Source organism: Corythoichthys intestinalis, chromosome 7 (genome assembly GCF_030265065.1).
Source record: "Corythoichthys intestinalis isolate RoL2023-P3 chromosome 7, ASM3026506v1, whole genome shotgun sequence".
In the NCBI taxonomy this organism is placed as follows: Eukaryota; Metazoa; Chordata; class Actinopteri; order Syngnathiformes; family Syngnathidae; genus Corythoichthys; species Corythoichthys intestinalis.
In genome coordinates, this window is record NC_080401.1 from 16,015,751 (window position 1) to 16,076,590 (window position 60,840).

At 38.4% G+C, this 60,840-nt stretch overlaps 1 protein-coding gene across 1 annotated transcript; it reads right to left on the reverse strand.

Annotated features, from left to right (window-relative positions):
• Nucleotides 1–5,095: 5,095 nt before the first annotated feature.
• Nucleotides 5,096–29,850, reverse strand: lpar3 (lysophosphatidic acid receptor 3). Its single transcript, XM_057841730.1, has 3 exons — nt 29,658–29,850; nt 23,531–24,276; nt 5,096–6,763 (listed from the first exon to the last, which is right to left on the reverse strand). Exons 2-3 carry the CDS (start codon nt 24,270–24,272, stop codon nt 6,435–6,437), a joined length of 1,071 nt encoding a protein of 356 aa, XP_057697713.1. The 5' UTR covers nt 24,273–24,276; nt 29,658–29,850; the 3' UTR covers nt 5,096–6,434.
• Nucleotides 29,851–60,840: the final 30,990 nt, after the last annotated feature.

Sequence of the window (60,840 nt, forward strand, 5' to 3'; positions counted from 1 at the left end):
CGCATAAATATAGGTAACGACAAAGAAGCCGACAAAGGTGAAGAGAAAGGCACCAAGACAAAACAGAAAATGTCATAAGTGTGGGAACATTTGGCCAGGACCAAGGTGAACAGTGTTTTATGTATTCACTGTAAGACAGTGCTTACATCACACTACCCCCGCCCGACCCCGGCTACTGACAGCCCCGCCGACGCTTCCGCACCCCCGGCTGGACCCCGCGACCAATGACCGCCCCCGAAACCCGGGCCAGGCGCCACCCACCCACCTAGCCCCCGCTCCACTGAAGGCACCCCGTTTACTCCTAGAGCGGATATCTAGTAAATAAGATTAACATGACTGTACCTTACTAACGTAACGTTAGCTCTCCGGAGGGCTAGGGTTTTATTAATTATGACTACTGTCGATGCGTGTCTTTCATACAGGGTTTATCTAATCTGTAAAAACAAAGTGTTGTAGAGTGATGAAGGTGTAAAAAAAAAAACATTAAAGCTAACTGTCAATATTAGCTCGGTAATCTGATGGATAAAACACCAAGCAGCACTGGTGCCTAATGTGCTCCAATACAGCAGGTATCATACATTTATTTTGAACACTGCAAACACTCAAAATCCTATCAGGATATACCAATTTAGACATACACTAAAATTTAACTATAATTTAAAAATAGCTTGACACAAATGGAAATTCAATTGAAACACGTGGTAAAAACACTTAACTTTTAAGTGATGTGTGTTATCAAGCATAATGACATTTTTAGGTAAGAAATAAGAATTTTTTAAATAAGATCTGAAGTTTTTTTTTTTTTTTTTTTTTTTTAGTGAAAGCAGTGAATTTGTTGTTTTTTTTTTCTAGTCACATCTGAGATGCAATTGTTGGCTGTTTTCAACAATGTACATCTAAAATAAAGACATTGATTGTCGAAAAGTATTTCAATATTAGGTGAAATGTCGATTTCTCATGTATATTTATAATTGCTGTTTATTTTTAAAAAAAGTTTTATCCGATTATTTGATGAACTTTTCAGTTGAATACTCGATTACTAAAATAATTGATAGCCGAAGCCCTACATAGTATGCTGATTGAACACTCCAAATTGTCCGTAGATGTGTGTGTGTGTGTGTGAATGGTTGTGTGTCTATATGTGCCCTGCGACTGGCTGGCAACCTGTTCAGTACCCCGCCTTCAGCCTGGAGTTAGCTGTGATATGCTCCAGCAGCCCCGCGACCCTCGTGAGGATAAGCAGTTTAGAAGATGAATGAATTATCTGAATGTTATGGAAAGTTATTAAAAGTATGGCGCTAAAGGTGATACAATGAAAAATGTGGGTACACCTCCATTTTTTGCTGGTGCACCTTAAGAAAAGAGCTAGGTGCAATCAATGAATCAATGCAAAAAGTAAGTGTGGAGCCTTAGCAATAGATATCGCAACGTTATTTTTTTCCAATTATCGTTCAGGCCTAATGGAAAATGAATGAATGAATATATATATATATATATATATATATATATATATATATATATATATATATATATACACATACACTCACTGGCCACTTTATTAGGTACACCATGCTAGTAACGGGTTGGACCCCCTTTTGCCTACAGAACTGCCTCAATTCTTCCTGGCATAGATTCAACAAGGTGCCGGAAGCATTCCTCAGAGAGTTTGGTCCATATTGACATGATGGCATCACACAGTTGGTGCAGATTTGTCGGCTGCACATCCATGATGCGAATCTCCCGTTCCACCACATCCCAAAGATGCTCTATTGGATTGAGATCTGGTGACTGTGGAGGCCATTTGAATACAGTGAAGTCATTGTCATGTTCAAGAACATGGTGCATTATCCTGCTGAAAGTAGCCATTAGAAGTTGTACATTGTGGTCATAAAGGGATGGGCATGGTCAGCAACAATACTCAGGTAGGCTGTGGCGTTCCAACGATACTCAATTGGTACCAAGGGGCCCAAAGAGTGCCAAGAAAATATTCCCCACACCATTACACCACCACCAGCAGCCTGAACCGTTGATACAAGGCAGGATGGATCCATGCTTTCATGTTGTTGACGCCAAATTCTGACCCTACCATCCGAATGTCGCAGCAGAAATCGACACTCATCAGACCAGGCAACGTTTTTCCAATCTTCTATTGTCCAATTTTGATGAGCTTGTGCAAACTGTAGCCTCAATTTCCTGTTATTAGCTGAAAGGAGTGGCACCCGGCGTGGTCTTCTGCTGCTGTAGCCCATCTGCCTCAAAGTTCAACGTACTGTGCGTTCAGAGATGCTCTTCTGCCTACCTTGGTTGTAGCGGGTGGTTATTTGAGTCACGGTTGCCTTTCTATCAGCTCGAACCAGTCTGGCCATTCTCCTCTGACCTCTGGCATCAACAAGGCATTTCCGCCCACAGAACTGCCGCTCACTGGATATTTTTTCTTTTTCGGACCATTCTCTGTAAACCCTAGAGATGGTTGTGTGTGAAAATCCCAGTAGATCAGCAGTTTCTGAAATACTCAGACCAGCCCTTCTGGCACCAACAACCATGCCACGTTCTAAGTCACTCAAATCACCTTTCTTCCCTATATTGATGCTCGGTTTGAACTGCAGGAGATTGTCTTAAACCATGTCTACATGCCTAAATGCACTGAGTTGCCACCATGTGATTGGCTGATTAGAAATCAAGTGTTAACGAGCAGTTGGACAGGTGTACCTAATAAAGTGGCCGGTGAGTATATATATATATATATAGTATATATATATGTATACAGTGGGGAAAATAAGTATTTAGTCAACCACTTATTGTGCAAGTTCTGCCACTTGAAAATATTAGAGAGGCCTATAATTGTCAACATGGGTAAACCTCAACCATGAGAGACAGAATGTGGAAAAAAACCAGAAAATTACATTGTTTGATTTTTAAAGAATTTATTTGCAAATCATGGTGGAAAATAAGTATTTGGTCAAAACCAAAAGTTCATCTCAATACTTTGTTATGTACCCTTTGTTGGCAATAACGAAGGCCAAACGTTTTCTGTAACTCTTCACAAGCTTTTCACACACTGTTGCTGGTATTTTGGCCCATTCCTCCATGCAGATCTCCTCTAGAGCAGTGATGTTTTGGGGCTGTCGTTGTTGGGCAACTCGGACTTTCAACTCCCTCCACAGATTTTCTATGGGGCTGAGATCTGGAGACTGGCTAGGCCACTCCAGGACCTTGAAATGCTTCTTATGAAGCCACTCCTTTGTTGCCCTGGTTGTGTGTTTGGGATCATTGTCATGTTGAAAGACCCAGCCACGTCTCATCTTCAATGTCCTTGCTGATGGAAGGAGATTTTCACTCAAAATCTCTCGATACATGGCCCCATTCATTCTTTCCTTTACACAGATCAGTCGTCCTTGTCCCTTTGCAGAAAAACAGCCCCAAAGCATGACGTTTCCACACCCATGCTTCACAGTGGGTTTGGTGTTCTTCGGATGCAATTCAGTATTCTTTCTCCTCCAAAAACGAGAACCTGTGTTTCTACCAAAAAGTTCTATTTTGGTTTCATCTGACCATAACACATTCTCCCAGTCCCCTTCTGGATCATCCAAATGCTGTCTAGCCAACCGCAGACGGGCCTGGACGTGTACTGGCTTCAGCAGGGGGACACGTCTGGCAGTGCAGGATTTGAATCCCTGGCGGCGCATTGTGTTACTGATAGTAGCCTTTGTTACTGTGGTCCCAGCTCTCTGTAGGTCACTGACTAGGTCCCCCCGTGTGGTTCTGGGATTTTTGCTCACCGTTCTTGTTATCATTTTGACGCCACGGGGTGAGATCTTGCATGGAGCCCCAGATCGAGGGAGAATATCAGTGGTCTTGTATGTCTTCCATTTTCTAATAATTGCTCCGTTGCACAGTTGATTTCTTTACACCAAGCGTTTTACCTATTGCAGATTCAGTCTTCCCAATCTGGTGCAGGTCTACAATTTTGTCTCTGGTGTCCTTCGACACCTCTTTGGTCTTGGCCATAGTGGAGTTTGGAGTGTGACTGACTGAGATTGTGGACAGGTGTCTTTTATACCGATAATGAGTTTAAAAAAGGTGCCACTAATACAGGGAACGAGTGGAGCCTCATTAGACCTCGTTAGAAGAAGTTAGACCTCTTTGACAGCCAGAAATCTTGCTTGTTTGTAGGTGACCAAATACTTATTTTCCACTCTAATTTGGAAATAAATTCTTTAGAAATTAAACAATGTTATTTTCTGTATTTTTTTCCCCACATTCTGTCACTCATGGTTGAGGTTTACCCATGTTGACAATTACATCTTTTCAAGTAGGAGAACATGCACAATTGGTGGTTGACTAAATACTTATTTCCCCCACTGCAAATGTCATGAATATCATCATGATGTCAACCTTAAAAAAGTAACATTTCATGGTTATAAAGAGTGCACAATATGTTTCAACAAAGCACTGTTTTTAATATGATAACTTTATATTTATGGCCTCAATGTTTTATATACAAATATTTACTCATGTTATGACATATCAAGGTAGGCAGTAAACAAGTTTGGCCAGCAGGCTAAAAGGTTTTATGATGCAATGAAAAGCTTGCTCGGCTAATGCAGTGGTCACTTTTTATTCCCTTGATTTACATCGATGGCCTGGATGTTTTTTTCATGCAAATATTTATTCTAATTATAACTTTACTAGTTACCAATGTGATTGTCTGGCAACCAGTTCAGTGAGTATCTCACTTCTTGCCCATACTTAGGTAGGATAGACTCCAGCACCCTTGAAACTCCGGCTTAGGATCAGCATTATGTGAGATAAATGAATTTAACTTTACTACTGCTTTAGGTGATGTAATTAATAGCTTATGGCACTGCCAATGTAAGGTTAACAGACAAGTGTAGGGACAGAACTCCTTGAAAAAGGGACGGCCATAAAAACTAACAAAAGGGGTTGAAGTCCAATATTGACTTGTTCCCTCTTCAGTGAGTTTACTAATAAAATCCTGGCATTGAAATTGGTTTGCATTCACATATTACAGCAAAAACTTCTGAAAGTATGAATACAGCATAATTGCTTCTTTCCATTTTATTTTCATATCAAATTACACCCCCCCCCCAAAAAAAACCAACAAAAAAAAAACAAAACAAGATTGGTCAGAGGTATTTTTACGTTTGTCTTTTTATGAAATTCAAATTTCCAATGTGATATTCTAAAAAGACACATGCATTCTGTGTGGCATACACATGAACAATTGAACATTTCCAAGAAAAAAACATGCAACAGCTTTTCCGAGGCTACGAGGAAGGTTGACTTGTCGTAGTGGCTATCTGCAAGCGCATTCGTCAGAGCAATCAGTTATTTATAGCACAAGTGTCTGGGAAGGAGCAATGTAGTCTACGTCAGTCATATCCTCCTCACTTCCTGCAGGTAAACTACGGTATTGTGTGACAAACCTCCAGCAGGAATCCAGTGTGTTACGACATCTTTTTTTTTCTTTACAAGCCTCTTGCCTTTGTTTCAACAGAGCAGCAGCAGCCATTAAAGGGAGCTGAAGCGGATGTGGGGAAATGCTACAGGGAGAACAAGTTTGTCTCAATCAGCAGCGGTAAGTTTATGAGGGACTATTATCTTTGGCTCGCAGGCAAAGACTGCAAATAGAGGCAAAAACAATGAGGTGAAGTGGTGAGCTATCATACATCCGATGGCAGAAGCATTTTTGACGACATGGGAAAACACCTTACTGTACTGACACTTAGGTGCCTTTGTGTAATCCTACCAGATTCAAATGTCAAAGGTTTTGTCTCTAAAAAGACAACAAATGGATGGTTGACACAGACTGGCAGAGCTACCAATTTGAAAATGTGTCTATTCATAAGCAAGTTTGTAGTTTGCTGTCACCACAATGGTGTACTGTATAGTATGGCTCTGGACCAGTGTATGCAGCAAGTGTACCTAATGTAGTTGCCAGAGAGTGTATGTATGTACATGACCTCAGTTGCTGTATTGTTCATTGTTTGTAGCATGTCATATAATAATAAATGATAGTTCACCTTTGGAGTTTATCATTTATTTTTTGCATATAAAAGAAAAAACTTGACCAGTGTCTAACTTTTACTGTTTGTTTCAGTCATAAATAACCGAGACTGAAAATCTGTCTTTAGAGGTCATCTCCAAAATGCTGAAATTCCGACACAGGTGAAAAAAAAACTGCATTTATAGTAGTCCCATCATCAAGGCGTCTCAGTGTTGTGACTTGTCAGCGTCACGAAAACTCCAACGTTTGACTAACACAGCAGGCCTGTGCAGGTACTCCTCTCTAAACAACATTTTCTTTGAAGATGAAAAAAAACCTGTTGACTCCCATCTACGCATTATCTTCATGAATCTTTTCTGTCTTCACGTGAACAAATATTCTTCAAAGTTCAGATCAAATCCCACTCTCAGGTCTGGTAGATCTCATGATCGCCGTTTTTCATCTCTTCAGAAGGCGGCTTGCTGTTGCCCGTTTCCTGGGTCGAGCTGAGCGGCCGGGTGTTGGCTCTCGTGGAGCGCTGTCGCCGAGTACCGTTGCCGATGCATCGCATGAGGTTCTTGAAGGTTGCCCACATTTCTTCGTCCTTGTAGGAGTAAATGCAGGGGTTCATGACAGAGTTCAGTACTGCCAGGAGAAGAAGCCAACGCTTTAGTTTCATGACCTTGCAGTTGGTGCAGTTGAGACCATCCAGCAGTAGAACCACCAGGCCGGGAGTCCAACAGATCACAAAGGCTCCTAAAACAACAAAGAGATTAAAGCAAACACAACAATAATCCACATGGAATAGCAAACTATGATCAAATACTTTAGGCTACTTTACAAAGCAAAGCATTGCTTTTTATTCTACCCCATAAGCAATATTCCCTCTAATTTTTCAAGTGTCTAAGCAGACACGCAAGCGCCCTGAGCAAACTGAGAACCACTCTGAGCAACATCAGATTTAAATGCTGTGACCACACACCAGTATCATACCTGTTCAAAACCATGGATCATACCAAGTTACCTGGCTTGTTAAAAGAATGAAAATACAGCAGCAGTTTGCATTAGTTTACTTTTAATATAATTGATTTGGCCCACTTAAAATGAAAAAGAGAAGTCTCATTGTTCATGAGATGTGTATTATGTTATATGTGAGAGTCCTGCTACAACCATGGAAAGAGTCCTGCTTTGGCCTGGAAAAGGTCCAATTGTGGCATAGGTGAGTTAATAAATAATACATAATGAACAACCACAGTGGGACTATATCAAACTTCCACATTAAAACTGTTTGGATAATAAGGACACTCAAGATTCCTATTCTCCTAATCTAAGCAGCTATACAGGACAGGTTAAAGAAAAAAAAAATAAATAAAAAAATAAAAACACAAAATAATCTCGCTGTTTCCCCGCTTGTTCTTCTATTTGCACATACTGTACTCTGACAGCCATTCCATCTTAAAAGAACCGCATTTCTTTTATACTTTGGCTTGATGAGTGTGGTTTCGCTGCCCGTTCCTTTCACTATGGTAAGAGGTTAGCATTTGCGTCTCTACTCCGCTGCACTGTTGTTGGCTAGCTAACCTGAAGGCACGTATGGGCTGCATATCGTAAGTGATGTAAACTGTGTCACATTATTGGCTAGACACCTGTTGCTCATTGAGTTACGTTGCAAAATGGTACAAAAATTTTTTTGTTGGTCTAGTTAACAAGATTATATCAGATCTAAAATTAGATATTAATTAACACTGTAGCGCTTGCAAAAACTGGCAGCGGGATGTTGCTTCAGTAAATCAACACAGCAGTCTAGCTCACTTTTCACTCTTTATTTTTCTCCGCACCCACCCAGGTCATGCACCTCACAATTGTATGAAATCGTGGTGTAGTCCCACCAATGGGAGCGCCGCGTTGCCGTGTCGAACACACCAATAAGAGCGTCGCGTTGGCGTATTGAACGCACCAATAGGAGTGTCATAATGCGGCGCTGACAGTAGTCCTAGTGACACTACAATACGTTTCTGTTGAATTTTATTTTGTGCGCTTCATCAATTTTCTTGTGCGCAGAGTTTGTGCAAGCAGTGCGCGACTGCGCACGAGTGCAGCTTAGAGGGAACATTGCCGATAAGTCATTTTAGCTAGCAAATTGTACCTTTTTTTAAAATGCATTTTTTTTTATCTGCAACCATGACCGTGACCAGCTTTACTAAGACTTCAAATTACCCTAAAAACACTTTGGCAATAATTAAACTTTCCATTGTTGAAAATTTGATTTGCTACACATTTTATTCATTAAGAAGAATTTGGAGAACTGTAAAACTTGTTAAGCTAAATCCTTTGCCTATAAAGATGCCTAGAGTCAGGCATACTAATTTTAGGGTAAATCACCAATTTCATCACGACACGATACAACTTTGATTTTAAGGACAACGATATTTGTCGATATTACAAAGTCTGCCATGAGTCAATAATATTTAAGGGCTTTTGACCGATTGAACACATTATTGTGTACAATTCTGCAATGATTAACCAAATTCTGAGTATAAATGGATTTCCCCAAAGCTTTGTAGGTCTAATTAAAAACAACACATGCACCACTCAGAGTAGAACAATATCACAAATGTGTCACAGTGAGGTCAAAAAAGATGTTCAATGCTTGGAATCATGAACAGAGATGATAAAAGTGCTATGTGTAAACTGGAGATTAGTTGCCACTGGGGCATCTAACTGATATTAAGCCAAAGCATCATTAAAAACCACAAACAATAAAAACATTATTGCTCTAAAGCAGGGGTGGGCAAACCGGTCCTCGAGGGCCGCAGTGGGTCCTGGTCTTTGTTCCAACTGACCCAGCACAGATAGTTTAACCAACGAGGTTTCAGCAGAAGTGAGAAGCACTTGACTGCAATTGACTGATTGCACTTGTAAAAAAGCAGATTGGTGAAAAGGCGTCCTCTTAATGGGTTGCAACAAAAACCCGCACCCACTGCGGCCCTTTGTGGAATAGTTTGCCCACCCCTGCTCTAAACTCTCCCTCAGTAAAGCAAGTGTCCAAGAAAATGCTCTTTTGAGTCATTGTTGATAACTGCAACAGCACAAATAAGCAGCTGTGAGGAGCTTTGCATAGCCTGGCTCAACTTCATGTTGTGATTTTGTTTAAGTAGTGAAACCAGTTTGTATTTGCACCTCAAGCAGTATCAAATACTAATTTTAGAATGCAACGCGGCCTTGAGTCAGTTTTTATCAGAGTGGATATGGAAAATGATTTGCTGATGTACTCAGTATATACTGTATATATACAGTATATTCAAAAATATATTTAAGCACAGTATATATGTTTATTAGGAATGCCCTGATTGCACATTTTTTTCACCCGAGTCACCTGATTTTGAGAATATGCCGATACAGAGTCCTGCTCCGATACCGGAAAAAACAAACAAATTGGAGGGGGAGGTAACAAAGGCTCCAAACATGTTACAGTATTGTACTGTTACGGTACTTCCAGTCATGAAGCCACACACATGAACTGACAAGCAAAGAGCACCAAAACTACACAAGCATTCACATGCCATGACAATACAAAAGTAAACAATAGGATAAATATTAAAACATTAACTCTTAAATCTGGTTTAGTTTATTGATTTAAATGACAATATTTGAGATAAAGCTCATTTTGGATTGGTTGGTGTTTTATACAGTACATCTAATCTGTGCATCCCCTCTGAACTGGTAATGGCAGATATAATAAATACATCAATCGTAGTTTGTATTTTATTAGTATTCGTATTTGCCTTGTTCTCAAAAGGGTTGCGGGGTTGTTGGAGCCAATCCAGTTATGGGTGGGGGCCTGAACTGGTTGCCATTCTATCACAGGGCACATATAGACAAACAACCTTCCACACACGATCACACTTACGAAGAATTTGAAGTGCCCAATAGTCTACCATGCATGTTTTTGGGATGTAGGAGGAAGCCGTAGTATCCGCAGAAACATACACAGAACACGCAAACTACACACAGGGAGGCGACAGGCCAGGGTTTAACCCTTGAGCTCATCAATGCAACCACTGAGTAAACAAAGAAGTGACCCTAAAATTAATAGTAAGTAGTGCTGTGTATGGAAAAGATCTATCCCAATATGATAGTTTATTTTACAATATCGATATGTCACAAGGTAAAATATTTTTAATTATTTGTTGAAAAATTATACAACATACAGTATATGACAGCTTGTCCCCGAATCATTTTATTTTTGAATTGATATTAAACTGTCCTGCCACAAATGTTAACTGCATCAAGTAGTGCTGCAACCTAACACTAACCAGCATAAACAGAAGTTGCACAGTAGCATACATATATTTGCTCAAATATAAAGAGTAAAGTAATTATCTACTGATGCATGTGCTGATTACCAGTTTCAAGGTATACCGTGACTTAGAGCATGGCGGTAAACTGAAAATTTACCGTTACCGAAATTCTTCACGATGACCGACGTAATTTTGACCATGTCCGTAAATTCGGTAATATAATAAAACAAGAAAATATAGTCTTTTCATCCCGCTTTGACTCTGTGTTGTTTGGCTATGTTCATTCCCCTTCAACCCTTTAACACCTAAGCCTATTTTGGCCGAATTTGCATGCATTTGATGTTGCCTTTATATTTCAAAGAAAAAATTGTTTACAATGGCCAAATTGGGTCCCTTTTTTCAGGACACCTTGAACTTCATGTCTAAACTGTTGTTTTCTTCACTGACCAATTATAATCCACATTTTGGACCCAAAAAGACAAAAAAATCCCAAAATCTTTTTTCAAAATTTGTAATGTTGACGTCCCATTGACAACCAAACATGCACGACCAACCGTTTTGAAGCTTGATAATATTTATTCAACTTGTTAGGATAAACATTCAATAGAAAAAAATAAGATTGAACAGTTTTATGTTTGACAATTCACCACAACCAGCAGGTATGGTCATAGGCGTTTTTGGCCTTTACACATACTATGGTCAAAACAGGTTATAAAGTGTGCAAAATAGTGAGAAAAAAATTTATATATATCATCTAACACAAAAAGGGTTTGGAAGATATCTCTTTGTGAAGTTAGGTGTTGTACACATCACCTTTTTTTTTTTTTTTTTTTTGCGCACTCAATAAAGCTTCTTCTTGAACAGGTCACGGAGGGAGCTGCGTCACACACAACGTCACACAGCCTACTCTTTCGCTGTTTGCGCTCTACTGTCACTTCTACTCGCCGAGACGCCGATTCATCAGAGGAAAACAACGACAAATACGACTCATCTTCTTCCTTGAGGTAATGAAATAATGCATTAGCTTGTGCTAAATGTAGTTTTAGATTCATTCTGCACGTTTCAAAGTCGCTCGCTCAAACAAACCGCTGTTGTGCATTTTTCGGCACAACACCGGCCGTTGCTTGCTTCGCATGCCCGCTTTCAATAGTTGGCGCCTCGCTCGGAAATTTATTAAAAATGATCACATTCGGTTCGTCCTTCCTGACATCACAACGACACTTGGGATAAGTAGTCTCTTGTGCTGCTTTCGGTTTTGAAAAAGGACAAGAAATGATGGAAATATGGAGATGGATACATGGTCCGTGCAGCGTTTTAATGCATATTTATAAGTGCAATAAAACTATAAAACTCAAATGACATTATCTCCCGTTTTTCTTGGCTGATTGACTTCAAATAAAAACTGGTGTGGACATCAACTTCCGCACTTTCAAACGAGACCAACCAGCAGCACGTGGGTGATGTAATTACAGCGTGACGAAGCTTCAAAGACGATATGCGTAAACGCGTCGTTGCCGACACGTTCGGTGTTAAAGGGTTAAGAAAGCAGTCAGTGCGCTTACGTATGGAGTCACGTGGTTTTCAGGAAGCCAAACAAACAGAAGCCCGGTAGGCTAACGCTAGCGGCTAACGCTACAAGTACACGTGATGGAGTCGGGCTTAAGGGAGCTTCGCCAAACTTTCACCAGACATTAAGTGAACTCTTGGCGGGTTCCAGAGGGGCTTTCACCCACTGTCCTCTCTAGTTCTCACGATTTCAGGAGAGGCTTTCAGTGCTTTCTTCTGGTAGCCAGGCCACAGCTAGCGGCTAACGGTACAAATGAATAACGGTACAAATGAATGTGATGGAGTCGGATAGCGGCCCTAACCTTGTCGAAACGGCTGAAATTAATGAGTGGACTGGGCATGCACTTCATGTAGCAATCATTATGTCGCGTTATTTGGTATCTCTGTGATTTCTCTGAAAGCTTTCGTGATGGTAAAGCACTCATCATAAAGTATAATCCAACAGTGAAGCCAATATATAATATGACAGTTTAATGGCCACAGCTATTTTTCTGTATGTGTTTGCTTTTTTCTGCCATCATAAAATCTTAAATGTTTTATTGGCATCAGAGCAATACAGCTTTAAAGTGCCTGTGACACGAAAAAGCATGTTTATTTCATAATACACGCGGTATTTTATGCCCCTGAATGATATGGACCGCTTGGATGTGTGTGGAAGCGATCGCTATATTTATTTAGTTTTTTGAATCCCGCGCCATGAAAATGAGTGACTTCCGGCTTCGGTCTTGCATTGAGGAGGAGGGCGCTGTGACGTGTACGGTAGAAGATGTTCTCTTCACTATACAGTGTACTGTTGTGTATGAGGACGAAGGATTCAGCTGATTTTGCGGATTAATACTTTTATTTTTTGCATCACGCCAGCCAAACGGCTGCAGAAAAATCATTCTGTATGCGGGAGAGGCGTATGCGCCTTTTTGGAGTTTCAAAAGGTTCCCATTCACCGTGGATATTTACTGTGGGACCATTGGACTTACAAGAAAGTGAGTAAACATCTTGTTTTGTATTATGTCAAATACGAATACAGTGATTACAAAGTAAACACTATAAAATTCCTTTAAATAAAGGACTACTTACGTTTGATCATTGATAGGCATGTAAAAAGCTATCCTCATGCTCATTAGCAGTTAGCTGTTAGCACGTTAGCTACACAACAACTCCAGCCACCCTCCTCAAGGGAACGAACTGTAAATTGCTCTCCGCCGGGCGGTTTGCCGATCCGCAAAGAAACTCGACAACCGGGTCGTCATGTCAAATAATCCAGGCTAGTTATGTGTGATTTTCCACTTCGAAGACTTTGAAACATCCCTCGGTTCGGGTTAGCATGTCGGCTAGCTGTCACTCCTTCTGGTCTGTTTACATTCTCCGAAGCCGGGGAAGGGAAATTACATATGTCCGATTTAGGTGTCATAAAATATCGTTCGGGAGGTGTGACAGTAAAGGTGAAGTCGACTGTTTTGACCATTATGGAGTCATTTTGCCATTTCGTCTTGAATAAATGGATTTTTATTATTTTATATTCCATTTAGCACAAGATTGTTATTTGTCATGACCATGCCATTTATTTAGCAATTGGGGAAAGTACTTGGGTAAAAAGAATATCCTGTAAAAATATTGAAGTAAAGAGACAGAAACAATGACATTTTGCCGCTCTCTTCGTCGCGTTTTCCTCATTGTGAATAGTTCCCCCTCGACGGGCTGACTGGTCCTTCTCAAGCCATTTATATAGCTATTGGGGAAAAATACTTGGATAAAAAGAATATCCTGTAAAAATATTGGGAGTAGAGAGACTGAAACAATGACATTTTGCAGCTCTCTTCGTCGCGTTTTCCTCGTTCTGAACAATTCCCCCTCAATGGGCTGAATAGTAAAACCGATGAGCCTAGTCTACCGCTGACGTCATCAACCTGTTGGGAACGCTAAAGCCCTATAATGGTAGGCGTGGCTAACCGGCAGATTAAAAGACTAATTTCTCGTCATCTGCGCTTTGCTAAATTGTTGTATATAGTCGAATCGTCTCAAAATATGATTCTAATTCACATAATAATGCCATTTAAGACTTTTTTTCTGGTGTCATATGCTCTTTAATCTGGTTGTGTCAGTGTGGGGGGGTGCATGTATTAAAAAATGTTCTGGAAAAAAAAACCTGAAACCTTGACATAAACACGTGTGTTGAATAATTATGTCACAGCAGCCATTACCAATAAGTTTTCTGAAGTGTACTGTTAAAGGGATCCTCTATTTTTAAGACAAGTAATTCTTAAAAGATAAATGTTAGTATGAGTTATAATAATTTGATATTAAAACCCCTCTTAATGTTTTTGTTTTAATAAAGTTTGTAAAATTATTTTAAGTGATAGGTCGCCATTCTTGTTACGTCGCAGTACGTGACGTCACTGGTCCCGTTGCCAAAATTCCAGCGTGTCGCTCGTTAGCTTTCCCAACATGTCGTCAGTTCTACCCTTCGTATTTGAACCAGATCTGAAAAGTGAAGAGCAGGACAGCACTGTCGGTCGTTCACAAGACGTGCTTCAGGGAAAAATAAGTGCAGCAAATACCTGATAAGACAAAAGCTGGGCAAAACTGGTGAAGCGAGAGTGTATGCTGTTTGAAACTCCGGTTGGGAGCGAGAGTGTATGCTGTCCGGTTTTATTAGCAGATATTCAAGGTAAGCATATTGCATTTTCAAACTTATCCTAATATAATTATGTAGATTGTTAGCATCCAGAGCTGTCGTGTGTTTTACATACAGTACAGGCCAAACAGCACACCTTGTGTAATTCATGTCTTGTACATTGTAACGCGTGGTAGCTAGGATACGTGTATAAAAGTAACAAAAAGGGGAGAAGCTTCCACTATGCACATTTATTCACAAAAAATAATATTTCCACCTTGACCACTCTTCACTCGGGAGCTCAGCAGTAAGCAAACGCGTTCCCTGACGAACTCCAACATTGTTGTGTGGTCCACGTCAGAGTCACTGTCGTCACTGTAGCGTGCCATAGTGCTTTAATAATTTAGTATGATTTGGGGAAAACTCCCACGAAGAATAGTCAACAAAAAAGATAGCAATAGTAATCCAAATCCGTGTTTTTTACTCACTCGAAGATCCAGGAATTAGACCGATCCCATGGCAACATATTTTAGAACAAGAGAACAATTGTGGTTTATTAGCGCCTACATGTATTTAAGTTAGAGGATCACTTTAAAGCTGCAAGTCATTTGTGTTGCAATGACATGTTTGCACAGTCGTCATAATGAATTTTATAATGTTGTACATTTTTCAAGTCATACATGCTGTTATAAATGTTCAGACTAGAATTCTTATTGTTTACAGGTTTTTTTTAATACTTGATGTTTAGACTGAATGTGCAATTGTTAAATTTAAAGCTGGTAAATAAATTTAACGAGAAACGGTTAATTTATATTCCATGCATTGATTCAAATTTTCAAATTATATAACAGTCCGCTTGGGCAATTTATCGTCATTTATCGTTATCGAGGTAAATCTGCTCAATGTATCGTGATAAGTACTTAAGGCCATATCGCCTAGCCCTATACCGTGTTATGAAAACGTCACGGTTTCAAAACTGCAAAAGTTTTCTGTCACACCATCCCTTCAGTATTACCTATTTTTTTAAGTCCCAAAAATGCAGGGAGAAATCCCTCACTTGCAGCTGCAAGGCTCAACTCACCCCCACCGGTTGTTGCTTAGTGTGAGTGAGTCAGCTGTGCTACACAATGGCTGGAGGAGGTGAAACTCCTGAACTTTTTCCTCCATCGAAGAAATCGATGGTATGGGAATATTTCGGCTACAGAAAAGTTACAGACGGCCGTGGCTTGGAGGAGAAGGGCCAACCGATATGTAAAACATGTTTGCTGAGGGTGGCTGCCAAGGAGGCAATACCTCCAATATGATTTTGCATTTATACAAAATTAAAAGTTCATAAACATCCCGTGACTACAAGAGTTAACCCCAGCATTTTTAGTGTGTCTAACGGTGGTAAAAAATGTGGTGATTTTTTTTCTTTCTGGCAACTGTGTTGAGAAAGAGAGTGCGTGTATAATATAAACATGATACGAGTCATACATACGTCCTTTTATGGAAAATAATTCAATTATTTTTCTTCTGATGGTAATAATGTAAATAAAAAAAAAACAAAGGACTGCATTTATTTCAACTTTATTGAGAATATTTTAATTTTTTTATTTTATTTTAACTTATTATTTGCTAATATGTTTTGAAAAACAGAAATCCTGTTCATTTTTTAAAAAACCCAGATATCTCTAAGTAACATATTGGAGCTGTAACTGCAATACCGTGATTTCATTAAACCGTGATATTTTGGCTGAAGGTTATCATACCGTCAGGATCTCATACCGGCACATGCCTAGATACATATTACTATTTGGTTTTGACTTTTAAGACTGCTGTATGTATATAAGTTAGCATAATATTATAAATAACAATTTAAATAATATTGGAACAAATTGTGTTGTCTATGTTCTGCGCAGATTAATTTTTGGTCTATTTTCAATTGTCTTGCATGCATGACTCACGTGCGGCTGACAGAGGGAGCCATTTTGCTAACTATGGCATATGGAATCTCAAAAAGTTGCAAATTAGCGCAAATTTAATCTGACTCTAGACATAAGAAATGATGGACCCTACGACTGGCTGGCAATCAATTCAGGGTGTACCCTTCTTCCTGCTCATTGTCAGCTGAGATAAGCTCCAGCACCCCACGACTCGTGAGAATAAGCGGTTCAGAAGATGAATGAATGAATGAATGAATTAATTAGTGTAAAATAGATGATAGAATGTCTGACATAGTTTTGGCGATAAATGTCATCATATCGCGCAGCACTAAGTGGAAGCAAATGAAAATCTGCAGGTCGTGACCCATGGGAGAGAGCATAGTATCCCCATGCAATTTCTGGAGAGATTGCATCTTTTAGTTATTATATAATATTGGATTTTCATACACATTTTGGAAACATATGCTTTTTTTCATTCAAGATGCCATAACTCCTCTCACAATTGTGCCACTTGGGATTTAAAATTTAAACAAATATATCAAAATCAGGCCACTTGAACCATTCAGTGTAAATCTATCTCAACATGCCTGGGCACAGAGCAGGGCCGCTTAAGAGATTTTTTGGCATTGAATGAAACCACAAGCTTCAACTTGTCTCCACTAGTAATGTGTCTTATAACCTTCTGCATGTCTATAAACAAAAGTATATAATGTACATGCTTTCTTCTCGCGAAATCTGGAGGTTTAATTTTTTTCACAAATTAAAAAATATAAAGGCTTTCCCTTTCTTTTAAATAAAATAAAGTAAAAAAAAAAAAAAAAAAAAGTGCTTGTAGATCTGTTATAAATGTTGGACATGTAGATGCTACCTTCAGAGAAAATGAAAAAGCACCTATAGTGACATGATATGAATTAACGTGCGAACTAGAAAAGCCGGCACCAACATTTTAAGATACATCCACTTTGCCTATAAATTATTAAATTACAAGAATTAAATACGTCAAAAGTAGCAGCCTATTTATACGAAGCATTCATAAGAAAGAACAAAATTCCAACTTCTGTTCTCAGAATAACTAAATCACCATTTCCCCTTGCTTCTCTCTTTTATTGTCACTTATGTAAGGACTTTGTTTATGCATTCTGTATGTACTCACACAAATAAATATAAAAAACTTGCGCAATCTCTAACTAGACCCCAAAAGCATGCAGACGTCTCAGAACTGGTTTGTCCAGTCTCCACTTATAGGCAGCACACTGGAGCAAGAGTTAAAGGTTTAACTGCCAGACATAAACCATCCCCTTGAACCCGGACACAAAGTCACCTTGTCTGAACTCAAACAAGGAGTAGGCCATTTGACCCAAAATATCACATAATGATATGTTAAATATGACACTTCAGTTAGGTAAACTTGAATGGTTAGCCAATTTCTAATACTACAACACATGAGTCTGCGGCAACGTGCAGAGTGTATGTTTCTCTTATGTTTTCCTGTTTTTCTTGGCTGGAGGTGGGGACGCTCATTGAATGCTGTGTGTTTAGTGGACAGCACTTTGCACATGCAGAGGAGTAGTCCTTGCAGGATAAGATAATTACACAGCAGTCATGTACACATACAGTACAGTTATCAAACCATCTAGAAGGGGCAAACAAGGCACGTGTAGACAAAGAGCAATGACATATGATATCTAACAAGACATGTTTTTTTTCAATCTGGGCGGAGTGGAGGAACAAAGACATGCGTAAAAGGAAAGGTGGTCCCGTTTTTTATTCTCATGCAAAATCTATTTTTTTCCCCATAAAACAACATGAATCCATTCCAACTGTTGCCCAGAGGTGATATACTGTATAAATGTAACATTCTAACATTCTGTTGCAACTGTTGCTTATATGAGGAGTATATGTATAAAAGTACGTTAAACACTGCATACAAAAACAATTTAATATTTATACACTGTATATGTATAATCCAATAGGACGAGTCAGCCAATCATAACACAAAGTCGAAAAACATGTTCAGTGGGAAATGCAAGAAACCTTTCTATTTCTTTGCTTATTGATGAAAATGTATTGTCTTCAGTAATATTGTACGTACTGAGCAACAAGGATAGGAGGCATTTTGCTAGTCCTGCTTATGCTACCTCACTACACCTTAAATTTCTGCCAAAATAGTCATTACCAACAATTTTCCTCCCTTGTCCTTGTCTTGTCAAAAAGTCAGATATAAACCAGAAAATGAGCCAAAGAAAAGGCATAGCACTAATATACACTGTACCTTGAGCTTTTGATTAATGCTGCCAATGACAGTTTATCCGTTATACGTATCGTATAGAGACTTATTTTCTAAAACTGTGGTTCAAATATATGACTTCAACAACTGGCCTATGGATTTATGAATCGTGAAATCAGCTTTGGCGGCACGGTCGATAGGTGGTTAGCACGTCTGCCTCACAATTCTAAGATCAAGGGTTCAATCACGAGCTCCGGTCCTCCTTTGCAGATGTTCTCCTCATGCCTGCATGGGTTTCCTCCAGGTCCTCCGGTTTCCTCACACATCCCAAGAATAGGCATTGTAAGCTAATTGAACAATCTAAATTCTCTATGAGTGTGATTTTGAGGCTACGTCTACAACAGAACGGATAAAGGCCTTAAACGTGTAATTAGTTGGACTATACAGATCGTTATTACACGGATAATGTAGGCGGGTAATATAACCCTCCGCTTAATACAGACTGCTGTCACCATACAACAATCGGATACTAAGGAAGTGACGTCATGCCACTTATCGTAAAGAATGGAGGCAGACGATCACAACGTAGCATTCCCGCTCCTCTTTTCTTTTCCACACATTTTTCTTGAACCTTCAAACTACGTCGCAATAATATGCTTCAATTCAGTGCCCATTTGTGGTCATCCAATCGCAGATGACGCGGAGATGAGCGTTTTCTACAGAGCTCGTCTCCCGCGTTAAGTCTCTGGTAAGCCAGCTGCGGGGCTGGACCCTCCCAACTCAATGCCGACTGAACATGAGTATATAAAAAATGCGTTGAGGAAAATTAAACCTGCGTGGTACCCCCAGTCAAAGAGGCACGCGATCAGTTTTTTTCATGGCATTTCTGCCTGTCAAAACTGTCCCCACTTCCAGGATCGCCACTGTTATGCACAAGCACTCCTGGTTGTGGCTTCCAGGAAATATACGCATCGCCACAGTAGGCATGTGCCGGTATGAGATTTTGACCTTACGATAACCGTGGGCAAAAATACCGCGGTTTCACGGTATTGCAATTATAGCTCCAAAATGTGTTATTTTGAGATGTATGGGTTAAAAAAAATATTTTTTTCCCATTGAACAGGTTTTTTTTTTCCAGAACATAGTTGCAAAATGGAGCATGAATATATTGTTAAAATAAATTATCAATTAAAAAAAACAAATATTTTAAATAAAATTAAAATAAATATAACTTATCGATTATAGCCACAGCTCAAGTTGCTCAAGATTAGAGCAAGAACAAAATCATTTCTATAAAAAAGTAAAAACACTTCTGAATAATATTTTTTAAAAATTCTACTGCATGACTTTTTTTTGAGGGTGGAAAAGCTCAAGTGAAGTTTTGCCATTTTCAGCCACTGTGTCAGCTCTAGTCTACATGATGTCATGCCTATGTGTTAAAAAACATAAACAATTCATAAGTTAATAAGTTAGTTAAAAATGTATAAGTGAGTTTAAAGTGTAAATAAATATTGTTGTGGAAAGATTTCATCTAAACAAACAAACAAACAAAAAATATTGGGAGTGAGACCTCTCCTTGATCCAGCTAACGTGGATTTGTGCTTAGGGCAAGAGCATCTTTCGTAATTAGCGATCTTTGATGCTATCACCTTTTCCCCTTCATTCAAGCGAATCAAGCTTGTTTTCTCACTCTGCGGTTGTAACACTCGACGAAGTTGCTCTCCCAGCTAAGCCTAGGCTAACATTCGTCTTTGTAAGCTTTTAGTTAGTTTGTATATTGAATTTGAAAGGAAAATGTGTTGTTTTGTTTTTGGCGAACTTTTCATGGTGCTAATCTGTTGAAGCTACTCACACATGGAAAAATACAATTGTACAACGTTTTAAATGTATTCATTTTGTATATTCCACTTACCACGATTTGAGAGCTTAATAAATTGAAGAAAAGTACGCCTTATGTTTGGAGTATTTGTTTTTGGGTTCACTGGCTGTCTAGCCGATAGCGTCACTTTCACACACAGCAACAAACGGGAGGGGGTGAGCGCTGCCGCGCCAAGCCACTTCTGGCTGCATTTTTGACACATGACAAAAAACGAATACCGTACTACGGTCTGACGGAAAATTTTAGTGGGAGCATGGATTGTAACATCCCAAGTAACGACGTCAGGCTTTCGTTGTTTTCTAAAGATTTACTTCAATCACAACTCGGCAACTGCTCGTAAATGCCGAGTATGCGCTCCCTTTACTCTTGCTCCTGCGTGATGCGTTCAATTGCGTTCACAAAAACAAAAAAAACAAACAAACAAAAAAAAACAACAGTGATTACAAAACGGAGTTCCCGACCCCTGGTCTAGAAGGTGTAGTAATTTCGAAATTTCTCGATTCTCATTTCTCTAATGAGTTTCTGGTTCAGAGGTAAACCGCGCTGGCGATGACATAACATATGAGGCTGCCTTTCTATGCATGCGTAGTTTGCGCAAATGCAGGCGTACCTTGCAGAAGCGGGGTTGGGGGGGCTTAAACGCATCTTAAACGTATGCGCGGACAGGTATAAAAATAGTCGGCAAAATACCCTGGAGAAAATTATCTGTCCTAGTGTAGACATAGCCTGAGTGTGTAAGGCTGTTGTCTACACAGTATGTGCCCCGTGATTGGCTGGCAGTTCAGGCCTACTGCCCATAGTTAGCTGGGATGGGCTCCAGCACCCTCCCACCCTCGTGAAGATAAGTGGTGTGAAAATTTAATGGATGAATTAGGGCTGCAGCTATCGAATATTTTAGTAATTGAGTAATCGACTGAAAATTCTATCAATTAATCGAGTAATCGGATTAAAAAAAAAAATTTAGGTAAGGAGTAATTATACATATACATGAGGAAAAAAAAAACATTTAATCCAATATTGAACCATTTTCAGTAAATCAATGTCTTTATTTTTGATGTACATTGTTGAAAACAGCCAACAATTGCATCTCAGATGTGACTAGAAAAAAAAATCACTGCTTTCACTCAAAAAACTACTAGATCTTATTAAAAAAAACATATTTCTTACCTAAAAATGTAATTACGCTTGATAACACACATCACTTGAAAGCTACGTGTTTTTCCCACGTGTTTCAATTGAATTTCCATTCGTGTCAATCTATTTTTAAGTTCTAGTTAAGTTTTAAGTTAGTCTAAACTGTAAGTACTGATAGGATTTTGAGTTTTTGCAGTGTTCAAAATAAATGTATGATATCTGCTGTATTGGAGCACATTAGGGACCAGTACTACTTGGTGTTTTATTCAGCAATGACTACTGAGCTAAAACTGACAGTTAGCTTTATTATGTTTTAATTTTACACCCTCATCACTCTACAGCTATGTGTTTTTATAGATTAAATAAAACCTGTATGTAAGACATGTTAGCCACGCATCGACAATGGTCATAATCAATAGAAACCTAGCCCTCCGAAGGGCTAAGGTTACGTGAGCGAGTGACAGTAACGTTATATTTATTAGCGCTGAGAAGTCTACTGCCTACAGATGGCGGCTGTTTACTAATGCTGCCCAGACGCAGCCGAGTCTGTCATTTCGCATCTAGTCCTAAATGCATGCGATATCGATAAGACGCATCGGACACTACCTGCTACCACACTAGCATCATGTGGGTGTACTTTTTAGCAACGTCGGCGTAGTTTGTAGCGGCTGTCGGTTGCAGTAAGGTTTTTTTTTTATTGCTTGTTCCTCTACGCACGTGACGTCACCGCGTTGTCCCACATTAAAAGTAGTCCGGGCAAAACGTGATGTTTAGAGCTGGCAAAATTAAACGATTCCTCGAGGCTAATAAAATTACTCGGATCAGTTTTTAAACTCGAGTTACTGGAGTTGCTGGAGTATTCGTTTCAGCTCTAGAATAAATTCAGTTTTATTATTCGTAGCATTTAGTTAGTGTTGAACTTTCATATTATAGTGAATGTGAGGCTATCACTGCAGTGTCCTGTTGTCTCTATTAGTTAAAAAAAAAAAAAAAAAAAGGTACTTTAACCCTTGTGAGGGAGACTGTGTTGCAAATCCACCACTCAACAAAGCGCATGATCAACTTATCCAACTGGCTCATCTTTGTTAAAGAATGTTTTAGAAGATAAGGAGTTTCAGGGAGATTGATTGCCTACTACCAAGCAACAAAAAAAATCCAGAGCAAACTTTGCAAAACAAAGAGAACACGTCCAGCGAGGGCAAGCAACAAAAAAAATCCAGAGCAAACTTTGCAGAACAAAGAGAAAATGTCCAGCGAAGGCAAAAGTCAAGAAAATCACAATCAGTATAAATCATTTTATCACATTGGATGACCAACTTTATTTTTTAAAAGTAAGCTTTTTTCTGTGAAACAAAATATCTTAATATATATTTTTTGCAACCTGATTTGCAAAAAAAGTGGGATTGTGACTTTTTTTTCCCCACTTCATTGAAACCAATTCTGTACTAATAACCCTTTTACATGCCTATAATGTTGGAATGGCTTTGTTTAAATTGTGAACTTAAAAATCATTTGGATGTGCTTTTTTCCTCCAATTAGTTTCCGAGCTAACGAATTGCAATTTAGTATCGGCAGATCCTCACAATCAGGTGACTCGGACTCACATGCAAAAAAATATGTGATCGGGACATCCATAGTTTTTACTCAGCTAGATCTCCCCCTTCAAAAAACTCACCAATACATACAGTATATCATGCATATGCAGTAATAATGAGCAAAAAGTCATACTTTTGTTGCACAAGGCTTTAGGAGTCTTTGTATATGCAAGCTATCCAGCTATGAGTTATTTCCTGGAATCTGAGACAATTGAATAACTCTGACGACAGCCATTGATGAACAAACTATGAATCATAACAGGAAGAGTCTAGCACATTACTTACCAAGTACCACCATGACGGTTTTGATGAGTTTGATAGGTGTCCTCTTTCGGTTAATGGAACCACTGGTGTGTGGGGTGAGCAACGACGTCTTCTTCTTGACGTAGGCGTAAATCCTCATGTAAATCGCCACCATCACTAGGAACACGACGAGGTTAGACACTGACCAGAATATCAAGTAGCCCCTGCTGAAAATGGGGGCTAGCTGGGAACAGTCATTCAAGTTGCAGATACAGTTCCATCCTAGACTGGGCACAGCACCCATGAAGATAGAGATGCCCCACACCAGTACGATAAGCAGGGTCACCCTCCTTTTGGTCAGGTTGCTGTGGACTTTAAAGTTCATGATGGAGATGTAACGCTCAAGCGCAATGACAAGCAAGTTGGCCAGTGAGGCGGACAGGCTGATGTCCAGAAGACCTTGCCGGATAAAGTATCCATTCACTGTCAGTTTCCGTGAGACCTCACCCGTGTTGAACATGAGGTACACATACGCTATGCCCGCCAAAAAGTCCGAGGCAGCGAGGTTAGCGAGGAGATAGTAGAAAGGATAATGGAACCTCTTGTTAGTAATGACAGCTGCGATGACCATGGCGTTGGAGAGCAGGATGAAACAGCAAAAGAGCGAGCCCACCACTTGAACCAGAATGAGCTGGGTCTTGTCCCATTTGTCAACTGCGCCGCTGTTGTTGTAGAAAAAGCTCATGGGTTTGTCGTAATGGCACGTGAGGTTTTGCAGAGCCATTTTTCTGAAGAAAAAAAGAACACATTCATAATTTTGTTTTCAAGTGTGCAGTGAAAACCATATTTTTCATTCCAGTGTATGAAGATGATGAGAAATAACTTATAGAAGGCTGCATTGATTGAAGTTCAATTTTCAATGAAAGTTAATCTACTTGGAATTTTTTTTTGTCTTTGTTCACCGTTAAATATCAGTTAATATTTTATTTTGACATCTGAATTTAAAACAACAAATGAAAAGTATTACAAGGTCTGTGCATCATGATTATCATATAGCTCCCTGGAGACAGTACAACACAAACATACAGTATATGAAGACTCAAACTGCATTAAAACAAGGTGATTTTCATAAAAAAAAAAAAAAAAAAACTCAGAATACAGTTATATAATCTGTCTACATTTGTTGCGTCATCATTTTGACAAAACAACTTCAACCAGGAGTTACTATAAACAGCTTGTATTACTGCTTGTGGTGTTCTAAGTCGGGTTGAATTTATAGTCACTGCACAGTGCTCGCATCTCAAATTCTTTGTATGAAATAAAAAAATAAATAAATTAGGGCTGTCAAACAATTAAAATTTTAATCGAGTTAATCACAGCTTAAAAATGCATTAATCGTAATTAATTGCAATTCAATCCATCTCTAAAATATGCCATATTTTTCTGTAAATAATGGTTGGAATGGAAAGAATACACAAGACGGATATATACATTCAACATACTGTACATAAGTACTGTATTTGTTTATTATAACAATAAATCTACATTAACATTATTAACATTCTTTCTGTTAAAGGATCCACGGATAGAAAGACTTGTAGTTCTTAAAAGATAAATGTTACTACAAGTTATAGTAATCTTATATTAAAACCCCTCTTGTTTTCGTTTATATAAAATTTGTAAAATTTTCAATCAAAAAATTAACTAGCAGCTCGCCATTGTTGACATTGCCGAGCAGTGACATCACATGGACTCCCTGCCGTTCTTCCACAGTGTCTTTAACTGCGTAATGTGGTGATTGAAATACACCACAAGGTGTCAATGGCAAGTTTTAAATTACTTCGAAATCAAGCTAATGAGTGTGTTTTGTCCCTCGACTGACGCCGTAGTTCCTGTTAACTGGTCCATCCACGGTCATTTGAGTGCTGCCTTCACAACGTACGAGACCCCTCAGTTCTCTTTGCATTGTTGACTGTGTGAGAATAGGGCCTCATTAATACAGATTGAAGCGCTTTTCTCTTTGTGAACATTTTTTTTTTTTTAAGATCGGAATATTACGTATTTTTGTTGTGCTTTCACTAAATGATACTTATGTTTGTTGTGAAGGAGTTGCCAAAGCTTATGCCAATAAACGGCGCGGTACAATGAACGCCTGTGTCCACTCGCCTTTCTCTGCCTCTTTGCTCTCAATGTGCAAAAAACGGCGTCATTGTCTGTCTGAGGCAATGCATGAGCGGGTCATTGCGCACATGCGTTAAATGAGTCAAATATTTTAACGTGATTAAAAAAATTAATTACCGCCCGTTAATGCGAGAAATTTGACAGCACTAAAATAAATAAAAAATAAAACTGTGCCAAACAAGTGCTCCTGTTAACATAACTTGTAAGGTGGGTAACTACTGAACACTTGTTATTTACTGTATTTCACTTGCGTGTGGAAAACAGAGCCACAGTCCCCAATGCACATTTCATCCGTCTATGAAGTGCAGGGAGAACAGTAAAAGGCATAAACACAATGAGTACACTCACGCAGGGGCTTGCCACAGCTCACGCCCAAACAATCAAATGCAGACCTGCAGATTTGCACGCCACCTCACTAGGCATAGACACCAATTTTTTTATAATAGGCCCATTTTCCATATATTCTCTGCTTGCAATTTTTTTGGTGTCTTCAAATGCAATGTGCTTTAAATAAATGCTATAGCTGCTTGCCATTCAGCTCTTAGAGAATTCATTCCCTATAGAAATTGATACAGAACAATTGCTCAAAAGGCTTAACAGGAGTTTTTCTTTTTTAAATAATTGTAAATAAATAATAATTATTATTTATAATATAGCCTACTAGCTTGCTGAATTGACTCAACCCTTCACTGAGCACTCATTTAACTCAGTGGCACTGGCTACCATTGATAGCGTTAGACGTCCAATCCATTTTGACTGTGAGAGGTGGGCAGTGAATGATCGCTATCAACCCATCAGACACCTAGGGGCTAAATGATATTGGGAAAAACTTACATTGCGACTTTTTGGGGGTTTGATATATATTGCGATATGCTAGTACATTGCAACATTAAAACTAGAATTTTCACCAGATGACTTGAATAGCTATGCTTGGGAAGACTTTGGTTGACTCACCACGACCACATTCTATTCAGGGTTTCCCTGACACATAAGAGATTGTGGCATCCTGCCACACCAAAATAAAAGCCATCACGCCTTGCAAATGAGATGCTTTTTTTTTTTTTTTTTTAAACAATTTTTAAGGCCGTTTCAAACTAGCGGCAGCCGAGTTTGAAGGGTTCAGCGGCAACCTATTCATTGTTTATTGTAATGTCCATAACTACGCGCAGCCCCCTTAAGAGACGATCAGACGGGGGAGCTTTGATGCAGAGGGAAGCGGGGAGGAAAAATGTGAGAACGGGCGAGATAGCAAGAGATAACAGTCGCATGTCGCAGCAGCCCGCTGTTATTTTGTCATGTTTTTCTTTATTATTGTTACCACAACAAAGTGGGTAAGCCAATACCGACTCCTCTCCTTCTTCCCCATATCCGTGGCATTTCAGTAGCTTGGATCGGACTTTTTGGCGAAAGTGAGCGGTGGATGGTTGTCTTGGACAGAAGACCAAGTTCGAATTAATTTGCGGCGAGAAGCGTGGCCCAAAGAGCGCCGCATAGGCGTACTTAAATCTGTCCTATCAGGCTGTTTCGGAAGACGGATATACGTAATAACGTCTGATGAAACTTTGATAAATGCGCTTTTTTCCCCAATTTTCACGAGCTCTGGGACACTCGAAAATGACTCTCATATCCCTCCTTGCTAAGTTAATGGTACCTTGATGTGCGTTTGTGTGGAAAAGTAGTTCATGAACAACAACAAAAAAACTATTAACCTTTTCACCGAAACTAGTAAAACTCTGGACACGGCTATTAGAATTTCCACCCTACTCCTTGAAATGGGTCCGTTAACAGAAGGACTATTATTGTTGTGGTAATGTAGTACGTATTAGGACCAAATAAAATGAAAAAGAAGGACCGCGACGGGGGTCTGCAACCTGCGGCTCTAGAGCGCAATAGCGCTGCCCTAGTGGCTCCCTGGAGCTTTTTCAAAGATTTTTTAAAATGGAAAAAGATGGGGGAGGGAAATATATTTTTTGTTTTATTATGGTTTCTGTAGAAGGAAAAACCTGACCCAAACATTCTTTTATTCACTAATATTGTAATGAAGTTAAACTTGAGGTGGCATCGTACAAAAGAGTAGTCACGTGGTGCATCATTCTCTATAGGATCCACTGCAGGGAAAATAAACATTTAATCATGAAGGCTAATTATGTATTTGTAGCCAACTTAGTCATTTGGATAGTAGGCTAATATAGTTAATATCGATACATACAGCCGGTGTTGCTTTCATTATAAGGCTTACAGAAGGCTTTGAATTTTTTGCGGCTCCTGACATATTCTTTCAACATTTTGGGTTGCCGACCCCTGGACTACGAGATGTAAGTCGTACTATTGCTACGAGAAAAAAAGTCGTAATATTACGTAGGGTAATGTAGCTGTAATCAGCTACACAATTTACAAACATGTACCGTAGCTGAGAGCTACAACATTAGCCTGGCTAATGAAATATTTCAAAAATATTATTTTGGTATAGTTCTTCTTGGGAAAAAAAAGAAAAAAATAATACAGTACAGTAATAATACAGTTTACTCCAGGCTAAGGGGTTTCATCTGTGAATTATGAAGATTGATGTATTTAAAAGGGATCCAGGAGGCCACGTCTCTGCACACTTGCTGCTTTTATAAAGCAAAACAAAGGTTTACGTGTTCAAAAAAACACAACAACAACAAAAAAAACACAATTGCACGTCCTGCGATAGCACTACTGCGCATGCACATATTGCGATGGCGATGTTCAAATGATATATTGTGCAGGCCTAACGGCTAGTGCCGTCAATGGCACTAAATGACAGCATTCAAACCTCCCAGTCAAGATAGCCAATTAGCCAAATACAGCACTATGGCATTAAACCAGTGGTTCCTAGCCTTGCTGAAGATACTGAACCCCACAAGTTTCACACGAGGATTCCCCGAACCCTTCGGAATTAGACAATAAAATTCTAAAACAATATATCTAAGATAGCAAGCTAATAATTTACCATTTTTCTGGTTCAAAATTCTTTTCATTTTGACAGCATGTTTTATAAACAGGTCAAAATTTTAGACCACGCTGCCAATTGGTCTGTTGTATACCTTCCACTGAGCAAACTATTTCCTCCTCCCTCCTCCCCAGGACTAGCATTTAAAAGAAATGGATTAAGTCTAAATTAGGAGCAAAACAGTCCAAAACCTGGTCTAAAAAGCCACTTTGCCTAGATTTAAAGCATACGAACATAGGGTTTTGCGTTTCTTTTCCTTCGCCGAACCCCTTAGACTTACTCACCGAACCCCTGTAGTTCGATCGAACCCAGGTTAAGAACCACTGCATTAAACAAAATAATAATAACTAAAAATAAATAAATAAATAAAATCATATTTAGAGTGTGATTTATAAGTAGTGTATATTTCTTGTTTAATTCCTTTAAATTGTATTAGTTTTGTTCATATTAATTTATTTTTTAGTCATAACAATAGTCATAAAAATTAATAATATGATTATAATTGAGAAATGCGTCCACATGTAGGCCACACTTGTATTCTAAATGTTATTATTCTGGACACAACGTACTTATGGGGTTAAATATTATTATCTTTTACTACAAAATATAGTCACACGTTAAAGACAAAGATGAGACTGGTACATGAACCAAGATGAATATCAAAGATATTACAAGTATATTAATATATGATGAATTTTTAAATGCCTGTAATTGACTGAATGGAAAGAGGATTCAGAAAATAAGTATCCCAAATATTTGTCTTTACATTGCTAGTTGTGGTAATTCAACCCTATGCCACTTTCTAGGACGTATAGCGAGTTAATCACCCTTCATTTAAGATTTGGCAAAATTTACACGATACAAATAAATTTGTCCGAACAAATCTGACCAAACTTTACAACCTGTTCGGTTCATTATCGGCTCGGAGACTACAGTAGCGCTGATTCGAGAGGAGTGGAGTGTCAACACAAGAGTATAAAACAAAAATGCTTAAAATCAGCAAGAGGTGCTCACCTCAGGTAAATGGCTGCGTCACGACACCGAAAGAGCGCGAAAGTTTCTCCCCGAGTAAGCGAGCATTTCCCCCCTCCAGTCCCTCCAGCCGAGCGCCCACGCAGCTGTGGACGGAGGGAGGCGCAGCAGCAATGAAATGAAGGAGTGGAGCGAAGTGAACCGAAGTGGAGAAACACAGACAGTTTGCGCGTCCAGAGTTCCTTGACGCGATGACGCTGAGGGCGTGGATGTCAAATCAATCCAGGCATCTTGACTAAATTCCTCCGCGCCGCCTTCATTCACAAAGCAAGCGCGGCTTGCGCACAGTTAAACAGAGTTGATTGTTTTTAATTCAAAACTTAAAATGACAAGATTCTATTCTATTCTATTCTATTCTATTCTATTCTATTCTATTCTATTCTATTCTATTCTATTCTATTCTATTCTATTCTATTCTATTCTATTCTATTCTATTCTATTCACGTTTACTTCGCTTTTTTTCATATTGTATGTTACCTTGTGCCCACACCAGAGTGGATTTTGTAATATACTGTAAAGCATACCCACAATAAGTAACACTAATACCATAATTTTCGGACTATAAGCCGCTACTTTTTTCCTTAATTTCGAATCCTGCTGCTTATAGTCCAGTGCAGCTTATTTCTTGGTTTATTTGTGTTAATAGGTAACACTTTTTTGGGCGTCATAAGACCGCCATAACTATGACATTACTCTATCATGGGCATTGCTGAATGCTTATAATTTATGAAGTATCATCCAGCAAAACATGTCCTAACTCCATTTATGTCCCGCTCAGATCTTTTACATTCATCTAAAAGTGAGATAATTTGATGGATAACACTAAATCTAAGGTCGTCTGGAACCGGTCTTCTCCATGTTCCAAGAACAAGAACCAAGCAGGGTGAGGCAGCATTTAGTTATTATGCTCCTCACCTCTGGAACAAGTTACCCGAACGTCTGAAGTATGCTCAAACCGTTAGCTCCTTTAACACTAGAAGTCCCAGAGAATTCTTGTACTCCTAATAGTCCCAAGCAATGGCCGATTTGGCCTCTACCCCGGAAAAACCCAGAGATGGCCAAAATGGCCCAAGTGCTTTTGAAGTGGCAAGTCATTGTCCGACAGACAAGAGCCATTCATATATGGGAATATTAGGAGTATTTGTCTTGGGGAAAGGCCGATTCGGCCTTTGCTGGGTCTTCTAGTGTTAAATCAGGGCTAAAAACGCTTTTGTTTAGCACTGCATATCCATAACTGTCTATATAATTCAATCTATCTGCTTTCTATTCCTCTTGTGCTTATCTCCATTGCTGATTTCAATTATTATTATTAGTAATAGTTTTTGTTTTATTTTTATTTATTTATTTTTATTCTGTGATTAAATGCGATCTTTTGTCTTGGTTTTTACGTTGTGTTGATTTAAATGTGATTTTTATGGTCTTCATGTGATGTAAAGCACTTTGAATTGCCTTGTGTTGAATTGTGCTATATAAATAAATTTGCCTTGCCTTGCCTTGCCTTGCCTAAATGATATGTGCTATCAGCATACATTAATGCTCATGACAGTGTCATGTCATAATTATGATTATCTAATGACAGTCTTATGGTGCCACTGTCAAAAAAAGTGTTACCAAATACCATAACTACCAATTAATAAAATAAATAAAATAAAAAAAACACTGGAGCGGTACTGAAGAAATAATTAGCACAGAACATGAATTTTCATTATTTACATCTGAAGCGCTGCAACCCATGCTAAGAGGCATGTTGGATAACAACAGTGTTGGCAGCAGAGGTTGACTGTGTCCTCCAAGGGAGTAGTGATGGCCAAATGAAGCTTCTTGAAGCAATGAAGCTTTGCATCCAATTGGTTCAACGCTCTATGGTGGTTCATTTGGTCTTATGACATCCTGTAATGCCGCTGTCAACTAAAGTGTTACCAGTTATCTTTTGGTGTAAATATCCCATAATACAGTGAAAACAGCTGTGGCTTATAGTCCAGTGCGATTTATCTAGGAACAAATGCTGTTTTCATGTCAAATTTGTTGGGAGGCGGCTTATAGTCAGGTGTGCCTTATCGTGCGAAAATTATGGTATGTACCCATAATTTGCGACTGTGTACCCACTGTTTATTTATATGTACCCACTGTGTGGGTACAAAATTACTCAACATTTACCCACAATTTACTAAACTATACCCACACACTGTACTAGTTAACTGTGTGCTGATATTATCAAAGTTTACTCATCCGAACACACAATTTGTTAACCTGTACCCACAGTTAATCAATCTGTATCCACAGTTCAATAATTTGTTTTCACAGTTTCATAAATAGTACCCACAGATTACTAAACTGTTTCCATAGTTTGGTAATATGTGGGTACAGATAACTAAACTGTGCCAACAGTTGACTAAACTGTACCCACAGATTACAAAACATTTTAGTTATATGAACCCACATTTTACTACCAGTGATATACGTACTGTATGTATAAATTTGACTAAACTGTACCAACACACAGTTTAGTTGTCCATTGTATTCTGTACCCACAGTTTATAAAATGATATCCACCTATTACTAAATTGTAGTGACAGGTTACGAAACTGTATCTACAGAATAACAAACTGTAGGTACAGATTACCTATACCTACCTATAGACAAGTTTCCTAAGCGAAACATAGGTGGCGCCATCTTTGACATTTTCTGCTACGGACTTCCAGTTTAGACAGAACAACATGAAGTGCGGTTTGAAGTAGACAATGTTTTAAACTGCAAAATCGAACCAGAGGAACCCACAGAATCTCCAAAAATGGATTCAGCACGATGTAGATGAAGTTTCGGGACTTTCTGTGTTATGCTTTGCTTCATATCAATTCGTTGATCGTTCGTGGACAAAATTCTAACAATCTGTACAGCCTGTGTTAACATGAGGTGTAGAATGATACGCTGGCCATTTGAGTGATCAAAATAAGGCAAAATTACAAATAATATTAGTTGCCGAATGCAGAAGTGCTGACGCAGATTTTGTTGTTACAAGGAAATACTACTAGGTATTGTTCATCTGGTTAGATAATAGTTGTGTGATGAGCTCATCACACATGTACGTACATATAAACACAAATAGTATGTAATTCTTTTTTATTGCAGACACTGATCGCATTAAAACTTTTGGACATGATTCCATTTCTTTTTTATTTAAAAGATTGGTGCATGTGCAAAATAGGTCAGTAAATCAAAATGTATAAAATAATTACAAAAACTCATTAGCAACAGGCTAGCAGCAGAAACAGTACTTGTAGTAAAGGATATTAAAGACCATCATAATTACAATCATCCTCGTCATAACAATATCAAAGGCAACAAGTTGTTTCATGCGCAAGATTTTAGCGTTAGTATTTTTGGAGCACTGGAGTCATGAAAATACAGGGATAGGAAGAACATATCTTCCATGCGGCAACATGGCTGCATAAACACCCGGTCTATGTGGTGGCACGGGCTTGTTTCCACATCTGCCTTCATGAAAACATTGTCCTCCCATGTCGTGATGATGGCAGATGGATGCGGTATTTCCAAATAGTCTTTTTTGAGGGATTATGATGAGTGATACCACTCCAGCTCCACTGTTGTTTTGGTTAGAGAAAGTGTAAAATGGAAGTTTCGAGCAGAAATGCAGAAGTACCTGGGAAAACTTGTCAATACTAATTAACATATTTTTTCCCTACCGTGTCACCACTGGGGCTCCATATAAACCTGAGTCAGTGGCAGGAGAACTAGCCCTTCAGAGACTAGAGAAGAAGGCAGTATGGAGGTGTGTAAATCTTTTTGCTTTGCATGCTGTCCTTGTGGCCTCGTTTGGATTTTAAGTTGACTGCCTTGTGAAATATGGCATAATCAAACCCATAACATTTATTGTTGCGTTACATTTCATGAATGAATTATGCTAACAATATGTCGGGAGTGCCTAAGAAAATAACCCCGAAAGTCACGATGAGCAGATTAAAAAAGGAAAAACAAAAACTTACACCAAAAGCAAAGAGATGCTTGGCAAATATGAGAAGTATATTCTAACCAAATGGTATTGAAGAGGATGTGCAACCACAGTACAGTATCTCAGTCGGAAACTGTATATCAGTTCCCTTGTCAGTAAACAGCTCCAGAATTTAGTGAAACCACAGACTTTGTATTTTAAAACCTGGCAAGCCATGTGGTCCGCTTTGTAAATCATAGGCAAACCGTTTAAAGCTGGTGTTGACTAAAACCCCATTCCTTTCTATTTTTGGGGGATTTGTTTTAAAAAGTTGTTAGGGTATCAGTCTGTTAGTGTTTAGTTCATTTCATGTTTTTGCTTCAGTGTGTCTTGCCCTTGTGATTGCCTATTTTAATCTGTTGTGACCTACTCCTTGTGCATCTACCAATAATCTTCCCCTCGTGTCACCTATGTGTGCCTCATCGTTACCCCTTTTCAGTGAAAGATCCCCGTATTCTGTCCTTCCTTGTTGCGTGGTTGTCAATGTCAGCATCAGTGCCTCGTGTGTTCCAACGCCTTTGTCTTGCCTTGTTTCAAGTAAATTGGTTTGTACTTTGGCTATTGTTTAACCTTGAGAGACCTTTTAAAGCCCTGTTTTTGTTTTGTACGCCCGTCTGCCTTGTTTCACTAAACTTGGGCCCACTTTGCCTCATTACTTGACTGCTCACCCCAATTCACGTGACTGTCTATAACAGTGCTTCTCAAGTACTTTCTTTTATGCCACCCAGGAAGACGTAAAAGTTTCACGCCCCTCCAGCTCTCTGCCGCCACTGTAAATGGTATCAATATTATTATTATAAGTACACCTTTGCATAACATTGTGCCCTTTTTATTATAAAAGAAAAAAAGTAAAATAGAACAACTTACAATAAAATATACCTTTATTAACATTGTTTTGTTTGTAACAAAAAAGACAAAGTGCATCAATTTATCTGAATTAAAAAAAAAAAAAGTCACGTGCAAACTGTAAAAATGAAGGTAAATTTTTATAACCATTTGATACTTAAAAAATACAATGTAATAAAATAAATAAATAAAATCAAATTGATTAGCAACATTAACTCGTGTGGGCAATCATCCAAACAATTTGACCAAAAAAACAAATTTTAATAATACAAAAATGACAGTGTCATTGGACAGAAGGACAGTTTTTATTTTTGCTGCAGCCAGTATTAGATCCTTTGCTATGGTGTGGGGCTATTTTGCACTGAGCAACTTGGTATGCCACCTTTTTATGATGCTAACAGTGCTCGTTGGTTTACTGATGTAACAGTAACAAAGTGAGACGATTGTTGGCAATATTTGGCCTGTTTTTGCTGATTAAAAAAAAAAAAAAAAAAAAATCAAGCGGCTTATCAATGTGATTGGGGTCTAATGTCTTCAAGTGACTTAAGTGATTTGGCTTCCTGCTGTCCGCTGCAAACATTATAGACACAGTAAACAGACTGGTCTTTCCTCGTCTCCCACTGTATTAAAAGTCAAAGCAAAACGCTACATATGCTTTGTCATATTTTTTTGTCTTAGCTCTTCATATCTCCAGTGCTTTTCGTTGTGTGCTCTTGTTTGGTTCAAAAATACTGTGCACACTCTGAAAATGAGATCACCACTGCCACCCACTGAGTGGATGTGCAATTACACTTATTTTTAGTACGGCAAAAAAGTATGTCCCCCGACGTCACATGCGCCACCCTCGGCATCGCTCTGTGCCCCCCGAATCAGTAAGTCATTCGTTTTGCAAGATCAAAAGTTTAAACATTTAATTTTCATACATGTCATATAATACAAATTGTAATCTATGATGGCGTTTTCACTATCTTTTTTGGGATTGTGGATAAATGTGAGACTGAAATCCCCAATTCTTTGCACTAGTTACAGTATGTGCAGCTCAATACTGAGATGCTGAAACTTCTGATGCCAGATTTTTGTGTTCCAATATACATTTTCAAATGGATGTATTAATTCTTTGGAGACTTTGCTCATTCTAGTGGTAAAGTTCATTATATCATTAACGATATTGATCGAACGCGTACACTCAGTAAAATCTAATCAGTGCTTCCAACTAAAAATTACCTAATGAATAAATAACCTAATTTACATATCTGTATTTCAAAGATTAAGGAAATAAAGATTTTCTGATTTCAAGTTTGACATTGGAACATTGATATGTCACATTAGTAAGTTACAGGAAATGGCAGTAGAAAGAAGACAAATTGTATTTTCATCTGTAAATATGCTAATTTCATTTTCCTGAACTCATTGGACATGAACCGCATTAAAATGACATTTGCCAAGGACGCAAGTTGCAAATGACTTCCCGTTGTGAAACTTGACTACCTCTGATAAAGTAGCTTTCTCCAAAACGCCTTGAACATATTGAAGGATATTCATTTGACATGTTTTAGATTAGGCTGCAATATTACACACAATGGCTAAATGTAACCAAAATTGCACTTCCTTCCAGACAATTGAATAAAGAGGAAGGCAGCTGTCGTGACATAAGAAAGTCAGTGAAGTGAGGGAAAGGATGTTTTTAAAACGTCCGAATGCGAATTCCTTATGACTATACAGTGGTACCTCTACATACGATCGCTTCAACACACGAACTTTTCGACATCCGACGTAAAATTTGACTCGCCATTTGTTTCTACATCCGACGACATGCTCGAAATACGACGACAATGGCAGCACCGCAGACGACTGCACGGCGGATTTTCTTGTGTGACAAATCAACACTGGTTTCAGAAAAGGTTGGTACAGGTGGTGAAACAAGGAAAAAGTTGACGCTTACCTTCTAAATGAAGATGCAAATGACAGAAAAATATGAGCGTAGGGTGGGCATCCGTGAAATGGCTCAACAATACATCTCCACGGTCCTCCTCCGACCATCGTTCGCCAGTCTTTATAAGTTAAGCTGACAATTCTTATTGTGGTAACATCTCCAGAGAAATCGCCAACTTCGCCACGTTTTAATCATTTGTTTCACAACTTATTCAAAACAAAAACACCTTCTGTCTGCCGCAATTGACGGTGTTCTCAAGAAAACATTCAAAGTGAAAGTGAAACTCAAGCTCACCGGTCTGTCTCTGGCACGTCAGGCCCACGGTGCGTTCAGGGTCAGCAAAAAACGTCCGCCACATTAGAACCCGATTCGTTACATTAATACAGGAATTATTATTATTATTATTATTATTATTATTATTATTATTATTCCGATTTTGATTTATAATTTATTTGTTTTGCTATGTGTAATTGCCATTTGTAATAGTACCAGCAGTATTTTTTAAGGATTTAGTGGATTAATTAATGGAATTATAATGTATTCCTATGGGAAAATCCTGCTCGACATACGACCATTTCGACTTACAAACAAGGTCCTGGAACGGATTAACTTCGTATGTAGAGGTACCACTGTACTACTGTTGTACTTGGCTAGTTAAACAACTTTTTGTTTCGTAGTTTGTGGTTTTGCATGGCATGCCAGAAGTAGTAATGTATCAAAAATTTGAAAAAGCTTTATCCAAAAGCAGGAGTTGGGGGGAGCTGCCAGCGTATAGCCTCTAATCAGCCATTACTGGTTGTGTCCACATGGATACTAAGGAATAATTTCAACGTTGTGAGAGCAGAGAAGTCCACGCCAAACCCGGTGGGCACTCTACTCAACTGCTCACTGATCGCAATTGGCTCATCGGATGAGCGGAAAGGCGGCACATTTAGACAAATGTAGTGTTTTGTAGTAGCTGTGACATTTACGCACACCACTTTAACTATGCTAACTTTTAAGACCCATTTGCAAACTGAGAATCACTGGAACGATGGCTAACAGGACATGAGTCACTGAACAAGTCAGATTACATTTTCCCAAATCTTCCTCAATTCAGCTACGCTTATTTGCGAAATGGAGCTATTTACTGTAAAATACAGATAAGGCTCGCCATTATAAAGAGTGTAAAACAATGCTTTAACAATACAGTACTAAAAGCACTCAAATCAAATCTGGTTACATACAGTGTTAAATTATTCAAGCATGTGTATTGCACTGATAAGAAATGGCAATTAAGCACCACATATAATGCTTGTTTTGCAGTGATGAGAGGCTATTGAGACAAAGCGGTTTGAAAATTGCCTAAGCACATGGATCACATAAAAACCAATTGAAAAACAGATCAATAACAGACAAATCCATTTAAAAAAGTCAATAGTGGTTAAACAAGGAGCCCCACCCTTAAAAAAACTTAATGATAATATAATGAAAGATGAGACAAATGTGGAGCAAAAGCACAGGCTTCCTAAACGCATGTTTGTGCATAGAGTGATAGCATCTAGAAACAACATCCTAGTACAGTACAACTGTATGGATCCAGAACACTGAGCCTGAAGACGTGTGGGATGCCAAGTGCAGCAACATCCTCTGTTTATTCCTTCAGTAAATATACTGAAATACACTTCAGTAAATACAGTGGGAGTTGGCGCATCGCACTTTGTGGGGGTGTCTTGCATGACAAAACTAGTTTAGTGACAACTGATACTTTCACATCCTGATAATGGAATTTCTGTGTACAGTATGTGGTGGTGGTTATTCCCCAATTAGGTTGCAATGGCACCTGATATCTGTGCAGTGAGAGATCATCAGAGGTGCTTTTGTTTTGTGTGATACTATAAGATTTATCTAAAAATGCGTGGCCCTATAACGAAAACATTTTGTAAATGAACAATTTTTTCATGACGATTTTGAGATGATAACGAGCTAAAAACGTGTTTTGGGAGACTAAAACATAACAGAACTAATGCCAGTTTTCGTCTGACGAGAACGAAATGAAAATGGGACAGAGTTTCCGTCACGTGTTCACAATGTGTGACATTTTATGTGTAGTTAGCCTGAATCATAGCAGTGTCAGGTTGTGTCACTTATGTGAAGTGCCAATGTCCGCTCCAGTCCCTCCATTGCTTGTTTTGGACACACACCGTAAGATTTGTTTTCTTATCTTGGCGAGAGAGAATATGCAATGTTGCTTTAGCCTGTAAAGGTGTGTGCTGAGTGATCATCACACACCAAATGTAACTTGTAGCATTAGCATAGCATTCGTGTATGCATAAGGCTAATGCGCTTAAACTCTCGGACAACATTTTTTTTTTTTAACATACTGTTCATGGCGTCCAGGTGGGTATAATTAACTGAAATTAATGTATTGTTTTCCTGCTGGGTGTGTATTATCAAACCTGTAACTCCAGACTCACTGCTGTTCCAGCTATAGAGTCTTGTGACTGTTCAGTGGATCAGTACAGCAAACAGACAGCGGAGTGGACCAATCAGCGACAGGTGAACGTGACGTTGGTAAAGCGACAAGAAACTCTAACGCGATGATGTAAAAAACCGAGAAGAGCGGAGAACGGAGACGTTTATTCAACATGGGTAGCGTGAGACAGACTGTTGGTTTTAGCGACTCAGTGTGCTTTTGGTCATTTGAAACTGAATTTACTGCGGATAGGAACATGTTCTCGGCTTTCCTGTTCGCCATCTGTGTTGTTGTGGAGACGACTGCCGACGCGCAAGAGTGACGTTTGCTCGTTAAGAGCACGTCACGCAAATAAACGAATCTGATTGCACGGACGAATTTGTTCAGGAGCTGGGTCCTAGACTCTATAGCTGGAACAGCAGTGAATCTGGAGTTCCAGGCAATGTATTATCACCAAGTTGGCGTTGTCCTTGTAGACACTACAATGTGCTCGTCTGTCAATGATCATTCAAAATAGTTGGGAACCTTTATTCATTTATTTATTTTGGGGGGATTTTTTATTTTTATTTTTTTTAATTTTACAGATAAAAACATTTTTAGTAAACTTTGACTAAAACTTGACAAAATTAGTCCTGAATTTTCGTCAACAAAAACTAGACGAAGACAAACACATTTTGAGATGACTAAAACATGCCTAAGACGAATAAGTACTATCGTCCATAAGACTAAGACTAAGACGAAAATTAAAAGGGCTGCCAAAAACAACACTGGTGTCCTGGCTCAATAAAGTTTGCCTGAGATGAACGCAATTAAATAAGATCATTAAAGAGAAACGAGTGTATCTTGCTACAATTTAAAAAAAAAAAAAAATTGTTTCTCTTATCAGGGTCACAAATGAAATTTGGCCCTAGCTGAGTTAAGCGAGAGACAGTGCTATTCTGGATTGGTCAACTATCAATATAAGGGTACATAAAGAAATAACAAAATTGAGGCTAAATGGATTGCAAGAACTGATGACAACCAGCAGAGGTCCCTATCAAATAACACTATCACTCACTCACTTGTTAGCTGAGGCCTACAGGATATCAGACCAATTCTCTTCTATGTAACATGATCTTAATAATATTGATGATAATAATAAAACATTTTCTCCTTTTAAAACACTGGAGGGACACTGTACAAGAGATAGATTAAAATGAACAAACACAGATTATAAACAGGATCAAAGTAACAGAATATTAAGAGGTCAAAACAAAACAGATGAGGGTCAAGGTGGGTGAGAAAGATTGAACAGTTGTTTTCAGAGTTTGGATTTGAAAAGTGGGAGCGCAGTTAAATTGCAAAGGTCAGCGGGTAGGGAGTTCCAGAGCTGGGAAACGCTCTAGAACTGAAAGTGACAAAATAGGCACAAGGGACAGAAAGGTGGCGCATAGAAGAAGATCGAAGTGGACAGGGAGGAGAAGTGTAAATACAAAGGAGGTTACATATATAGGATAGGACCAGGCCGTGAAGTGCTTTGAAGGTGATAAGGAGGATCTTGTTGTTAATTCTATGTTTTACTGGAAGCCAATGGTTGATGGAGGACGCTGGTGATGTGGTGGTTTGCGTGATGAGGCATGTTGCTGAGTTTTGGAGGAGCTGCAGTTTCTGGAGGGATTCATTTGGGGGACCGAACTGCAGCGAATTACAATAGTTAATCCAGAAGGGGGACTAGACAGCAAAAAAGAATGGCAGCGGTGTGAGGGGTAAGAGAAGGGCGGAGATGAGAAATATTACTTGTACTTGTACTAATAATATCTTGTGAAACACACAGGTTTGGAAACAGGAGTTTAGCATTTCAAGTGTTGTAAAGATGGGTTCGTCAAAAACCTAATCTGCTGGCATCTACAGGGTGTCCATAAAGTCTCTTTACCATTTCAGAAATTTATTAAAAATGCAATCGATTAGATATTTTATTCAGATGTGTTCTATTGTGTTCAGCATTTATTGAAGTTTTTTTTTTTTTTTTACCTCTTTTAATACACTTATACATGGGCACTATTAGTTGCACGAAGCACATCAAGACGGTTCTTCAATTCTTGCCATGTTCGCTGTAGCATAGCCACATCAATTTTGGCAATGGCATCAGTAATCCTTCACTTAAGGTCAGTAATGTCCCTTATCTTTGTTGGATACACAATATCTTTAACATAGCCCCATAGAAAGAAAGAAGGGATGGGCCAATTCCTTGGCCGCCACGTTCACCAGATATCACTCCCTTGGACTTCTTTCTATGGGGCTATGTTAAAGATATCGTGTATCGAACAAAGATAAGGGACATTACTGACCTTAAGCGAAGGATTATTGATGCCATTGCCACAATTGATGTGGCTATGCTACAGCGAACATGGCAAGAATTGAAGAACCGTCTTGATGTGCTTCGTGCAACTAATAGTGCCCATGTAGAAGTGTATTAAAAGAGGTAAAAAAAAAAAAAAACTTCAATAAATGCTGAATACAATAGAACAAATCTGAATAAAATATCTAATCAATTGCATTTTAATACATTTTTGAAATGGTAAAGAGACTTTATGGACACCCTGTATAGTAAAACATTTAGGGCATTCTTAATATACAGTATAGACCCCACTCACATGACGTCACAACCGCGCCATATTGTCCGTCAGCTCGTCATGTTTACGCATTACCGCTACGTAAATTCCTCTTATTATGGCGTGTTTTTCTGCTCGTTAACATTAATAATCAAAATGGTGAAGGCGAGTGTGGCGGTTGGTTGCAGTAACAGAGAAGATAGACGGAGAGACTTGAAGTTCTACGGTATTCCGAGAGACCCGGAGAGGAAAGCGAGATGGACTGCTGCAATTCGACGAGAAAACTGGGCACCAAACGATCACCACAGATTATGTAGTAGTCATTTTATATCTGGTAAGATGTATTTAATATATATTTAGAGGGTTTTGGGCTGACAACCACAATTAAGATCATTGCGAGGCTATTCGCCGACAACATACAGTTTCAAGTTCAAGATGCTTATTTCTTCCACTGTCATTATTTTTTTTAATAATATTTAGCTGGTACCAAGTGAAAGAAGCTGGCCTCGTCTACGGATCATCAGTTAAACAGGTGTGTTCAAACCTTTTGCAAAGGGGGCCAGATTTGGTGTGGTAAAAATGCGGTGGGCTACCTTGGCTGATTTACATAGAACAATACATTTAAAGAAATTTTAGCAAGCCCTTCTGTGTGTCACATTTGCTTTATTATTTTTTTAAATTTATAATTTCAACAATCTCGTCTTTTTGGCGTTCTCTTTCGACACTCGGACTCTTGCGAAATACTGCTGCTGTGAAATTAAACTAGCTTCAAGTTGCTATAATTTCTCGCTGCGTATCTTCCCTGTAATGTTGTCGTACATGTCAGCGTGTCTTGTTTGGTAATATCGCGTCACATTGAACTCTTTGAAAACAGCGACTGTCTCTTTGCAAATGCGGCAGACACAGTTGTTGCGTGTTTTATTGAAGAAATAGTTTAATATCCACCTATCCTTGAAGCGTCGGCCATCGCAATCAACTTTTTTTTTATTGATTGTCGCCATTTTAGAAAATTGCAAGGGTCACACGGGGTGATGTTGCTTAGAGTGCTGCTCTTAAAGTTTTTCAAACTTTCGTGAGAATAGGCTGATTTTGTGAGGACAAGATAGCTGTAGATATCAGGGTAGCAGATGTCAGGCAGAGAGGGCGAAGACAGCGGGTCGAAAAATATCGATTTAGGCATCAAATATGAATCTGGCGGATGGATAGACTGAAGCTTTTCCACATAACGCCTTTAATGCAACGCATCCAATGAGTTTACAGTGTCTGAAAGCACCGGGGCTTCCATGAATTGCACGACAAATTGAAACCATTGAGAATACGGATAAACAATGACGGACAATATGGTGGCCGGATATAGCGACACGTCATTGTGTGACGTTGGTGAGTGGGGTCTATATAGACAAGTTTCGGAGGTACTTCCGCATGTCTGCTTGCAACTTCCATTTTAGAATTTCTCCGTCCAAAACAACAGTGGAGCTGGAGTAACACCACTCATCAAAATCCCTGCCATCATCACGACAGGGGAGGACAGGATGTTCGTGAAGGCATATGTGGAACTATTCTATATACTATATGAGACGTGTTGCTGAGTTTTGGAGGAGCTGCAGTTTGTGAAAGGATTTATTTTGGAGGCCGAACTGCAGTGAATTACATTAGGTAATCCAGGAGGTGACTAGACAGCAAAAAAGAATGGCAGCGGTGTGGGGGGTGAGAGAAGGGCGGGGATGAGAAATATTACTTGTACTAATAATATCTTGTGTAACACACAGGTTTGGAAACATAAGAGAGAGTAATAAAATACACCTTGTGTCAAGTAGGGTTCATGCCCCTGATGATTTATGACTTTGACCTCTGTGACCCCGCCCCCTTTGATTGTAGTCCTTTGATCTCTATTGTGATGACAGATGATTGATGACCCCTCCCCCCTTTCTCCTTTGATCGTAGTCCTTTGATCTATATTGTGATGACAGATGATTTATTACCCCGCCCCCCTTTCCCCCTTTGATCGTAGTCCTTTGATCTCTATTGGTGATGACAGATGATTTATGACCCCGCCCCCCCCGGACCCCTTTGATTGCAGTCCTTTGATCTATGTTGGTATGATGTCATTGATGTGGTTTTGGTCATGACAGATGTTTTACAACTTTGAAGTTTAGCGCATGCGCGTTCCAGGGTATGGGTTATGTCCGTACATGTCCCCCCTAGAAAAAACGTAGTGTATGTGTGGGGGGCGTGTTTAGCGCATGCGTGCTATGTGTGGTATGGGTTATGTCCGTACATGTCCCCCCTAGAAAAAAACGTAATAGGTGTGGGGCCGTGTTTAGCGCATGCGTGCTCCGGGGTATGGGTTATGGATCTAATTTGGATTGAGTTAGTTAAAGGGGTATTTTTGATGGATCTAATTGGGTTTAAAGTTTTTTTTTTTTTTTTTTTTTTTTGATGGATCAAATTTGGATTGAGTTAATTAAAGGGTCTTGTAAGGTTTTGATGGATCTAGTTGAGGGGTAATTAAAGGGTTTAGGGTTAGGGTATGACTTAATGGTTTGTAATTAGAGGGTTATTGTGGTGTTGATTGATCTAATTGGGGAGTTATTTAAAGGGTTTTTGGATGGGTCTAATTTGTGGCGTTAAATTAAAGGGCTTATGTGTGGTTTTGATGGATCTAATTGTGTAGTTAATTAAAGGGTTTTGTGTGGTTTTGATGGATCTAATTAGATCTAGTTAATTAAAGGTTTATTGTTGTTGTTTTTTTTCGGTTTGGATGGATCTAATTTTTTTTTTTTTTGGGGGGGGGGTTAATTAAAAGTGTTTGTGATCATGGGTGTGTCTTAATTGGGTGTATGTCCATATATGTCCAAACGAGACGTTGTCACGGATGTTAGGATATGTGCGGTCATGCCCCTCTACAAAAAAAAAAAAGGGGGGGGGGGGCGTGTTTAGCGCATGCGTGCTCCGGGGTTTTGGGAAATGTACGGACATGCCCCCCCCCCCCCCCCAAGAAAAAAATTAATGGGGGCTGGGGGCGTGTTAAGCGCATGCGTTCTCACGGATGTTGAGACATGTCCGTACATGTCCTAACGAAGAATCGGAAGTAGTAGGGCGTGGCTAGCGCCTGGGCTAGTCGTAGCCAAAGCGATGTCCCCTTTGACCCGTACCTATTTGGAAACAAGGGGGGTTATGGGAAAGTGTGGGTGAGAAGGGGTAACTTGTCTAGGCATGTTCATGCATGTCCGGACAAAGCCTCCATGGGAGGGTGTGGTCTGTGTGTAGGCTAATTTTGTAGCAATGAGTGAGTGAGTATTTTTCCGGCGAATCTTTTACCTTCTGGATGAAGTCTCTTCTGTCAGGTTTGTGGTTCTATAAGAAGTCTTGCACGACTTCAATTTCAAGCATTTGTGAAACTACAGTTTTTATATCAAAGTAACTTCATTCCATTTACTCAAAGTACAGCGTCTTTCAAGTATGAAGTTTGCTTGATCATTTCACCACAGATACTACAGGCAGAGCATTGACTTCAACTCCAGACAGCTTTTTGCTGCAACTATAGTTTGGTACTAATGTATACATATATACACTTAGGCAAATAACTATGTATTTCAACCGGATTTAATTCATTCTATTTCGCAAAGTTAGCATGCTCTCTATATCTTTAAAAGTAACCAAATAAGAGTTGGTGACATACCAGTTTTGTTGCCGAAGAGTCTTTTCTCCCCAACTTCTTCCTTGCGATTCCGCGGGCCGACTGATTCGAACCATGTCTCAAAACTCGACGCGAATCTCCGCCCCTCTTCCATAGCATGGAAGCATAGTGTTCTAGTTATTATGCAGTCGACCTAACATACAGTTTCAGAGGTTTGCACTGGTGAACGGTCAGAAGTTTACATTCGAGTTTTCTCAACAGACTGTAATATATTTGATCCAAATAAATACCAAATGCTCTAAAATACTGTATATAGTGTTCTTATTCTTCAATCAGTTAATATACACATCTTTGATGTGAAAGATGTTATAGAATGTATAAGGTGATAACTTGTAGAACATGAAAAGCACAACATAAAATGTTGAATATGAACTACTACTGCGTCCGAAGTGTTATGTAGATATTATGTGAATGTTCATACTTGTAATTCTTGAGGTTTGAGGATTTACTTCCTACTACAAAACACATTGTCTCTAAACTCGGTATATTTGGATATTTATGGAAATGTAACTATTTCGTTGTTAGTACGTTTATAAAGAGTTTAGTAAGCGAGATGACTAAAGTTATACACTACATGAGACAGTAATTCATTTACTTTTAGGGAGAAGTAATTTTTAGCTGTAACTCATTACTTTTTAAAAGTAAGATGACCAACAGTGGTTACAAGTTAACTTTTTGTGTTTAAGAATGACAACTGCCATCTTGATATTACAGTGAGCAAACAATAGGATGATGTACAACTCAGTTTCATTGCAAACGTATTAGTTCAAGAGTGTTCCATTTAAAAGACCCCCTAACATAAGAAAAACAAATGGGAACTAATATTCACTTTGAAACTAAAATTACATGACATAAAATGTTGAATATAAAAGAATGCTACTTGTAGTTCAGCGGGTTGGACTATTTATACATTTATGTTAATGTAATTATTTCCTTGTTAGTATGTTTTTAAAGAGTTTAGTAAGCGAGATGAATAAGTTATACAGTACATGAGTTACTAACTCATATAGTCTTTTTGGCAAAAGTATTTTTTAACTGTAACTCATTACGTTTTTTTTTTTTAAAGATTAACAACACTGGTTACAAGTTAACTTTATGTGTTTAAGAACGACAACTGCCTTCTTACTATTAAAATGAGCAAAACAATAGGACGATGAACAACTCAGTTTCATTACAAGCGTATTAGTCCAAGAGTGTTCCATTTAAAAGACCCCCTATCTTAACAAAAACAAATAGGAACTAATGTTCACAAAATTACACAGCATAGAATATTGAACATAAAAGAATGCTACATCTAAAGAGTTATATGTTAGAATATTTTTAAAGAATTCAGTAAGCGCAATGAATAAGTTTAAACAGTATCCAGACCAAATTGACAGCCAGCTGAGTTATACTAGCCATCTCCACCCCCACATATTTTTAAAGAATTCAGTAAGCGCAATGAATAAGTTTAAACAGTATCCAGACCAAATTGACAGCCAGCTGAGTTCTACTAGCCATCTCCACCCCCACCTGCAAACACATACAACGTGATAAAAGATACATCTGAAAGTGTCAATTTCAACAAGGGGCAAAAAAGCAGGTTTCAAAGACCTAGAAAATTATGTATTTAAAAATATCTGCAATGATACTATTATCTTGTTATTTCAAAAGATTTTATGAACATTACTTTAGTACAGTACGCATTTGTTTTGTGCATATATTAATTTCACATGCTAAAGAAATGTTTGTACGCCTGATACAGTTGGTATACCTTCTCTTACAAAATCATCTTGTAATTGCATAATAAGCGCTCTTATGCAAACGTGTTCATTTGAAAAGTGCAACAAGCAACAAATACGGTACCTCCAAAAGCATACTGCACATATCTGAACAATGATGAAGGAGGGGAATATGTTGGACCATTTTTAACCTTCTGTCTGTTTGTATTCCAAAAGCTACTACTTACACACACTTATCTCATACCTGAGTCAATCCAAGTTAATTAAAGAAATATTCAGAACAGTATATGTTGCGTTAGCAAGTTTGATAAAAAAATAAAAAAATTAAAAAAAAAAAACATTCAAATAAGAGTTAGGTAGTTACATACCGACTTTGTCAATGACCATACGTGTGCGCAGTTTGAAGATGAGTCACGTTTCTCATTGGTTCTCTCATTGGTTATTCAAAATCATTCTAAAATACTTCAGCCATAAAACTATTCATTTAACTTTCTGCCAATAATGCAATTCCGTGCAATTGAGGTGGCACTGTCATGACTGAATGTCAGACTGTCATGCCTCATTGTGTGAAGTTTGCTCGTTCTTCCCCACTCCATGTGTGGGGTTTACGACGGGTGCTCAAGTTTCCTCCCACATTCCAAAAAACATGCATGTTAGGAGTATTTAACGCATCAAATTGGCCACATAATTTTTTGGGTTGTCTGGAAATTAGTCTGGTAACCCTTCCATTTTGGAAGGATCTTAGTGTTCGCGGCATGCTCGTAAGGCCTCCTATTTTTACCCATTACATACTTTCCTGAAGACTTAAAGATTGGCATTATTTTTTTTTTTCTTCCTCAAAACCCTTTTTGTTTGTTGTTTTATTTTATTTTTTTTTTAATAAGAGCAACTTTATGTATCTTTAATACATCATAATAAAATATGTCCACACCATTTAGCAGTCTAAATTTGTCTTTTGAAAACTTCAGCTGTACACTCACTGACGTCATGCTATTGGCTCCGGCCATCCTGTGTGGACTTTGCATGTTCTCCCCCTGTCGATGTCGATGTGAAACTCCAAATAAGCTTCATAAGTCACATCGACTTCCCTCTTTTTTCACTAGCAGGCCAAAGTGTTCCACGGTGTGTCTGTGGTTTAAAAGAAAAAAACTACAGTAAACATCAGTGAATCAAGAACTCTTGTGTCACCACGTGTGAACAATCCGTCATCCTCAGTGTACCTTTTTATACCATCCGCCAACAACGATGGCAGGTACAGTATTCTATTTTTTTCCTTAATTTTATTAATACGTCGTATAATACATGTTTTTGGGTAGTTATTTTTAGGTTTAGGGGGTATTTAGGGGGACCTAAAGGGTTAATTCCGATTTATGCGGTAATTTGGGTTATGTCGTCAGCGTAAGAACGGATCTCGTTCGTAACCCGGGGGACTACCTGTAATTTGTATTGTATTGTGTGAGAAAATTGTATTCATGCTTAAAACACAACCATTATACATCATATTTTGCATGCTTTTGTTATGCTTGCATGAGAACATTGTAGCATAGAGCATCATTGTTATATTAACCGGCTTGAGTGTGCCTTCCCATAGCCTTGACTATCGTAGACTGTATCACAATATGCCCAAATATGGACTGTTATGTTCCTGTGCTTTCCAATATGCCCTGAATGAATACAAAGGGCGACTGTGGCTTATCATCGTTCTAGCCAGAGTCGGTGTTGAAGGTCGTATCTTGAGGTGTTTTTCCCCCTACTGGAGATGTTTTTCTGTGGAAAACCACCAGAGTTGATACTTAAGTTTCAGTCTCGTTTTCATAGGTATCGTTTCACAGTAAGCATCCTTGGGTAACGCCCTTTCAACAGTATAAATGTCCAACCTCTATTGTACTTATGGGTGATCACAGCTCCTGGCAGAATCACATCATTTTGTACCCCTGATATATCATGTTTATAAAGTCTTCGAAGCAGGCAATCTTTGGTTGGTCGTATTCATTTCTCTCATCGAGCTATCGAGGTAACACTTGTCTTGGAGTTCAAACCTGAATTTCCCTGACATATTGTACTGATTTTTTTGTGGTTGTTGTTGTTGTTAGAGACTAAATACAAAATGGAAAAAGATTCACTTAAAATTAGAGAAAAGTAAAACAAACAGAAATTTCCACATGAATGCAAAATTTCAAAAAATGAACATGCAAAATGAAATGAAAAATAACTAAGTATTACATTGATAAAATGCAAAGTAACAAAAAAAACTTTGACTATGTTCAAAAAAGAATACGTGGGCAGACCGCATTCATACGAATGGCTGGCTGTCAAGTATATACGGAGGCAAGTTGATGATAAAAACGGTCCCTTTTGAATTTTCAACAGTGTATATTCTATAAGAGGCACTTTATAATGTCTATGTTGAGCTTTATTGGTATGTGCGTGGCGTATTATATATTTTATCTAGGTGACGAGCTATTTTCTACTTTTTAAGCTGACTCTGCTAACTGGGAATGTATCGCCAGGGATAAATTCATTAAGTCGCTACCTCTTTAAATTGTCAACTCTTTCAGAGGCCCTTTGTGACGTTCACACTCATCTATATTTGTGACTATTGGTACATGACTGGCTTTCACGTGCTAATTAGCTCGATTTTGTAAGCTTTGAGCTAAGGTATCACCTTCATGGAAGAGTAGCAGGTCGATGCATGACAACCTGTATTGTTTACACCAAAATGTTTGACATTATTATATTATAGAGATCTGTATAGATTGAAAAGTGATGTCAACAAACAATAAACACAAATTTATAATACAAAACTAATTTCATGTTATTTTATTAGGTCAAATTTTCATGAACTGCTTCTGCTGGGGACTGCTGCTGGCTGTAGGCCAAATGTAGCCCATTTTTCAAATAGCAAAAAACATATTAAATAGGCCTTTTATTTCATGTTTTGACGGCTGAACGTTGCCATCCATTTTTTCTGCTGCTCTAATTCTTTGCGGAAGCCATGCTGCACAACCAACAATCAAAGGCCGCTGATCCATAAAATGTTAGGTGTAAACAATGAACCACGACACCAATTTCATCAATTGTTCAATAAAAAATGTTTTCCTTTATCAAGGGGTAATAACTTGTTATTGTTATACATTACACAATGAAAATAATACAATTTTGTTCCTGCCTTGTAATCATTGTATTTGTGTTGCTTGGGTCCAAGCTAAATGAAAAATGCCTCTAAAAAGGTACAGGTTTGGTTTTGCTAAAATTAGAGGCTATATTAAAAATTTGAGTTAAGCAGGAAATGTTTGTTAAACGTAATTTCAGGTCAAACAGTCTATAAAATAAGGAATATGTACACACACACACACACACACACACACATATACATATAAGCATTAGAACGTACAACAGTAAAGAAAAGTGGAAAATATAATTTAAAAGTCGTGACCTCAAACGTTTTGGGAAACAAAAGTGGTTTTATATGTCAATGCGACAAAACAAACTAGGATGTGCCATTCAGAACTTGGGAATAAAATATGTTATACATGGTGTTAGCTTTAATATATTACCACAGGTAGGTGAATCAAGGAAATCTAGACATTTTCTGGAAAAACAGCATTCTTGTTGTGAAAAAAGAAAAACCTAAGTCATCCTGCATTTCAATGTAAAAGTTGATTTCTCATGGAAATGCCAAACAAACATGAAACTTTCAGTCCACATCGGAAAGTTCACTTCTGTGTAACAGTTTACATAGTTTTCAGCTGTCGCCTTACGCCTCCAAATGTAAAACTAACATTTGAATATATGTTATAATGCAATGACAAAATCAAATCACTTAGATACATGATTATATCCATTTTCCCATAAATGTCGCAACTACCGCTGTCAGTTTCATTGAAAACCACTACAGTTCTGCTTGTGCTTGGAACTACCCGAGGCTCCGTAACCCGGAAAACCCGGAAGTAAAATCGGATAATCGATCCCTATGGGGGTGTCGCCACTCTCTTTATAGGGTATGACTGTATACGTGAATGGTTGCACGTCTCATTGTGGCCTGCGATTGGCTGTTAACCGATTCAGGCTGTACCCCGCCAACTGCCCGTAGTAAGCTAGGATAGGCTCCAGCACATCCGCGACCCTCGTGAGGCTAAGCGGCATTGAAAAGGAATGAATGTGTTTTTATTTTAATGATTAATTATTTTATGAACTTATTTTTAATGATTAATTATTTTAAAATTTTAAATGATCAATTTATTTTTATAAATGATTATTTTAATGATTTGTCTTTAAAAATGTAATCTTTTTTTTTTTTTTATTATTATTTCTATTAAATTATTTCTATTAAACTGTGATTTAAAATTTAATTTTAGGATTCCTTATTTCAGCAGGTGGAACACCTATAAGGTCTGAGTTACGTCTGTTTGCCAGAAGTGGGAGAGTGGCCAAAAATTTTACTCACGTAAAAGTAGCGTTACTTCAAAATAATATTACTCAAGTAAAAGTAATCGTCCAAAAAAAAAAAAGTACTCATATACAAGTAAAAAAAAAGAATTTTATATACCGGGCAAATACTGTAAATAAACTGGTCTGTCCAACAATCTCAGCTTGTGTTATGTGCACCTTTGTCTTAATACATTTTCTAAATGACCACAAATCTGCTGCATTATATACATTGGTTAAATATTAATATGTCATTGGCTCTCTATTGAGGTATCATCCAGGCATACTCCATTTTATCAGCTGTGAGATTTTGGTGGCATGCCCTGAGAGCCCTAACTAAGTCTTTAGCGCAGTCTTCGGATCCACGACTCTTGCGCCATTCCTTCAGCAGCTCTCTGGCAGTCTCGTCCAAATCGTTCGGATGTCTCGTTGACTCAAATTTTTAATATAGCCTCTAATTTTAGCAAAACCAAACCTGTACCTTTTTAGAGGCATTTTTCATTTAGCTTGGACCCAAGCAACACAAATACAATGATCACAAGACAGGAACAAAATTGTATTATTTTCATTGTGTAATGTATAACAATAACAAGTTATTACCCCTTGATAAAGAAAAACATTTTTTATTGAACAATTGATGAAATTGGTGTCGTGGTTCATTGTTTACACCTAACATTTTATGGATCAGCGGCCTTTGATTGTTGGTTGTGCAGCATGGCTTCCGCAAAGAATTAGAGCAGCAGAAAAAATGGATGGCAACGGTCAGCCGTCAAAACATGAAATAAAAGGCTTATTTAATATGTTTTTTGCTATTTGAAAAATGGGCTACATTTGGCCTACAGCCAGCAGCAGTCCCCAGCAGAAGCAGTTCATGAAAATTTGACCTAATAAAATAACATGAAATTAGTTTTGTATTATAAATTTGTGTTTATTGTTTGTTGACATCACTTTTCAATCTATACAGATCTCTATAATATAATAATGTCAAGCATTTTGGTGTAAACAATACAGGTTGTCATGCATCGACCTGGTACTCTTCCGTGAAGGTGATACCTTAGCTCAAAGCTTACAAAATCGAGCTAATAAGCACGTGAAAGCCAGTCATGTACCAATAGTCACAAATATAGATGAGTGTGAACGTCACAAAGGGCCTCTGAAAGAGTTGACAATTTAAAGAGGTAGCGACTTAATGAATTTATCCCTGGCGATACATTCCCAGTTAGCAGAGTCAGCTTAAAAAGTAGAAAATAGCTCGTCACCTAGATAAAATATATAATACGCCACGCACATACCAATAAAGCTCAACATAGACATTATAAAGTGCCTCTTATAGAATATACACTGTTGAAAATTCAAAAGGGACCGTTTTTATCATCAACTTGCCTCCGTATATACTTGACAGCCAGCCATTCGTATGAATGCGGTCTGCCCACGTATTCTTTTTTGAACATAGTCAAAGTTTTTTTTGTTACTTTGCATTTTATCAATGTAATACTTAGTTATTTTTCATTTCATTTTGCATGTTCATTTTTTGAAATTTTGCATTTATGTGGAAATTTCTGTTTGTTTTACTTTTCTCTAATTTTAAGTGAATCTTTTTCCATTTTGTATTTAGTCTCTAACCACAACAACAACCACAAAAAAATCAGTACAATATGTCAGGGAAATTCAGGTTTGAACTCCAAGACAAGTGTTACCTCGATAGCTCGATGAGAGAAATGAATACGACCAACCAAAGATTGCCTGCTTCGAAGACTTTATAAACATGATATATCAGGGGTACAAAATGATGTGATTCTGCCAGGAGCTGTGATCACCCATAAGTACAATAGAGGTTGGACATTTATACTGTTGAAAGGGCGTTACCCAAGGATGCTTACTGTGAAACGATACCTATGAAAACGAGACTGAAACTTAAGTATCAACTCTGGTGGTTTTCCACAGAAAAACATCTCCAGTAGGGGGAAAAACACCTCAAGATACGACCTTCAACACCGACTCTGGCTAGAACGATGATAAGCCACAGTCGCCCTTTGTATTCATTCAGGGCATATTGGAAAGCACAGGAACATAACAGTCCATATTTGGGCATATTGTGATACAGTCTACGATAGTCAAGGCTATGGGAAGGCACACTCAAGCCGGTTAATATAACAATGATGCTCTATGCTACAATGTTCTCATGCAAGCATAACAAAAGCATGCAAAATATGATGTATAATGGTTGTGTTTTAAGCATGAATACAATTTTCTCACACAATACAATACAAATTACAGGTAGTCCCCCGGGTTACGAACGAGATCCGTTCTTACGCTGACGACATAACCCAAATTACCGCATAAATCGGAATTAACCCTTTAGGTCCCCCTAAATACCCCCTAAACCTAAAAATAACTACCCAAAAACATGTATTATACGACGTATTAATAAAATTAAGGAAAAAAATAGAATACTGTACCTGCCATCGTTGTTGGCGGATGGTATAAAAAGGTACACTGAGGATGACGGATTGTTCACACGTGGTGACACAAGAGTTCTTGATTCACTGATGTTTACTGTAGTTTTTTTCTTTTAAACCACAGACACACCGTGGAACACTTTGGCCTGCTAGTGAAAAAAGAGGGAAGTCGATGTGACTTATGAAGCTTATTTGGAGTTTCACATCGACATCGACAGGGGGAGAACATGCAAAGTCCACACAGGATGGCCGGAGCCAATAGCATGACGTCAGTGAGTGTACAGCTGAAGTTTTCAAAAGACAAATTTAGACTGCTAAATGGTGTGGACATATTTTATTATGATGTATTAAAGATACATAAAGTTGCTCTTATTAAAAAAAATAATAAAACAACAAACAAAAAGGGTTTTGAGGAAGAAAAAAAAAAATAATGCCAATCTTTAAGTCTTCAGGAAAGTATGTAATGGGTAAAAATAGGAGGCCTTACGAGCATGCCGCGAACACTAAGATCCTTCCAAAATGGAAGGGTTACCAGACTAATTTCCAGACAACCCAAAAAATTATGTGGCCAATTTGATGCGTTAAATACTCCTAACATGCATGTTTTTTGGAATGTGGGAGGAAACTTGAGCACCCGTCGTAAACCCCACACATGGAGTGGGGAAGAACGAGCAAACTTCACACAATGAGGCATGACAGTCAGACATTCAGTCATGACAGTGCCACCTCAATTGCACTGAATTGCATTATTGGCAGAAAGTTAAATGAATAGTTTTATGGCTGAAGTATTTTAGAATGATTTTGAATAACCAATGAGAGAACCAATGAGAAACGTGACTCCTCTTCAAACTGCGCACACGTATGGTCATTGACAAAGTCGGTATGTAACTACCTAACTCTTATTTGAATGTTTTTTTTTAAATTTTTTATCAAACTTGCTAACGCAACATATACTGTTCTGAATATTTCTTTAATTAACTTGGATTGACTCAGGTATGAGATAAGTGTGTGTAAGTAGTAGCTTTTGGAATACAAACAGACAGAAGGTTAAAAATGGTCCAACATATTCCCCTCCTTCATCATTGTTCAGATATGTGCAGTATGCTTTTGGAGGTACCGTATTTGTTGCTTGTTGCACTTTTCAAATGAACACGTTTGCATAAGAGCACTTATTATGCAATTACAAGATGATTTTGTAAGAGAAGGTATACCAACTGTATCAGGCGTACAAACATTTCTTTAGCATGTGAAATTAATATATGCACAAAACAAATGCGTACTGTACTAAAGTAATGTTCATAAAATCTTTTGAAATAACAAGATAATAGTATCATTGCAGATATTTTTAAATACATAATTTTCTAGGTCTTTGAAACCTGCTTTTTTGCCCCTTGTTGAAATTGACACTTTCAGATGTATCTTTTATCACGTTGTATGTGTTTGCAGGTGGGGGTGGAGATGGCTAGTAGAACTCAGCTGGCTGTCAATTTGGTCTGGATACTGTTTAAACTTATTCATTGCGCTTACTGAATTCTTTAAAAATATGTGGGGGTGGAGATGGCTAGTATAACTCAGCTGGCTGTCAATTTGGTCTGGATACTGTTTAAACTTATTCATTGCGCTTACTGAATTCTTTAAAAATATTCTAACATATAACTCTTTAGATATAGCATTCTTTTATGTTCAATATTCTATGCTGTGTAATTTTGTGAACATTAGTTCCTATTTGTTTTTGTTTAACATAGGGGGTCTTTTAAATGGAACACTCTTGGACTAACACGCTTGTAATGAAACTGAGTTGTACATCGTCCTATTGTTTTGCTCATTTTAATAGTAAGAAGGCAGTTGTCGTTCTAAAACACATAAAGTTAACTTGTAACCAGTGTTGTTCATCTTTAAAAAAAACGTAATGAGTTACAGTTAAAAAATACTTTTGCCAAAAAGACTATATGAGTTAGTAACTCATGTACTGTATAACTTATTCATCTCGCTTACTAAACTCTTTAAAAACATACTAACAAGGAAATAATTACATTAACATAAATGTATAAATAGTCCAACCCGCTGAACTACAAGTAGCATTCTTTTATATTCAACATTTTATGTCATGTAATTTTAGTTTCAAAGTGAATATTAGTTCCCATTTGTTTTTATGTTAGAGGGTCTTTTAAATGGAACACTCTTGAACTAATACGTTTGCAATGAAACTGAGTTGTACATCATCCTATTGTTTGCTCACTGTAATATCAAGATGGCAGTTGTCATTCTTAAACACAAAAAGTTAACTTGTAACCACTGTTGGTCATCTTACTTTTAAAAAGTAATGAGTTACAGTTAAAAAATTACTTCTCCCTAAAAGTAAATGAATTACTGTCTCATGTAGTGTATAACTTTAGTCATCTCGCTTACTAAACTCTTTATAAACGTACTAACAACGAAATAGTTACATTTCCATAAATATCAAAATATACCGAGTTTAGAGACAATGTGTTTTGTAGTAGGAAGTAAATCCTCAAACCTCAAGAATTACAAGTATGAACATTCACATAATATCTACATAACACTTCGGATGCAGTAGTAGTTCATATTTAACATTTTATGTTGTGCTTTTCATGTTCTACAAGTTATCACCTTATACATTCTATAACATCTTTCACATCAAAGATGTGTATATTAACTGATTGAAGAATAAGAACACTATATACAGTATTTTAGAGCATTTGGTATTTATTTGGATCAAATATATTACAGTCTGTTGAGAAAACTCGAATGTAAACTCCTAACCGTTCACCAGTGCAAACCTCTGAAACTGTATGCTAGGTCGATTGCATAATAACCAGAACACTATGCTTCCATGCTATGGAAGAGGGGCGGAGATTCGCGTTGATTTTTGAGACATGGTTCGAATCAGTCGGCCCGCGGAATCGCAAGGAAGAAGTTGGGGAGAAAAGACTCTTCAGCAACAAAACTGGTATGTCACCAACTCTTATTTGGTTACTTTTAAAGATATAGAGAGCATGCTAACTTTGCGAAATAGAATGATTTAAATCCGGTTGAAATACATAGTTATTTGCCTAAGTGTATATATGTATACATTAGTACCAACCTATAGTTGCAGCAAAAAGCTGTCTGGAGTTGAAGTCAATGCTCTGCCTGTAGTATCTGTGGTGAAATGATCAAGCAAACTTCATACTTGAAAGACGCTGTACTTTGAGTAAATGGAATGAAGTTACTTTGATATAAAAACTGTAGTTTCACAAATGCTTGAAATTGAACTCGTGCAAGACTTCTTAAAACTTATTATAGAACCACAAACCTGACAGAAGAGACTTCATCCAGAAGGTAAAAGATTCGCCGGAAAAATACTCACTCAGCATTGCTACAAAACTAGCCTACACACAGACCACACCCTCCCATGGGGGCTTTGTCCGGACATGCATGAACATGCCTAGATAAGTTACCCCTTCCCACCCACACTTTCCCATAACCCCCCTTGTTTCCAAATAGGTACGGGTCAAAGGGGACATCGCTTTGGCTACGACTAGCCCAGGCGCTAGCCACGCCCTACTACTTCCGATTCTTCGTTAGGACATGTACGGACATGTCTCAACATCCGTGAGAACGCATGCGCTTAACACGCCCCCAGCCCCCATTACTTTTTTTCTTTGGGAAGGGGGGCATGTCCGTACATTTCCCAAAACCCCGGAGCACGCATGCGCTAAACACGCCCCCACCCCTTTTTTTTTTGTAGCGGGGCATGACCGCACATATCCTAACATCCGTGACAACGTCTCGTTTGGACATATATGGACATACACCCAATTAAGACACACCCATGATCACAAACACTTTTAATTAACCCCCCCCCCAAAAAAATGAGATCCATCCAAACCGAAAAAAAACAACAACAAAAAACCTTTCATTAACTAGATCTAATTAGATCCATCAAAACCACACAAAACCCTTTAATTAACTACACAATTAGATCCATCAAAACCACACATAAGCCCTTTAATTTAACGCCACAAATTAGACCCATCCAAAAACCCTTTAAATAACTCCCCAATTAGATCAATCAACACCACAATAACCCTCTAATTACAAACCATTAAGTCATACCCTAACCCTAAACCCTTTAATTAACCCCTCAACTAGATCCATCAAAACCTTACAAGACCCTTTAATTAACTCAATCCAAATTTGATCCATCAAAAAAAAAACTTTAATTAAACCCAATTAGAACCATCAAAAATACCCCTTTAATTAACTCAATCCAAATTAGATCCATAACCCATACCCCGGAGCACGCATGCGCTAAACACGGCCCCACACCTATTACGTTTTTTTCTAGGGGGACATGTACGGACATAACCCATACCACACATAGCACGCATGCGCTAAACACGCCCCCCACACATACACTACGTTTTTTCTAGGGGGGACATGTACGGACATAACCCATACCCTGGAACGCGCATGCGCTAAACTTCAAAGTTGTAAAACATCTGTCATGACCAAAACCACATCAATGACATCATACCAACATAGATCAAAGGACTGCAATCAAAGGGGTCCGGGGGGGCGGGGTCATCAATCATCTGTCATCACCAATAGAGATCAAAGGACTACGATCAAAGGGGCAAGGGGGGGGGGGTCATAAATCATCTGTCATCATCAATAGAGATCAAAGGACTACAATCAAAGGGGGCGGGGTCACAGAGGTCAAAGTCATAAATCATCGGGGGCATGAACCCTACTTGACACAAGGTGTATTCTATTACTCTCTCATAAGTTTAGAGTTTCAAGAGTTGTAAAGATTGGTTTGTGAAAACTTAATCTGTTGGCATCTATTGTAAATCATTTAGGGCATTCTTAATTTATATAATTTTCCCCAATTAAAGTCACATTTAGCCATCCAAAAATGTTATAGACAACTGTGATAGCTTTTGTCTGGGAGTTTGTTATCCTAAGCATGCAAAAATATAAAATGGTTGTTGTGAGCACAAGAACAGTGTTTAGCAATTACTTGTCCAATCAGAAACATCCTGCAGTGACATAACCAACCCTGAGGATAAGCATATGATTCACCTCTTTCTCCCTAATCCTTACACCTCTCTTTGCAGCAATGAACAGCTGACCTATGCTATCTACCATACAAGTTTCCCAGTAATGATTCGTCAAGCTTTTGATGTAAGAAGAAAGCAAGAAATTTTTGAGGCACTATTATCATTAGCTAAGGGTGAAAGTGGGCCAGAACGGTCAGGAACGCAGTTCCGGTATAAGATTCAGGGCCAGAAAGCAGTTCCGGTATAAGATTCACGGTGCTTCGATTCTGAAAATATGACAGCAACTGTCAAAATGCTATGGAAAAAAAAAAAAAAAAAAAAAAGGTAAGCTGCCACAGATGCATTTCAACTCCAAGAAGAAAACAATCTACCAACATCAGATTTAGATACACAAGTGGTAACAACGAGCATAATAAAGTGCTTGTGTAGCGTAATCAGTCTCCACCAATATTTATTATTGATTTTATTCCACGGAAGGCATGGTTTCCCCAGCTGCTGCAGTTACAGTGGAGCAAATAAGTATTTAGTAAACCACTAATTGTGTAAGTTCTCCCACTTGAAAATATTAGAGAGGCCTGTAATTGTCAACATGGGTAAACCTCAACCATGACAGACAGAATGTGGGAAAAAAATTCCAGAAAATCACATGGTTTGATTTTTAAAGAATTTATTTGCAAATCATGGTGAAAAATAAGTATTTGATCAATACCAAAAGTTCATCTCAGTTCTTTGCTATATACCCTTTGTTGGGAATAATGGAGGCCACACGTTTTCTGTAAGTCTTCACAAGCTTTTCACACACTGTTGCTGGTATTATTGGCCAATTGCTCCATGCAGATCTCCTCTAGAGCAGTGATGTTTTGGGGCTGTCGTTGGGCAACACAGACTTTCATACTCCCTCCACATATTTTCTATGGGGTTGAGATCTGCAGACTTCCTAGGCCACTCCAGGACCTTGAAATGCTTCTTACGAAGCCACTCCTATGTTGCCCTGGCTGTGTGTTTGGGATCATTATCATGCTGAAAAACTCAGCCACGTCTCATCTTCAATGCCCTTGCTGATGGAAGGAGATTTTCACTCAAAATCTCTCGATACATGGCCCCATTCATTCTTTCCTTTACACAGATCAGTCGTCCTGTTCCCTTTGCAGAAAAACGGCCGCAAAGCATGATGTTTCCACCCCCATGCTTCACAGTGGATATGGTGTTCTTCAGATGCAATTCAGTATTCTTTCTCCTCCAAATACGAGAACCTATGTTTCTACCAAAAAGTTCTATTTTGGTTTCATCTGACCATAACACATTCTCTCAGTCCTCTTCTGGATCATCCAAATGCTCTCTAGCGAACGGGCCTGGACGTGTACTGGCTTCAGCAGGGAGACACGTCTGGCAGTGCAGGATTTGAGTCCCTGGTGGCGCATTGTGTTACTGATAGTAGCCTTTGTTACTGTGGTCCCAGCTCTCTGTAGGTCATTCACTAGGGCACCTCGTGTGGTTCTGGGATTTTTGCTCACTGTTCTTGTTATCATTTTGACACCAAGGGGTGCGATCTTGCATGGAGCCCCAGATCGAAGGACATTATCAGTGGTCTTGTATGTTTTCCATTTTCTAATAATTGCTCTCACAGTTCATTTCTTTACACCAACCGTTTTACCTATTGCAGATTCAGTCTTCCCAGCCTGGTGCAAGTCTACAATTTTGTCTCTGGTGTCCTTCGACAGCTCTTTGGTCTTGGCCATAGTGGAGTTTGGAGTGTGACTGACTGAGGTTGTGGATAGGTGTATTTTGTACCGATAATGAGTTAAAACAAGTGCCATTAATACAGGTAACGAGTGGAGCCTTGTTAGACCTCGTTAGAAGTTAAACCTCTTTGACAGCCAGAAATCTTGTTTGTAGGTGACCAAATACTTATTTTCCACTCTAATTTGGAAATAAATTTTTCAAAAATCAAACAATG

What these genes read in the sequence shown, in the direction of transcription:
- lpar3 (XM_057841730.1), bottom strand. Translation starts at nt 24,272, where the DNA reads ATGGCTCTGCAAAACCTCACGTGCCATTACGACAAACCCATGAGCTTT. An exon ending in AACCGTCATGGTGGTACTTG is followed by an intron (nt 6,764 to 23,530) that starts GTAAGTAATGTG and finishes TTGTTGTTTTAG; the next exon opens with GAGCCTTTGTGATCTGTTGG.